This window comes from Citrus sinensis, chromosome 5, assembly GCF_022201045.2.
Source record: "Citrus sinensis cultivar Valencia sweet orange chromosome 5, DVS_A1.0, whole genome shotgun sequence".
NCBI classification, from domain to species: Eukaryota; Viridiplantae; Streptophyta; class Magnoliopsida; order Sapindales; family Rutaceae; genus Citrus; species Citrus sinensis.
This window is the reverse complement of record NC_068560.1, coordinates 17958171-18012203: the sequence shown is the minus strand read 5'-3', so window position 1 is coordinate 18012203 and position 54033 is coordinate 17958171. Positions and strand designations below refer to the sequence as shown.

Here is a 54033-nt window from a genome sequence, read left to right as displayed (position 1 = left end):
ATTAACGTGGGGTTTTTGAGAAATGATATTTATACATGTGAAAAAAAATTCAAGAAGTGGACTCTAAAAAAGGCTCCACTCAAATGAAAAAACGCTGGAATGAACAAGATTTTGCATCATGGATTTATAGATAATAGAAATTCGAAGGCCAAATTCTCCTGGTATTATTAGTGTTATACTTTGTCTTACTTATATTGATTATATAAAGGCAATGACTACCTTGGAGCTGCTCTAAGGTAGAGCACAAATCATAGCCACACATGTAAAGTGATAAATAATAAAAATACGTTATAACTTTAATTGTGTGGTTATGAAGGTATACGCTACCTTAGAATAGTTCCAATATAATCATTCCCATAAATTATTTGGTTGTTTCTACATCTATAATTGTAGCAAACCATCTTCTTTAACTATGGGTTTCATTTGGTATTGAGGAAAGGTTAATGCTTTTAGCAAACTTTAACTGATATGATTTAAATGCTAAGTTAATTTAATTATACACTTATATAACAAAAAACTTATAATTTTTTTTTAAATATTAGTTAATAGTTATATTTATTACACACTATAAACATTTATTTTATAATTACAATTTTTTTCAATAGTAACTTAAAAAGTTATCATGCCTTAATATTAAACTCTTATTTTATAATTACAGCTTTTTTAACAAAAAAAAAATAACTTAAAAAGTTACAATACCTTAATATCAAACCAAGCCTTAAACCCATTCGTAAACATTCAAAGTCTCAACAACCACCATTCATTGTGTTCAAATTGTAGAGATTCAAGCTGAAAGGAACAAAAATTAGCTTTATGCTAATTCTGTATCAGTTATGATATGATTACAAGCAAAAGCAGTAGCTTATGTTCATAACAGATATTTAAATACAATACTAATTAAAGAATAGCTAAAATCACTAAATAAATACAACGGCATCATACAGCTAAATTTCAGTAAGTAGCAGAAAATTTCATTTAACACAAAATATTACAATTATCAAGGATGTGACTTGAAAGTTCACCACATACTCTTACATCCACTGATTTGACCATGAGTTTTACACCATATAAAAGAAACAAGAAACAAAGGGGAAATAAGAGATTGGGAATTGGGATAAAAAGTGGGTGACCAAAGAAAAGGTATACAAATACAGCCCGGTGTCGTTACCTTACAAAGAATATATTTATATCAAAATGCTGTATAATTTAACAAAATCATATTATTGAATAGCTACAATTGACAAATTTTGAATTTCAAGATTCTTGACTTCTATGGCACAAATTAATCTTTGTGCGTTGTATTGATCTTTGATTTTCTCTGCTTCTACCAAATGAATTTATCATATATAATTGGCTTCGGTTCCCCAGGTCCCGTATCATGACCAGGATTTCTATATTCATCAACTAGAGGTTTGGTTAGAAGAGTACCAAAGTTTTTTCTGGCAAAGCAACAACTTCTCCTTCTCAACACCGTATTCAGTGTCCTCCTTATGACAGCTCCACTTCATCCCCTTAGCAATGGTAGCAACAGCATCAATAAAATAGCTGGATTCCCGTACTATCACATACCCATTGGGACGCAATATTCTATCCATCTCCAAGAGCACAAACTTCATATCACATCTGCCCAAAGTATGATCAATTGTAAGAAGCACATATATTTACTAACACTGAGCACCCTATTTTTCTAAACATTATTCATCCCAAGATTTAATATACCTAAATCTAGGCAAGCACCATTCTAGTTCAACATCTAGCAGAATGAACAGATGCATCACCGGTGGAATGTACTTTTCAGATCAATTGCATTTCTGGGTCCTAGGATATCTACTCAATACCTGGTTGGTTTTCTGCTATTTGAGAAACCTCAAAACCTAAAGCTAAGTACAGAGGCTTCATGCACATAGTATTTGGTTAACCAGCCACTTACGGAAGACTGAGAAAGAAGAGTTTATTTTAACAAAAGGTGGCAGAATTCAAATCAGAAATAAGTTGGCTTACTATCAATAGAGAGATTTTTGCATGTAGGTCCTATCTACTCACTTCAACAAATCCTATAAGAGCCCCAAGGAATCAAAAAATCTGGTAATGTCCATAAGTAAGTTGACTTGCTATCAGAAGAATGATTTTAGTGTGTAGGCCATGTCCACCAAATCCTATAACTGCCCCTTGGATTCAAAAATTCTGATTTCAATATTTAGTGCAATTTTTTATATTATTATTTTGAGGTTGGTTAACTAAACAGGTAACCATCTTGAACTTTCTAGTTTCTATAAATCAAGACATTTCCATCATATCATATTTTGCTAACATTCAGTTGCTATTGCAAGAAATAAGTCCATAGTCCAGATCAAACCTAACTCCACGTAACGACTCATTATCAAAAACTTTCTCACTTACGCATTTCAATTAACAATTTATAAAATATCAGTTCCATGTGATGTAATACCTGTGGCTTTCTGCAGTAAAGAGGCCATCAAGATGAAGGAGATCATATGTTCGAGGATATGTCGAGAAAGCCTCACACCTAACAGACAGCAAAACAATCAATCAGCACATACACTTACCAACGTAAATATAAAGGAGAGGATACATGGAAGGCCCATAGCAATTTATACTGCCCACATAGCATTTTAATATAGAAAAAGCAATAAAATGTACCAATCATGATAGGTTCCTATGAGGCCCCGATCATAAACCACGGCAAGTGTGTTAGCAGCATAAGATGATACGACATTCATAACCCACAAGGGATCATCAATTACAGCAGCAGCAAATCCTCCATAGAGCGTATTCATGTCCATTACATTTCTTATCTTATCGGTCCCAAGTGCAGGGAGTAACTTCTTGTAGTGCTTCACTCTCACATTCCACTTACTGTCATCATGCTTGAAAGCACTAGCACTCCCACCATGGATATCTGATATGCGTTCGGGTGCAACATGTAACCGCTCTGGCCATTTAGGCATGGATTCCAAAACTGATTTCTTCAGATTTGGTCTCGGAACAACAACACAAGGACGAAGAGGTGTGTACCATGCTGAATCTGGTTCAAGGCTGTCATCACACTTGGGTGGGTAGACATCTGGGTTAGAAAGCTTATTGTAGCAACTGCTATCAGAGAGTTTTTGCCACACTGCAATATCATCCTTTTTGGCATATAATTTGAAGCACATCGAAGTAAGCAAATCTTGTAACTTCTTATAATCAGATCTCTGCTCTTCAATTGTAGTATTCCATCCTCTCCATCGGTGCTCATAGTTAACTGGTGGGCCAGATAGGACCCAGAATCCACCAGGACGGAGTATTCGATGAACTTCTAGGAGATAAATTCCACCTGAAACGAAGATATTTCATCATTGAGAGAAACCTTGAGATAACCAATATGCAGAAAACAAAGCAGTATCACATCTTAAGAGGAAGATACTAAACTAAACTGCCCATCACCATCCAAGTACCTCTCCAATTGATCAAGAATTTTATTAAACAAAATATTGAAAAGAAATTTCTGATATCATGATTTGTAGCTGCCTTTATTTGCAATGCTATTGTACATTTCCTCTAAAATGATAAACATCAGTTATTCAATAAAATTAATATCTTCTATAATAAATGCAATGCTCCCTAACAAAAGACTTTCACAATGCTGACTTTCAGAGTAGCGAAATGTAATTGAATCACATGATCGGTGATGTATGTTATTTATGTTATTTTGTCTGATATGATAAAGCATTTATAACCATATCTCACTGGTTACATATTGATCAAACTTCATAGTATATGACTAATTACCGAATTCTGTCCACGGGATAAGGCATCTTGAGCAATGAGCCATATCAAATGAATTTGAGGGGAAAGGTAGGCGCTGTGTGGAAATGATGCCAAGAATTGCGGGAATTCCACGTTCCAATGCAAATTGAACTTGAGCTTCATGATTATCTCTTGGTGCAAGAGAAACCGTTAAAATTCCACGATCTAATAAATCACCTCCCCAGCTAGCAACCTATAAATAAAATGTAAGTGAGTTAAATTTACCCTAAGATGACCAAGAGGCACCATAAGAATAAACCATCGATGCAACATAGATTAGCCCAGTATATGATTAGATGAAAAAGTGGGCAAATGAAAAACAAAACTCACCCCACATCCAGTGTCAATAGCAGTTCGAACTGTCCCATCTTGCATTTCTGGAATCAGATCTCGCATCAAATCAACATATGCACCAACTCCTTTGGGAAACATTGTACCTCCACCAGGAAAGAGGAACTTCTCTCCTTGTTTTCTCAGCCAATTCTGATTTGACTTCTGCTTGTTAATCCAATCATAAGGCACATTCCTGAAACCAGATCCAAATAATAGAACAAAATTGACTTACGGCCAACATCAGTGGACAATAAAACCAGTTCATTAATAGATCATAATACCTGTACCAACATTCATCCCTGCTTTTTGGCCACTTGATAGGTGGCTTATACCCATCAGGAGGGGGTATTAAGCATTCCTTCCTCTCAAAAACTGGAGGGCAGTGGCGTTCCATGAAAGTCAGCCGATGAGCACCGTACTTTTTCCACCTCTGTAGCAATGAATGTTTATCATCAATATGGCCACTTGATATCATATAGCTTTGTAACATTGCCTAGAAGCTGTTACTATTATCAAATAAGCATTTAAGGTATACCTTTGGATCTGTGCATGGAGTGTAGTCTTGATAGTTGCTGCTGCATTCAGGGAAGTTAACAGATTTGATCTGAAGCGGAGCAACCGCGGGATCCTTGGGAGACGGGACTGCTTTCTGGACATCCCTAATCTCAACTCTGTTTTTCTCAGAACAAAAGATTCCACCAAGGTAAAACGAAAACCCACATAGTGCAACAAACAATACTGTCAAAGGAACAATCCTGGGACTTTTATCACCATTTGGAGAAATCGGTTTCCCATCTTTATGCTTCATTTTGTCAGAAACAATTAATTACCTGCATTGATAATAGTAAAAAAAAATGTAGTCACAGCTAAGTGAGATTAAATTTTTAGCTCAATGAACAAACACGTAAAGAAACATCTCCAAGATCCCAACTACGGAAATAAATACATTCCAAGCTCCAGTTTAGATTCCTCCATTGTCTAAGATATTAAACTAAGCATCATAAAGCAGAATGAAGAGAACAGTACAATGTTTGAGTCAAAATTCAATGTCACAACCCAGTCACTTATAATTATCCTGAGACTATTAATAGGATCCAGTTAACCAACTAAGATGGTTGAACATTAATGTGTGAACTTAAATGAATGAGTAAATGTCAATTTGACTAACCAAAAAAAAACAATCAAATGGGAGTTAAAGAACAAGAATTTGCCAGACGAATGAGAGCAATAATAAAACAAAAGATGGGTTTTTAAGACAGATCTGAACTATAAGTAGGCAAATTATCCATCAAAAGTAAAAGCTAAAGCAAAGGCTATAATAAGAAAGAAAGCTGAAGGTTTTAGTAATGCTTAGAATTGAATCCAGTTTGCTTAACTGAAAATATCTCTCATTGTATTAGCAAGGAAGCAACTACCGACATGTCATATTATTTATCACATGATAGAGGGGGCCCAAATTCTAACAAACACAGCCGTCCTAGATCCTAATAACATGGTCCCCCATTTCTTTATTCACCTTCCCACTAAGTCAAAAAAAGGCACAAAGAAGCAGAGCAGATCACATCTTCCAGGAAACCAACCAAAAGTGAAAAATAGAAAAAGAGAGAAAACATGAAAAAAAAAAAAACACATAATGGTAATCTAATCATTTCCTTGAAACACAAGAAATCATTTTCCATGATTTCAGTTGCTTAGCGTTCATGTTTTCACCAAATCGGATTCAGATTTTATTATTATCGTTATTCGCTGTACGACGCCGTTTTAGCGGAACGAGAGTTTTATCAAATTACTCCAGATGCAATTATGGTCTATAAATGAAATGATAGCTGCAGCTACGGAAGAAGAAAAAACAAAAATTAATAATTACTGTTTTTGTTTTTCTTATTTTCAGTAAAACAAAAAAAGAAAAGAAAATCAAACTGAAGATTGAAATTGTCAGGTAAGTGAATGGATTCAAAACGGACAATAATTAGTAAAAACAAAAACAAAAAACGACTGCATAATCTAAAAATAGAGGCAACGGAATCAGATCTGAATTTACTGAAAACGAGCGAAAGAAGAGAAGTAGGAGGAAGAAATAGGTGCGGACTGTGTTGGTTGTGTGTTGTACCTTCTGTCAGTAGAAGAGGTACAAGCCCCGTCCTCTGTCTCGTCTTGTCTCAGAGATTTCTGTGTACAGAGAGAGGACAGAAAGAAAGAGGCTAGTGATGATGATGATAAGGGAAAACTATAAACTGCTAAAGCTGAGAGATGATAAAGGGATTCATCAAGTCCCTTAAATAACTCTCCCTGTGAGACTCTGAATTCTACTGATTCTGTCAATTAAAAGTCCCTCGCCTTCTGTTTTGCATCGCTGTCCCCATTCACGCTCTCCGTGTCTCTCCAAATTGATCATTTTCAATATTCCAAATATTATTAAATTATATAATATATTATATTCTTTTCTTTTTCTCAATGAGGTAACATCAATGGAAAAGGAGAAAAAAAGAAGAGAAAAAGGATGGAAAAACCAAAGAAAAAAAGGACCACTGTATAATTTACTACGAGCGCTCCACTATCATACTACTTTTATTTTTTTTGGAATAAAAATTTACGGGAGAGTATCCTCTCACCTCAACATTCTATAAAGACAGCCTACTAAAATAAATTTTAATAACACTAGAAGTTATCGTTAATGACTTAATTGAGTTAGCTTTATTTAGTTAAGTAATGAATTATTTGCACTTAATAAAATTTTTTATTCATTAATTTATTAAATCAATTTTTTTAATTTTGAATGGCGTAATTAAAAGATATTTTTAAAAATATCTATGTCTAATTAGGGATGGTAATGGGTACTGTCTGATGCGGATTTGTCACTACTAAACTTGCACTTGTAAAAAAAATAAATTACTAAATCCGTTCATAACCCGCAGTGGATTTTTTTACGGATTTTCTCATTAAAAAACACGAATATAGAAAAATACTTTTAATAATACATGAAAACTTAAATTATATAATTCAAACTATAAATATATAATAATAACCTAAAAAGTCCGCAAACAATATTCAATTGTAGATTTTATCATTGCAAATAAGAAATTAAATTTTCAACATTAAAAAAGTTTTGAAAAAATTTCAACATTAAAAAAATATTAATCTAAAATAAAATATTTCTATTGTAGGCAAATCATCATCATTAATATCAATGCCTTACTTCATCTTTTAATCAATATACAATTATCGTTAAGGCAAAACAAACAAAATCAATTAAAGTATAATAAAATATTAGTAATAAAAATTATAAATTTCTACTTATTAAAAGCTTATTGCACTTAGGTTGCAGTGAGATAAGTTAAGTTTAGGAATTAGAAACTCTAACTTAAATATATTTATGATTAATTTTTTAGTGTAATTTTCATGATTAAAATAAAAAATATATAAACAATTAAAATAAAGGATGTGAGTTGGTGGATACTCGCGCTGATACCCAACATATATTTTCTTAATACCAAACCCACTTGCAACCCCTAGTGAATTTAAGTTTGAAATATCAAACCCACCCGAAACCCACAAAATTACTCACAGCGGGTGGGTTTTTGCTGGTGGGTTTGGGTGGGTTGGCGGGTAGTTTTGTCATCCCTAGGACTCTAATTAATTAATTTTCATCCATAATTAGATAAATTTTATTAATTATCATTATTAATATAGTGATATACTATTATTATTTTTATCTTTTTATTTTCTTTAAATTAGTATTATTTGTCTTTATAAATTTTTATGAATTTTTTTATACATAAAAACATCATAAATTACGATAAAATTGATTAACAAATGCTAATTCATGGTATTAAATTGTTACACTCAATTTAACATGATTTATATTACGATAATATATTATCTTATTTATATTTTTTGAAATATTTATAATTTGTGAAAGTACAAATGTAAAAATAAGGTTTTCAGATTTTTAGGTTAAACAAAATACGTAATACTTATTTTAATTTAGTGATTTAGACCAAAAAAAACACACATGTATTCAGATTCAGATATTTAACTCTATTTAAAATTCAGATTATTCAAATTTCAAACAAAAAAGAATACCACCTTAGTCTCACAATAAAATTTACTACTCTATTATTCTAAAAATGATTTAATTAGAGATTTCTAATAATTTAAGGTTGGTGATAAGCTAAAAATGAAAAAAAATATATATTCTAATATAGTAAAATTTATTCTATAATTTAGTAAAATTTGTATTTTTATCTTTTAATTTATTTTTAATTTTAATATGATAAAACATCTCTAATTGCAAACTCACTTGTCTCGGTCCTATATAGAGTTTTAGGAAACTAGGTCAATATCTCAATCGCTAAATTTTCAATATATGAAGATCGTGGGACCGTCCCTCGCTAAATTCTCTCGATGACGGTAGGTTCCTAAAATTTATGTGAGGCGGTTGCATGGTGTTGACCGCATTTAGTTTTGGAAATAATTAACCAGAGAGAGAGAGAGAGAGAGTTTACGACAGGTAGATGTGGTGGGGGGCTATACAGTAACCTTATCTTACTCGACGGTGCCGCTATTAAAATGACAGACAATATTTTAAACTTACTACAGTAGTAATAATAATAGTAATATTCTTTACGTGTTCGTAGCAATTGTCGTATTCACCCTCGTGATTTACAAAAAGTAACAAATAGATCCCCAAGACAATCCCCTTGTCCGAAGTTCATCTTTTTCTCGCCACTCGGACTTTCGGCCAAGGTAGATTTATCTCGCTATCTATTGGTTAGAGATCCCACCTCTTGGATGGCTCCAATGGGTGGTGCGTTAAGATTCCGATGGCCTAACGCTAGGGCCCGTGAAGAGGTAATCAGTAAATGGCTTTTAAGGGTAGTTGGTATGTTTGTGCTTGCTTTTTTTAATTAGTGTTTATGTGTTGTAATTTGGTTATTGTTCGGATTGGGACGTGACTTTTACCTGTAATAGCTAAGGTTGGTGGATTAGGTTAATGTTGTAAAATTCCCCCCATTACTTCAAGAGATTTTATTGTGTTGGAGTCATTTAATCACCTTTCGATTTTATAATTTATAACTCTTAGTTACCTTTATGGTTAGGTATTCCCTAATTTAAGCTTGAGCTTTTGAGCTTTAAGTATTGTCGTATATATCGTACTTAAATTTGACCTTGTATTTACACCTTTATGGTGATGTATTATTGGCCTTTCTCGACTTCAATAATACATGCTATTCTTTCTCCCCAAAAAAAAAAAAGGGAGAGATATCATCTCTTAGTAAGATGTAATTGTTTGATTATAACTCCGTAGATTTTTAGGCTGATCCATAAAGTGTATAAAAATCAAATCTGTTCGTTTTTATCAAATTTGAAATCTAATTTTTATAAATTTGTCATGAATAAGAGTATTTTTTTTAAGTTCGCCTTAGTTAAAAGAATTATAGTATAAAACACGTGGTATGATAGGAGTGGTTATTATATTAAATTCAAGTAATGCTATAATTTATTGATTATTAATTTAGTTTATTCGATACCATCGAGTGTTTAATTTTTGTGGCGGTAGGTATTAGTTGATTTCATTGGTAAAATACTAAAATTTATCAGGTGTAAAAAATACCTACATTTCATAATCTGTTCACGTGCGTGGGAGACACGTAGACCAGTCATACTAAGCGTGAAAAATAAAAATCCAACGCTGTCTAATTTTGAACTTCAATGGCATATATATGTCATGGGTTAAAAAAAAAAATCCACGAATCAATTTCTTCAATTTTGGCCAAATTTTAAAATATCGTTAATTACCCATTCCCAATTTTTTTTTTTATTTGTTTGTATATGGAAAGAAATGAAGATAGAAAAGTCGAGGAGACGACATGTGGAGCACAAAGTGTGATTATTAATTGACTTTGGTCCCGGGGTGTTTTTAAATGATAAAAAATTAGAAGAAAATAAAAATAAATCGTAGCCGGTTGGCGATCGATTATTGTCAAACATTTGACACCGCCGACGTTTTAGTCTGTTTCTTTTTTTCATGCATGGCAACTTGTATTTTGATATGTTCTCACAATGCTTTGATGCATGATTCCATATTATTATTATTATATACGCACGTTCAAACAACTTAGCTGGATGCCATTACATATCTTAATGTCTCTTTTCCTTTTTTTGGTGTGGACCGTTTATTAAAATTAATTATTATTGCAAACACCCTCAACTCTTTTTATTTGATTTTTATATGGTTAGATCCCTAAAAAATTTACTCTCAGGGTAAATTTCAGTTTACCCTTTTCATAAACTGACATATTTCAATAGAATTTTTTAGAATTATCTACATAAAAAAAAAAGACAACTAATTGTTGATGCACAAGCTTGTGTCCATGGTTCTAACGACTAGCGAGAGCATAACTCGAAAATCAATGATAATTAGTGGCCGAGACCTATGCTTCCATATCTAGGGAGATATTGCTGCTACCTACATTGTAGAAGGAAAATATTGTTAAATGTTGAGCGACTTTTGAACTGTGCAATAAATATATCAATTCAAATTTCATTGTAATATTTGTGGATTGTAAAAAAAATTTTAAAAAAAATCAATTTATCAAGAGTGAAAATGTTGTACATCGCTTTCAGATAAGGAGTTCGAGTCTCTATGTATTGTAAGATAAATTATTTCTCAATGTCTAAAAGTATATAAGGTCAAGACTCAACAACTTGTTTCAAGTTCAAATATTCCTATTGCATCATAACATGGTTGTTTGTGGAGGTCTACGCATATAAATATCAATATATATATATCTTACAAATATTTAGTTAGGGCCTTTAATTGTGGGTAACTACTGTTGACCCTAATATATATTTCATATGCAGTATCTTTGTAATTTAATTTATTTTCACTTAGCCCATGTAATTATAATAGTCTAATATTTTATTTTACCCCAAGATATTTATAGATATTTTCTTATATATATATAATTTTACTCCTAATAATTTACCCCAATAAATTTACCAAATTTCCAATTTAACTCAATTCCATGGTGTCGGTGTAGGGCCTGAATTTCCAAAAAGAAATTAAAGATAAAAAGAGAATAAAAATAAAAAGAAGTATAAATGATAATGCACCGACAAAACCATCATGGGGCTTTATTCTTTGCTTGTCATGCATACAAAATGCTTTTGTTTATTCTTTCTTTTATGCACTCAAAATTAATAGGAAGCCGTCGTGAATGTTCGTAGCATGCATGTTGTATAAAAATTTAATTAAAGACATACATTGACTTTATCAATGTATAATTAATTTAAATATTAATACACGAATTTACTTATTTTGCTTTCAGGATCTACCAATCGGTATATTCATTCGTACAGTCAACCAACCGACAGTTTTTTTTCAACTATTATTATACTTGGAATTTTTCTAAGTTATATTTATTATAACTTACAACTAAAGTTGTAATTTTCAGTGAAAAAATGAGTAACAAGGGCCAGGTGGATCAGTAGATAAATTTTTGTTGGCTATAAATTATTGTAACTTAAGGAGACTAACCTACTTATACCCTCAAAATTAAGATCGGTAAACACTAAACCCAAACACTTTGCAATTCTTCCCTTTTTTTTCCCCTTTTTCTTTTTACTTTTCTTTTTCAAATTACATAAATGTAAATCAAATTCAAGTTAATTATTTGTTAGTAAGATAAATAAACCTATATCTACCTTTTGATGTTGCATAAAGAATAAGGGATAATGTACCTTTCAATCTGTTTCGAGATTCTTCAAAGTTTAATTAAAAGAACTCGATTTTTTTTTTTTTTTTGATGAATGATATGTATTATTATAATAAAAAATTTACTAATATTTATGTTCATACATCTACTATAACTATCTTGAATTAAATCAATGAATTACAGTCCAGATTTCCACACTCTTAATATTTGAGGGATATTCACTCGAGAAATCTACCTCCACCCAATTGTATGATTGAAAGAAAAAGTATTAAATCCCCATCAAGGGACCCAAATAGTTGCTCTAACACTCAGCCGAAAAACAGTGACAAATAAACTCGGACCATGAGATATCTAAATTCACACAAAAAATTCCGATATCTAACTCTCTATCTCTCTGCTTTTTTTTTTCCTTTTTTTTTTCTCAAAGAACTTGAAATGTAACAATAGTTTATTAAAAAGAAAAAAGAAAAGGTTTGTCTATCTTACAATTGATATATATTACAGCGATTACAAATTTTTTTTCCTTATAAATCACTGAATTTTTCATTACATTTCTCAAATTTTTATCGTTCAATCAAAGTTCGTGAATCTAAAACAGAAATATTACGTTCAAAGAATGAAAAACTTATGAGTATGGTAACAAATAATGAGTTGTAAAGGAGCATGCACGTAGCTTCAAATAAATCAAGATCCAAGTGAAGTGACGAGACCCACAAATGGTTTGTATTATCATTCTCATAAATTCAAATCCCATGTTCCATTGAGATATATATATAGATCCGCCACGTTACAACTTAGCAACAGAAATGCATGCAATGACAGAGAAAGGCAGAAAACAACGCTACTTCAATGATTTCACATGGCTTGCTTGGAGGGCATTTAATTAAAAAACAAAAGCAGTTTCAATTTTCAATTCCCACAAACTGAGGGGAGATAGAGGCTGGACTCTGGAGACTGTGACCACGCGTTTTCAGAATTTACTAATCTAAATTAAGAAGTGCAATTAATATTAAGGACCAACTACAGTATCCTAAGAGTACCGTACCCCATGATTTTAGCACCGTCAAATAAATACAATTTTAATAAAAATCAACAAACTCTGGCTGCCTGACAATTCCTAGGGTGGGTCGGGATTTGTCGATCTTAATCCTCTTTTGATTGACAATAATGCAAAAATGTGTCCCGATATGGTTTCAATTGGGATAATTATGTAAGATTGTCCTTATATGGTTTCAATTGGGATCTCAAATTCTAATCGGAATCCCGAATTATCCCTAACGACATGAGTTTTTATCACTAATGACATGAGTTTTTATCATACATTGTAGATACTGTTGTAAACAACACGTCATACATTTATAATTGACATATCATTTATATATTATTTATAAAAATAACTAGTCATATATATATGACCAATATGTTTATGTGATTCATTAAACCGGCTTATCATATATTTATGAAAAATAAGATTTCGAAACACTCATGATTTCGATCGGGATTTTCAAATGTCTCGAACCTCATCCGAATAATTAATAAAGATAAATTTAAATCTCAAATCCTAATTTAAATAGTAAATCGAAATAAAATTTTGTACTAAATCTCCATCTAAAGGTAGTTACCGTAGTCACACCAATTAATATGTAATTTTATTCCATCATTAATCTCTCTCCAAAATGTTAATAATAAGGATTTTGCTATGTTACATGTGATGTAACGTACACAACTCACAAGAACCACATAATTATATGAATCTCATAATTTGTGTGGTTTTTGTGGGTTATGTAAGTTACATTACATGTAACATAGGGACTCCCTAATAATAATTGTTGATATAGAGGGACGTGGGCCATCATGGGGACATCACATGGCACGTGTTCCCCATGTGAGATGGACAGTGAAGGAGAGAGATATCTTTATAAGAATCATTCATAAAAAATTGCAACTAATTAGTGTTTTGACAATTCCAAAACCATGCATGGATTAAAGTAATGCAATAGTTAATGAACGAAAGTGCACTAAAAAGCCAGAGAAGTGACAAACAAGCCGACATAATTTTTGAACATTTACAAGGGCACTACTCAAGTACTTTGGAATATTTTTCTTTTTCTTTTCATTTGACATTTATTTTTGGGAAAAAGACATCTTGCCTGTTCTAGTTTGGCAAGTGATATTAAGTACTAATTGAGATCAATGTACCTAATCAAATCCTCATCGTAATTAAGCAAAACAAATAAATAAATAAAAATTAGATAGTTGATGATGACAACTGATCATGTTATTAAATAAATGATTTATTCTCTTTAACTTTTTTTAAAAAGAAAAAAATTATGTAAAATTTTTGAAGAAGAAGAAAAGTCTTCTATAATATTTTTGTAATCTTTATTTGTTTAATATTATTTAAAAGGTAAAGATATGGGTAAAACTCGCTAGCTAAATAAAATTGTTTAGAAACTATTCGATTAAGTCCTCAAAGATATTTTTATTTTTATGTTAACATATAAATGAATGTTATCTATGATAACGTGAGAACATCCTAACTAGTTAAATCTTTGCCAATAAAAAATATTTTCCTTATGACAAAATTAAGAGGTATAGTGAAAAAAAAGAGGTAAACCACTCGGATCCTCTCAATTTAATTTCAGAAGATGATAGGTATAGTTTATGTTTATTCTTTGGGTGAAATGTGAATGGGACACATAATAAAAATGATGAAGAAAAATAATGATAGAGTGATGATACAACCACAAACTTTTATACAAACTGATTTGTCATTAATTCATTGGTTGAATGAAAATATAAAATAATAAAAATAGATCATGTGGGTCAAAAGATATTTAATTCAACTAATTTTATTATGCTACATTAATTTATACAATAATTTATGGCTCTATTATTACTCATAATGATAATAAGGAGAATGAAATGATTACTACGTAAGTGCTGTACAAACATATGTATGGCTTATGATACATATATCTAATGTATGAACTAAACCCAACGGGCTTGATAATTGTAAAAGTCCAGCTTAGTCCAAAACTCTTTGGACCACCTTGAAAGGTAAAGTGCAATGAAAAGGACTCCAAAATTGCAATGGTGCAAATTTAAAGCTAGTGACTCAAGCGGTTTTATAAACTTACTTTGATGAAAACAAATAAGATAATAAGAGTACAATGTTCTCAAAAAAAAAAAAAAAAAGAGTACAATGAAAAAGAATTTTTGAATCTCATTAGTTCTTGAAAGTCAAAAGTTATTCATATAATATCAAACTCAAATTACTCGAGAACATGCTCATCAAGTTAAGATACAAACGTGAAGAACACTAAATTAAGTGATGTTTCATTTTCATAATTTGTAGAACTAGCTTATTGAATTTATGCGTGGTCAAGCATTTAAAAGCGCAAACTTATTATGATCATGAGATTCAAATTTATATTTGGTTCCGTGAATATGTTTTTTTTTTTATACTTGAAGAAAAATGAAAGCTAAATGTTTTATTAAAATGAATTTCTTTTAGTATTTGGAAAAGTCTTGAAAAGTTTTGATGTATTGAAAAATACAAAGAATTTTGTATGGTCTTAATGCTATTTCTCAAAATCTAGAAAATGACCTATTTGATAATGACTTAAAACTTTTTTGGGCACTTCCATACTATATAAATACCAAAAGGATTGCAAACATGGTCCTAAATTCAAAACTATTAAAGTTGAGCTAAGCCAAAGTGGTAGACCGACTTAGCACAACCGGTGAACCAGTTGTTATAATTAAAATATCTAGACTCTAGAGAGTAAACAACTCACTAGTTTTTCCCAAGTAGTCGATCGGTTTGTTTGAGATCCTTCAATGATAATTAGCCACATCAGCAAAGCGGTGAACTTATTTGTTGAAACAATAAATAGATTTTTTTTATAGATTTTAAGTTTATGTTCCGAATTGTTAGTTTTCTAAAATTTCTATAAAAGTCAAACTTTAGTCCGATTTATTGAGCTAAAATTTGATTAGCGAAAGCATTCTTGACCTCTCTTATTTCTTTCAAATTGAGTGAGTGTTGGAAAACACTTTGGTGAAAAAGGCGTGAGATATACACCTTGGATGATTTGTAAAAATATATTGATAACTTGAAGTTAATTGGAATATTTGGAGTATCGAGATATAAAGTTCGTTTTAGTAGAACCCTCAAGCTTAGATACCTTGGAGGCATTGACGTAGGCATGTTGCCGAACTATGTAAAAAATTAAGGTGTTTATTTTCTCTCTACCCTTATCTTTTAATTTACTTATTGATTGTGGTTATTGTTGTTGCTGCATGATGGTAATTGCTTCATATAGGGAATCACATAAATTTATCTCCATTAATTTTTTACTTTCACATGAATTTTTTTTATTTAATTCGTAATATTTTTCCTCGAAAATATTTATAATGTTTCCATACAAAAAGATTTCTTGCGCTCAATAATTCACATAGCCATACAAATATTTTTTTCATTATTTGTGCGGATAATTTATAATATTTGGGACCGAGCTCGTAAGAAATTCATAACATTTTTTTTAAATTAAAATTTAGCTATTGAAAAGTTGCAGTCCATAGCCAATACCAGACCGGCCCATTTGAACACCAACCAACTTGAAGCCAGGTCCAGAAAGTTCCCTCGAACAATCCAGTGGCTCGATAATCGTAATCTTATCCGTACGTTCCAAAATCTAACGGCAATTACGGAAGTAGTTAAACCGAAAGCCAAACGAATAAAAGACATGAAACATTCGTTACTCTGTGGTTACCACACGCCTGTCCAAATTCTCTCCTTCGGATTTCAGGTAATTTTTTTTTCCCCTTTTCATTTTCTTCTGAGTTTTGAAATTCTATCTTTAAGAAAGAAATGGGTATTAGGGTTTTGTTTAAATTTCCTTAATTTTGGGGTTTATGAGAGAAATTAAAGTTATATGAAATAGCAAAGACAACAGGATTCTTTTTTTTCTTTTTTTTTTTACTGTGATTTCACTTTGAAGGAGTCTTTGTTATTCGTTAGTTGTCTCCTTTGAAGGCCTTACTAGTGTTTATTCTGAAGCTGAATGTTTGCAACAACAAATATTACTTCATAGTTTTTTTTTTTTTTTAATTTTATTATTAACTCACACCCATTGAAGCTCAAACGTAGACCTGAACCCTAAGAAGTTAGTCGTTTGTGATTTTTTAGCTTGTTCTTGTAAACATTCGTTAATATTATAATTAGACATGAGCACAAAGAATGGCATTTCTTGATTTATATTTTGTCAAACATTTTTTCTTCTTTATAGGTGAATTTCTTTGAGAAAGGCTATGGATTTGTTTCTCAAGAGAATGAATGAGGACGCGGCTGAATGCTCCTTTAACGATGGGGACATTCTGAAATGTCCATTTCTAAGGAACATCAACAAGCCTACCAGCTTTTCATTCTCATCAGTGAATTTTCCCCTTCCAGTAAGTTGTTGCCGTTTCGTTTTTAATGGACTTTTTGCCTTGATGACCTTTCTAGTTTAGTGTGTCTGTCTCTGCTGATGTAGAACTTATTGTGTGCGCTTGCTTCTGAATTTGAGCTACCTTTTTTCTGCAGGAGCGGGGAGCCAAAGGTCCAATATTTGAAGATGGTCCAAACTTTGGCATGGCATTTAAGCTCTTTCATGGTAAAGATGGGGTTGTTCCACTTTCCGGGAGGTCATACAGTCATAATGACAATGAACCTGAGCCTGTCTCCCAGTTTAATCCTTTAGGAACGAAAGTTGCCACCATCAGCTTGTCAGCATTTAGTCCAGGAGGGCCATTCAGCTTTGGGCCCTTCAATGATAAATGGAAGAAGCAACAAAAGAAATCTGAGATTCCCAACAACAGAGAACCATCTTCTCAGGTAGATACATACTTTTGCCAACCATCATATTATTGTCTATTCTGGGAAATGATTTTGCTAAATAATTAGCACTAAAAGAAATGGTGGATCTATTTGCACCCTACAAAAAACCAAACACTCATTTACTTGAATCACCCGTTTGTTTAATTTATTATAAAACTTCTACCATGTAATTAAAATCCCACGTACATTTTCAAAAAAACTACCGTCAATTTCAGCTTCATATTTACCTTTTTGGACCCTGGTCATTGATTATGTGAGCTTAGAAATATTTAAAAATAAAGTAAGAAAACCAAACAAGAAAGTTATTATTGCTTTCAATTATTTGACCATCTTTGAACTAGTATCTCTTGCAATATAAGAGCTCTCTTTATCATAGCTATATCTTTCTCCTCTCTAAGTAAATTGTAAATTTTCTCTTATTGACCTGGAAGGATAGCATCAGGAGTTCTTGACAGTACCTGCAGATTTTAGTTCTCTGGGTATCTGATCAACAAACAACCTATTCAATTTCTTTTTCCTTTTTGTTTTTGACTTTTTTGGATCAGGAGTAATAATTGATTTTCTGGCCTTCACAGAACAGATACTTGTCGCTGGGTTTGAGTGCTATTATTTTGCCTCTTTATCATGAACTATAGGAATTTGTTTGAGTTTTAAAGAATTTTTGGTCACTATGATTTCAACTTAGAATTGGTTAACTTTTGTATGCTTATATGAGAGTTGACGGATAATTTGATTAAAAAAGGCAACCAATGAATATGTGTTAAAACAATGGTGTATTACACTGTGTATTTTAGGAATATTAAATTTTGACAGATATACTAGTGTTCGAAATACTCCTGAGGGTGCTCATAGCACCACCCTAAAAGAAAATTAATTGGTAGAAGAAACTATTTCCAAATGGATCCTGGTCCTTCTACCCTGACAACAGGGCGGATGTTGGATAGAATAGAACATCGAATATTTTTAATGATGTATTGGTGATATCATCTTGTAAAATGCAGCTGTGTGTTCTTTCATTAGTGCCATCCAGTAATCTATAGTTGTTTATCATGTATAGTTTTTGTGGAGGGGATGATTTGGCCATCCTGGCTTAAATATGCAACTCAATGATATGAAAAGCTTCCAAAATGTGCACAACTAACTGTTTACACTGTAATAGCATTGATTCATCTTCAGAGACAGATGGTTCAGAAAACCATATTACATTTTTCTAATGGGTTTTTCTGTAAATAGCACGACCATACAGTCGCATATACTATTCTAACTTAACTGACACTGCCTTTTGTCTACCAACCTTTCAGAACCAGAATTCATCAAAGCATGAAGCATCAGGAAATGACTGGTTAGAAACAGGAAACTGCCCGATTGCAAAGTCATATAGAGCTGTTAGTGGGGTCCTCCCAATTGTAGCCAAGGCCTTTCAGCCACCACCTGGATTGAAGCTTAGATGTCCACCTGCTGTAGTTGCTGCAAGGGCAGCTCTAGCCCGGACTGCCCTTGTTAAAACCTTACGCCCTCAGCCATTACCTGCAAAAATGCTCGTAATTGCTCTCATGGGCATGGCAGTTAATGTGCCCTTGGGTGTATGGAAGGAGCATACTCGAAAGTTTTCACTATCATGGTTTGCTGCTGTGCATGCTGCCGTGCCCTTCATAGCCATGCTTAGGAAGTCTGTCGTAATGCCGAAAGAGGCTATGGCACTGACCATTGGAGCATCTATCTTAGGACAGGTTATTGGCTCACGAGCTGAGCGGCAGCGGCTGAAAGCAGTGGCTGAGAGGGAAGGGGTGGCCACACAGACAGACATTGCTGCTGCAGTTACAGGATACAGTCCAAGCCAGGTTAATGGAAGTCATTGCGGCACAGAAGGAAAATCATGGGAGTCACTTTCTGTTGAGCCTGGTAGATCCACCTCCTCATCAGCCAATGTGTGTTTTTGATATCATAAGTTGCACTTTAGTTGATTGAAATAGTAAATAATGTAATCAGTATGATGAAGAAAAAAATTTGAGATATAGTCCTGAAGAAATACAGTGCTAGTGCTTTATATATTGTGAGACAATCACTGGCTGAAAAGAATTTTATGAAATAAATATTGAATTTGTTTTTACGTGCTTCCTGACTACACTTTCGGGTAGGCTAAAAACCAGTGAATTAAGCCGGTTTGCTTCGGTTTACATATTTGATCAGTTCTGACAGTTTTGTTTCATAGAACCAATCTAGCTTTAGAGTATGATTCTGCTACCATAACATGTTTATATGGTGCATAGGAGGTAAATTTTTGTAACATTTTGTGTTTCTTTTTATAAAGATAAAACTAGGGTGAATTTAAAATTTTTGAAGAGGGAATGTGATGGTATTATAATGTTTTATTATGAATACATTTTTGCAAGAACAATATGTTATCCAGAATGTCAGGCAAATACCTAACATAATCAGCTGTGTATGCTTTAAGTGGTATCTCATTTCGTCATAAAACTAGTCACTTAAAATGATTGGAAATCTCTATCAGGAAACAGCTACAATAAAAGATTGATTACTGAATAGCATGCCAATTGATTGAAGAAACAAAACTACTCGTTAGTTTTTCAAACAACTGCAAGAACATGGTTGACATGGTAGATGGCCCAGGGGGCAACCTAATGGACCCAACCTAACCCAATTTAATCGAATTTAATTTTGATTGGTTGAGTGAGTTATTATGGATTAATTGAGTCAATTTTTTCAAACTCAATAATCAATTGGGTTGAGTTGGATTAATTATGATGAACCCATCTAACTCAACTCAACCCACATAAATAATAATAATAATAGTAATAATAATAAGAAGAAGATAATTCTCAATTGCAAAATCCTAAAAATTTAAACAACTAATCTATTTTTTATCCTCTTTTTATTCTTTTATAAAAGAGATTATTTTGTTCTTGTATCTCCTATTCTAAACTCTTAACTTCAAAACTAAAATCACTCTCTTAAATCACAATTTTCAGTCAACTAAGGTACTTTTCCAAATTTATTCATTCTATATTCTTTTAGTTTCCTTCATCAAATACTAGAAACTGAATAGAATTTTCATAATACAATATATTTATATTTGATTTCAATAAGTTTTATTTCAACTTTCTTTGATTTCAAATCTTTAACGCAACCAACTCTACCCAACCCAATCCGATGATTTAAGGATTGAGTTTGATTGGATTGAACATATTTATTTAATTGGGTTGAATTGATTTTATTTCAACCCATTCAATAATGGATTGAGTTGGGTTTTCATAAACCCTATCCAACTCAACCCATGCCCACCCTAGTCGATGCAATCCAATGTTAAAAATGTGGTCTAGCGCACAACTTTCTAATTTGATCGTTATTTCAAGGTGGAGGCATTTGGACTTGACTATTCACATTAAACATTGTTAAAGTTGTCAAAGCATATCAACAACAATCTGATGATGTCGAAAGCCTCAGCAAGTGAGGAGTGAGAACAGATAGTGAGAGAGGAAAACAACACCAAGAATCAACCAAAACCCATAGGTAAAGATCAGCATAACTTCATGAAGCATACAAGATCAAGATGTTTCCAATAAAGCATGTGAGAAGAATGAGCACAAAACTGTTCCATTAAGGAAATTTAAGGACTCATAAACCCACAGACAAAATGTACAGCATAAATTATTGGGAAACAAAACTTTACACAGTTTAGTTTAAGTTTAAGAAACATCACACAAGAAAGCTGTAATCCATACATTGAAAAAGCGAGATGCTTGCAAATGCAACACATGGGCTCCTAAAACTGCTGTACAAAAAACACCAGCTAGCAACCCAGATCAAAACAGAGCACTGAAAATACTAATCCCATGGACCTTTTTTAACAGACAGGCGTCAATTTGTACAGAATTATTATATTAGTAGCATCATCAAAAGCCACCAACCTGTTGTCTTGGAGCACCCCTATATCCGGCTGCAGAAATGCCAATGCCGCTGCTTCCATAAGCTGGAGGAGCAGCATTCAGACTAGGGCAATCTCTTGCCCAATGTCCAGTCTTGTGGCATTTATAGCATTCACTAGAAGTGGCAATGCCTGCTCCAGAAGAAAAACTATTGGCATAACCTCCTCCACTAGACTGCCCTGGCCCACTCATGATACTAGGACAATTCATAGTGCTATGACCAACAGCCCCGCAACTGCTACAGGACTGCCGTGCAGCAGAAGTTCCAGCAGCAGGAAGCCTTGAACCACTGTATTGATTTCCGTATTGACCCATTTGATTCGCCAATAATCCAGATGCCGCACCAGCATTACTATTATTCCCCACATAGTTTGCAACTACTGGTGCAGTTTGTCGGCTTCCAATAGTCCCTGTTCCAGTGTATGTCATTTCTGGTTTGGGAATTATATTTTCTGCCTTCAGGGCAAAAGAAGTTGAATCCCCAGATTTAAGCTTATCCATCAAATCTAAAATGAACCTAGTTTCAGACGAATAGTTATACCTTTCTGCCTTCACCACTGTTGACTTTACACGTTGTTCATCACTGAACGTTTCCTCCTTTACTTTCAACTTGAACAAATATTTGGTAAAGGTAGCATTACGAACAACTTCTCCAAATTTCTCATCATTTTGATCAACATATTTTAATGAATACAAATCTTTTGCAGACATGCCCATGATTTCCTCGGCACACTCTTGAAATGCAGTTACCCATGTTAAGCCAGTATGATCTTGTATCTGGAACTGGAGTATGTACCTATAGTCGCATTCAACTACTGATTGATCACACCTATCACAATGCCACCTCCCATCCCCATTATTCATAACTTTTTTGTTGCATGGTCTATCTCCAATCATGATGGGACAAGCTGTATAGCAAAAATTGTCACATTTTATGTAAACAATGGTTGCACTGACTGTTATCCAATCTGGCTTCTCCTTAGTCCCCAGGCCCTCGTCTTTAATTTGAGATACAGTCTTTCTGATATCTGCCCTTCCCACACTCAATGAGTCCCTCGAAATAGAGACTGACTGGGTGTTCTTCCCTTCCTTCTCAAACCATTCCTTTAGCCTGTGAGCCTCGGGAAAATCAGGTTCTATAAATAGCTGAGTTGTAGAGATAGTCCCCACAACCTTCCCGTTAAAATCACTAACCCTACCAGCTTTTACAGCAAGGATTGGAAAGACTCCAGAATCACACATATGTTGCAGTCTTAGCCCATCATCATTGCAGAAATTTCCCCACAACGTCAATTCAACACTCCGGCCAGACATGTCTCTCAAATGGAGGGTTCTCTTCTGAGTTTCAGTACCATTTTTCCTCATTAACGAAGCAGTCGGACTAATATATGAGACCACACCAATTAAATCAACAACACTGTTATTCTCCATGCCTTCAACATCATTAATAGGACGGAAATGAAATTGCTGCCGAGGAATTGAAGCATCATCCTCATAGCACAACTGTACCATTGACGTCATGTCTAGAAAAATTTCAAGATCATTATGAAGGTGGTTAAAGTTCTTCTGAGCTGGTTTTAAACTTCCTCTGGAAACCAAATATATTTTACCTGCTTCAACTTGGTGGTAGAATTGGTCAGCCACCGCGTTAAAGCAGGTTACCCGAATTTCTCCCCCATCAGAGTCCAGAAGATCAAAATGGAATACTTTCCCATCGCCACGTTGGTTGTTATAGTGTCTAAGCTCACCTTTGGCTGTCACTCTCGCCTTGATTGTCCACTTTCCCATGTAAGGATTCAGAGCAGCAATTGGAATTATCCTGGAAGGAACTTCACTCTTACCCACCAGTCCTCTGTTAGCGTACATTGAAGGTGACTGCATATAGGGTGCTTGAGGTGTACGGGCATAATTGCTTGCATAAGGCCGGGAAAATTCTGGTCTAGGGTTGGAAAAACTTGCGCTCTGATTACTAAAGGACCCAGACCCAGCACCAACCTCGGGTTTAAAGTAATTGGGAGGCAGATTTGAACCAACATGTCTTGCCGCGGGGACAGCATCAGTGTCGCCAGGCAATTGACTCACTCTAGTGTTATTATGGTGTTGCAGAGACACCCCAGTCGCATTTGATTGAGGATTTCCAGTAACCGACCCTGGTTGTTCATTTGAAGAGGGTCTTTGTGCCGGAACAGGTTTCCCAATCGGGTCACATTTATCAATTATCACATCCAAATCCATAACAATAACAATCCTGCCCCAAATGAACCAGAGAAGAAAAGAAAAAGACCCAAGTTCATTACTTTAACACATACAAGCTATCACGATACATTAAATTTTATGCCCAATTCGAAAAATCAAATAAATACAAAAAGAAAATGGGAACCACTCACATGCGATTTTGGATGACGTTACAGGTGAACTTTGTTAATCGAACAACGGAACCAATCTGCAAAAGACCAGAAGTGACCAACTCATTTCTCTGAGTAGCCAGCATCCCTTGCTGGCTCAGCGACCCGTCCGACAACACCATCCTGAACCGCTGCTGCTGCTGCTGTTGTTGCTGCTGCTGCTTTGAAACGACGAGCTTTAAATCCATAACTTGAAGCACCGGCATCAAGTGATTGTCCGTCGTCACGTCGCCTTTGCAAATTAACGATATTGCTCCTTCCGTCAAATTTATTGCCATTTTTTAACCTGATTTTTTTGTCTGCCAAAATTAAGGACTAATTTGATGGGATCGTAGAGATAATTGGATAATTGCAACGGAAGCAAAAGTTGAAAACTATTTTTCAAACCCTAGCAGAGAGAAACTGAAGCGCCTCTTGACTGCAAGCTTCTTTTAAGTTTTGAGAGGGAAAATGGAAGGCTTGGCTTTTAGAATTTTGCCACGTTCGCTCCATTTGCTGTCAAAACGACGACGTCTCTGTAGTACCAAATATTATCTCAACTTTGGTTTTCAAATAAGAGCAGCGACACTTGACTCCTGTAAATAAAGCCCATTAACCCGCGGTTCCAAATTTACTTGATTTTATTTCTAAAATTATATTTATTCATCAATTTTTATTTTTTTTTTTATAAACCGGAGCAAAATTGGGTTTCGAAGTTTCCGAATATTTTGATAATGATAATCTTATTTGAGCCATGAAATTAGAGTCCCAATTACTGGCTATAAGTGATTATGAGCACAAGTTTAAGTCCGAGCACGCTCCAATAGGATAAAAAAATTCAGTTACATAATTATAGAATCGAAAAAATTGTCATAAAATTAAAAGACGCAGAACTTTCATGAATTTTTAATCGTCGGTAAAAAAAGGAGATGGGAGAGAAAGAAATGGTAACATTTAAAAATTTGGTCAGCTCTTTTATCGACCCCCAAACCTTTTCCATTTTTGTAATTACAATATTATCCTTAGGTAAAATAACTAAAATAAGTAAATAAATAATTATTACTTAAATTATTTATTATAATTTATAAGTTGAATTTATTATACCATATAAACTTAGGAGTTTTCATATTCTTAATTTTTTTTTCTAACAGTTCAAATAAAAAAAGAATTCACTATTGCAATGATAGATGAAGAAAAAATGTAAAGGGAAGAAACTGGAAAATAAAATAAAAAATACTTAATATTGCATTGTTCGAGGAAGGAGATATGCCAAGGGAAGAATTCCTAACGCAATTAGTAAGTTTAAAACAAACCAAAATCATTTAGAAAAACAAAAAATCTAAAAGAATAAAAGAAAAAATATTATAAATATTAGATAGGCAAGGGCATTTTTTATATTTATGGGATATGTTTACAAAATATATTCAATTTAATTTTTTTTAGTAGGGTGTGTTAATCAATGGGGCGCTTTTACAAAAAAATAAGGGGAAATTATCACTGCCCTATTTTTACATGTACTTTAATATTTCAAGCTAAAAACGAGAACAATGTTGGTTAAAGAGAGAAGAGTAATAATATATCTAAAAATTCTTGTACAATTTTTGTGTACAAACTAATGTAATATGACTTAATTAGTCAGATTAAATATTTTTTGGTTCATATGATTTGTTTTTATTATATTTTTATTCAATCAATAAGTTAATACTAAATTAATTTGTACAAGAATTTGTAACTTTATCATATTTAAAGAGATAGATTAAAGTAGTCAAATATTACTATTGTTGACAAATGCCATAAATTAAGGGCAAACATCAATGAGGCCCGTAATTGTCTGCCCAGTAACTTTAGTTGGCCCAATATCTAGTTTGATTTTCTAAAGAGTGATCCTCTGCAATCTTTCCGTCACCTCGTTGCCATAATTACATATTTGCCCTCGAATATAGAACGACGTGTCATATGTTGTTGCTGATGCACTCGGTTCTAAAGTTCATTCAATTTTGTTTTATTTGTTTTATTTGTTTTATTTGTTTTTCGTGTAATCGTGTAATCGTTTTATTTCTAAAGGGGGAAGGAAAAAAGTACGATATTTTTATACAGAAAGGGGGAGGCCGACGGAGGACGTCCCACGTCTGTCACAGATCCGACACGTCAGATGCATGCTCACCCGTCCCTTGTATTGCAAGTCTTTTTACATACAACCAAAATCCCCCCCCACCAACTCACCAGTCACCAAGCAACTGACACATGTTTAACAACTTGATGTAAAATGGCACGAGTGGGTTTTATTCAACCGACGCGTATGACACATGTGAGATGAAGGCTTGGAGCACTAATTGGAGCTTATAATTTCCCCCAATTTCATAAGGATATAATTTTTTTTTCTTTCTTTTATAAATTCGTGGCAGTAAAATTTTATATAATGCTCGATGTATTTTTGGGTGGTGTTTAAAAAAGAAGAAGAATGTATTTAAATTTTTAGTAAATTTTAGATTTTATGTATATGTAAATTGTAACCATGTCAAAAAAAAGATAAATAAAAAAAAGTCCATTCAAATATTATATCAACAAAAATTTTTAGATTCATGTAAATTGTAACCATGTCAAAAAATTTTAGATTTTTGGGTGGTGTTTTATGTAAATTGTAATCATTATATCAACAAATATCATTTAGATCAATTCAAATGACCCTCTCCACTACGAGATTAAATGAAAACCGATGATTTAAAATTCATGTAATTGCCATAAATAAAAAAATTGAAATTAAAATATGCGTTCTCATATTATTGCCACATTTCATATGTATTTCATTGATTTTGTTTTTTTTTTAATTTTTTTAATAACTCGATTTTGGAGTTTGTTTGGGTTTATTTTTGTTGCCAATGAACACTTAGGTGGCGTTTGTTTTTTTGTCTGAAATCTGAATAGACCTGAATTAGTTTGAATTCTGAATAGGTCTAAATGTCTGAATCTGAATAATATGTTTGTTTTTTCGTCTGAATTTCGAAAAATAAATATTAAGTTGTTTATTTTTTTCAACTTAAAAAGCTAAAAATATATACTTTTACATTTGTATCCTTATTAAATTTGAATGTCAAATAAATAATATATTAAATATCACAATATTTTAACATTTATAAGTAAAACTATATTCAAGTGAATACATAATTATTTTGAAATTTTAATATATAAAATACCATAAATGACCCTCTCCACTACGAGATTAAATGAAAACCGATGATTTAAAATTCATGTAATTGCCATAAATAAAAAAATTGAAATTAAAATATGCATTCTCATATTATTGCCACATTTCATATGGATTTCATTGATTTTGTTTTTTTTTTTAATTTTTTTAATAACTCGATTTTGGAGTTTGTTTGGGTTTATTTTTGTTGCCAATGAACACTTAGTCTCAATTGCGACAAAAAAAGGCCTCAATTTCATTTATTTTCATGCTAATTTTATAAAACAACAAAGATATGTTTTTTTTTATGACCGTTTAAACTTTCAAAATATACTACGCGATTATCCCTCTTATTTTTTGAATTTAAGATTAAATGAATATAATTAAAATCAACGGATCAAAATTCACCAAAACACTTGAAATCAAACAAAAAAACAGGAGGGATGATGGAAGCCGAATAAAAAAGAATCTTTCTTTCTTCCACGGCATAGAAGAAAGAAGCGAGCGAGTAGAAATCACATGCCATTGGTGGCATGGCTGCACTGGAAGCCAAGTGTTGGGGCATTATAAACCCTTAACCCATTTGAAAAATTAACTCATGGTTAATTAACTCAACCCCATGGTTAATTGTTTATTTATTTATTTAATTTTTTTTCCTACCCCTTATTTAATTTTAACTCAAAACTTCACTTCCCCTTAAGCTGTCTCTCTACACACTCTCACTTCCTTTCTTCTCTGCCTCTCTCACATCTTTGCTCTTCTGTCTCTTCTTGTTTTTGGTAAACAACTTTGGTTGCCAAAAAACACACACACATAAAAGTCTTCACACACAAAACCTAACCAAAGACAATCAAAAACATTAAAACACATTATTGTCTGTTTATTTATATATCCTTTTGTTTTGTTTGGAAGGAGAGAAAGTGAGGGAAAGGATTTTTGTGTGTGTGTGTGTATTGTAATTTGTAAATGAAGAGGTCCCCTGCTTCTTCTTGTTCTTCTTCATCTTCTTCTTCTTTTGTGGGGTCAGAGATTGTCATTGTTCCTCATCATCATGATGATGATCATCATCGTCAAGTAGAGAAAAAACCCAAAATCAAACGGCCCAGGAAAAAAAATGATCAGCCCAACAACAAAGAGAAATGCCGCCAGAAAAATGTTACCATTAGCAACAACAATAATAGCATTAGTAGTAATAATAATAACAGCCGAAGAAGCTCCGTTTACAGAGGCGTCACCAGGTTAATTAATTAATTTTCTTCTTTTTTTTCTTTTTCTTTTTTTGTTTTTTTGGTTAGAACTAGCACATTAATTAATTTAGTTATTTAGACAAATGAATTGTTGAATTGCATGTTTGACATTTTTTTAATTTATTTTATTTTGTAAAATGAATTTACAGACATAGATGGACGGGAAGGTTTGAAGCTCATCTATGGGACAAGGGCTCTTGGAATAACATTCAGAACAAGAAAGGGAAGCAAGGTAAATTTTTAATTAGTGTTTTTTTTTAATTATTACTTTTCTAATATAAAAAGAAAAATAAATCAACAGAATCAAGGAGATCTGTAATCTTAGTTTAATACTATACTTAATTAAATATTTTTTATATTAGTTGATTGTGTTTAATTTTTTAATAATTTGTATACTGACATATGTTTTTATTCCTGATTATCTTTTGTCAATTCGTAACGTTCAAATACACTTCTGTTGCGGCTTAGTTTATTTGGGTAAGTCTCAGTTTATTTATTTGTTTTTAGCATTTATTATTTTTCTAATTTATTAGCCAAATAAATACAAATTTAATTGAATTGGGGGGTTTATTTGTTGACTCTAGGGGCATATGACTGTGAAGAAGCTGCTGCTCGTACTTACGATCTCGCTGCCCTCAAGTACTGGGGTCCTGAAACGACTCTCAATTTTCCGGTATATTTATTAAATTATTTTTATAATAAAAAATTCATATTAATTGTAAAATTTTAATTATGATTTTACAATTTCAATTTTCTTTTTTTGGGGTTAATTGTAGATAGAAACGTACAAAAACGATCTAGAAGAAATGCAAAAGGCATCCAAGGAAGAGTATTTGGCCTCTCTGAGGAGGAGGAGCAGTGGATTCTCCAGAGGAGTTTCTAAATATCGAGGGGTGGCGAGGTAATTGTCCACTTGTGATTAATTAAAAAAATAATAATTAGATTGGAATCAGCAACGGTATGGATTAACTAAAAATGCTCGAGTTTATAGACTTTTTGAGTCCTTGATGATAACAGGCATCACCATAACGGACGGTGGGAAGCGCGGATTGGACGCGTGTTTGGAAACAAATATCTCTATCTCGGAACTTATAGTAATATTTCTTCTCCTTTATCATCATTACCGTTTTAATTTTCATGATTCATAACACGAATGTTATGCATTTTATAGACAATATTAGCTGAAATTGCATAAGATTTGAATAAAAATGTTAAATAGGATACATTAACATGTAACATACATCGACTTTAACAGATACTCTAAATGATACACGGCATATAGATTACATTATTAATGTAACTTAATAATTTCCATTAAACGTGGATAATTTTTTACTTCGAAGCTTAAGCAAATTTTTTATTTTTTAAAAAATTTTTTGGGCTCGAATCTATTTCGAGCTTGTGATTTTATTTATGTTGGTTGCAAAATTAGTATAGTGACAAATTTTCTATGCACTGGATGCCAATTTCGAACCGTTTAGGCTGCTTCAGTCAACAAAGGGCTAACGTGGCAATAGGTTTGGTAAACAGTTCGCAATGTTATTATATTGTTTTGTCAAGATGCTGCCTTTTCAGCTTTCCCGTATTAATAATAATAATAATAATTATTTTTTTTCTGATTCTGAAAATGATTTTTCTTTCCAAAACAGCTCATTTTTTTTTAAGAATTCTAGACCGTAGAATTAAAAAAAAATAGCATTGGGGTGATTAAGTTTTCATATTTCCTAAAATAAGGGCATAGTTTTACCATTTTTTCAAATAGGTCCCTTACCCATTTACCCACTATTACAAACACCATAATATCTTCCTAAGAATAATTCATAGGCGAGGATGTCTTCCCCTTATAAAAATAAAAATTCAATTAAAAGAAAAAAGAACTCCATTGCATTGAAAATTATTTTTTTGTTTTTAATGTTATTTAAGTTTTGTCTTTTCTTTTTATCATTTAGTGGCATCCAAACGTTCATATTAGAGATCAATCGATCTTAATAATATCTAAGGATATTTGGATGGGGACCTAGCTGATACAATACACAAACTATTTTGCTTTTTGAAAAATTCTGAAAGTGATTTTTCTTTCCAAAACAACTCATTTTTTTCTGAAGAATTCTAGACCGTAGAATTAAAAAAAAAATAGCATTGGGGTAATTTAGTTTTCATATTTCATAATATGAGGGCATAGGTTTACCATTTTGTCAAATGGGTCCCTTACCCAGTTACCCACTATAATAAACACCATATTATCTTCACAAAAATAATTCTTAGGGGAGGATGTCTTCCCTTTATTAAAAAAAAAGAAAGAAAGAAAAGAACTCCATTGCCTTGAAAATTATTTTTTTGTTTTTAATGTTATCTAAGTTTTTGTCTTTTCTTTTTATCATTTAGTGGCCAGACCAGCTGATCTTAATAATATTGAAGGATATTTGGATGAGGAGCTAGCTGATACAATACACAAACTATGTTTCTTTTTGACAAATTATATGGAAAATTAGGGACCCAGATATTATTACCTAAGTTAGAAAACAAAAGAAAATTGGGTCACTTTTTCCACAAGATATGTCAGTGAACATTTTGCTTCGATCGTCGGATCCCAAAACCCAGATTAAGTGCACTGGAATCTTCTCTAATTAATAGCAGAATATGTGATACTACACGTAGATAGCTTCAAAAGACAGCGGCAAGGCACGTGACTTGGCCCGTCAAAAGGGAGATTTACATTGTGTGATTAATTTTTAGTTTAATTATAATATTAATTAAGCTAAGATCTATCCTCCGATCTGAGTGACAGCCACGAGGTATCATGTGTGAGGATCACGGTAAGTTTCAAAATATCTTTAGTATGAGTTAAGATCTAGGGTTTTGACTTAATTAGATATAGCGACTACAACCACTAAATAGAACACTTTTTTTTTTTTTTGGGATCTATTATAATAATAATAATATCAATTTTAAATTATTCCTCTTTTTATTCCTTAAATTTCATTTTCTTGTCCTATTTTATTTTCAAAGTTGAGGAGAAAAAAAGGATATGATTACCAAGTGAACTGGGATTCAATTTTAAGTACGGCTGATGCTTTGTCTTGTACTTTCTCCAGTTGACAAGATCCATGCATTGTCCCCACAATAATCCTGCCAGCATGCATGCCACAATTAAAATATCAATTAATATAAAGTTTTGCAGAATCATTGAAACAACAAAAATCTAAAAATCTTTACCAATATTGGACTGCAGAGGTCACGTGACCCCTCTAATCCTATATTTAATTTCTGTATATCATAAAGTTGGCTTTTATGTTTTCGTAAAGTATAATAATTTTTGGGCTTTGCTTTTGAAACTTTACTCTGTAGACACACAAGAGGAAGCAGCGGCAGCATATGACATGGCGGCAATTGAGTATAGAGGTGCAAATGCAGTGACCAACTTTGACATTAGTCATTACATTGATCAATTGAAGAAGAAAGGAATTTTCCCTCTTCCGAATTCCTCGATGGAATCCGAAGAAACCGAAGCAGAAGTCGAAGTTGAACAACCACAACCAGAACAACAACAGCAGCAGCAAACGCAGCCAGCATTATTACCGCAACAAGAAGAAATAGTTTCACCTCATCAGCAAGTACTTCAGCAAAACACACAACTTCCTTCATGCATGATGGACGCGAGTTGTGCTATGGCGGCTACTGACGAGCACGAGCTAACATGGAGTTTCTGCCTGGACACGGCGGTAGGGTTAACTCCGCTAACGTTTCCCGATATCCCAATGGGAAACGCCGGTGAGCTGCCGGACTTGTTCGATAACACGGGGTTGTTCGAGGACAACATAGACTTCATATTCGATGTGGAAGCAGAAGAAGTGTCGAAGTACATTAATGAAAATAATCCCGAGGGCAACGACAATTACACGGGGAACATGGAGGAGGAGGAAGAGGAAAATGGTAATAAGTTAGTTGTCTCGAGGCTGCTGTCGGCTTCTTCGACTTCTTCAAATGCATCATCGCCATCTTCTTCAACAACAACCTCGGTTTCTTGTAATTATAGTGTTTGAAGTAGTGGTGATCATTAAGAGGGTTGGAGAGCAAACAAAATTGTTGGGTGTTTGTTTTGAGTTTGTTGTTGGTGGGTGGATGAAATATGGGTTTTTCTTTTTTAATCTTTTTTTTTTTTAAAGTTTTTTTCTTTTCAAAGAAAATCCAACTTTATGTTGATTCGTGGTATGGTCCCATTCTAACCACCTGAAAAGTTTCAAAAAAAAAATTGAAAAGGATAACTGGAAAACTGCATCAAGCTTTATCCAAAATTTTAGATAAAATTCAAATACTTTGATGGATTATTTCCAATTATCCATATTTATTTTTGTATAATCTCAATGGTTATGTCATACAATTGGGCTTTTATTTTCACTACTAAAATTTTGAATACACACACATGTAGAATCAGATAATAAAATTTCATCAATTTTATTTTTATAAACAGTAGTTATTGTTGTTGATGTTATTATTTTTCTTGATTTTTAGCTTCTTTTTTTTTTTTTTTTTAACCTCGGCTAGCGAGATGACTTTATTGAAGGAACGAAACGGGAGGCCAAGAATCTTATCCTTTTGAAAAGAAATAGAAAGACGAAATTAGGAAACCCATTAGTATAAAGAGAGAGAAAGTTAAAAATCTCTTAAGTTGTGTTTATCCCACCGAGCGCTTTATACTTAAGTTCGCCGAATGTACATGGTTAACTTCATGAAAGGAGAGGTTAATTTTGAAGTCCATGATAAAGAAGATGACAATAGTTCAACCAGTAATTATATAAAGTCCGAGGAGACTAAGGGACCCTTTTTTTTTATTTAATGACTTAATTTTAATTAATTAAGTCATTAAATTTATTTATTTTTTCAACTTAATGAAAATTTTTAGTCATTAAGTCATTAAATTATTAACCTTTTTTTTTTAAGTTTTGCTTAATCTAAAAAGTCTAAATGAAATCATTAAAAAAATATTCTCCAAAATATCCTTATCTAATTACTTAATTTTCATTATTACCTAAATAATTTAATAATTAGCATTATTACCCATTTCTATATAACTTGTGATAATATATAGTGGTAGACTATTATTATTTTAATCTTTTTATTTACTTTAGATTTTTTATGAATATTTTTCATATAAAAACATTATAAACTATAATAAAATTGATCAACATATAAAATATAGAATATTAAAAACTTGTATTTAATTGAATATAATTTAAGTTATGATAATTTATTATTTTATTTATATTCTTTAAGATATTTATTATTTATTTAACATTTATAATTTGTAAAGGCATGAATATAAAAATATTAGCTTTCAGGTTTTTTAAGTTAAAAAATAAACAACTTAATATTTAATTTTTAACTCTTCAGAAAAAAAAAATATATCATTCAGATTAAACTTCAACTCTATTTAGAATTCAGACTAATTCAAGTCTATTCAGATTTCAGACAAAAAACAAACTCCACCTAAGATGAAAATAGTTCAACTAGTAATTATATAAAGTCCAAATTAAGAGACTAAGGTCATGTGTGGCATTGAAGTTACACAATTATAGTTTAAAAGTTATAACAAGTGTTTGATAAATATTAACTACTATATCTTGGAAGTTAAGTTGATTTGATTTCATACTTATATGATGAAAATCTTATAATATCTTTATTATTTTTGTCAAACTTATTATTTAAAAATTATATTTACTACATATTATCAACTTTTATTTTATAATTACAATTTTTTTCTATAGCAGTTGTAACTTTTAAATTACAAAACTTCAATACTAAATAGAACCTAAAGGAATTTGATGTGCTCATAATTTATCTATTATTTTAATGCTTCCATAACTTAATTTTATGTTTTATTATGTTAATTTTATTTTAATTTTCATATTTTATTATTTTAGGTACAATATGGGATTAAAGAAAATTAATTGGAACAAATCACAAAGGATTTAATTTAATTAATCATTAAGCATGCATGCAGCACGTGTAGGAAGCATTGAAGAATTCATTTACAAAGAGAATATGGCATGCAACACGTGGAGAGGCTTTTGCTTTTAATTATGATTGGCTTAGGAATGAAATAGGCGGTTGGGCTTTTGTTTTTAATCATTTTCATTTAAGGATTCGTGGGCTGGATTTGCAATCCTTTTCCTTGAAGGATTTGGAAGAAACCACATCATTATAAAAGAGAAGAAAGGCAGCCGCACAAGAGAGAGAAGCCAAGAGAAAAGAGAAAAATAATAGAGCAGCAGCCGCAAGTTTTGAGGAAAACCGAGAGCAGCGGGAATAATTTAGAGCAGAAGGAAGACACATTAATTCTTGAGTTTTTTCTTTCTCTCTTCTCTATTATCTTACTTGAATGTTTCCAATTAAATTAATGGATTCTCTTTATATTCTCATGAACTAATTTATTTTACTAGGGCTACGATGTAGCCTAACTATGAAGATTTAATTCCATAAATCTATGTTATTTTTAATTAATTATTCCATGATTGAGTGTTCATTATTGTGCTTAATGCTTTTAATTATTTGGCCAATATTTGAATGATTTGAGGATACATAATGAGACCGAGAGTAGATTTATGTATTTTTGCTCTGTGTAATGGATGCCATGAATTGAACGAAAGACAGAGATGTGCCAACGTGATTCGTGTAGTTTTATCTAAGAATTTCCATAGAACTTAATGAATCTTTGCATATTTAAATTCACATAGAGATATAGTGGGTTGATATGTGGAGATATTTTTGATATTACTCGAGAGAGGATATTGAATAAATTAGGGAAATTCACTGTCAACATGGGTAATAAACTTTAATAGCATAGATGGAGGATTAAATTGGATTGGTTATGGTGAAATCGAATGTCCTAGTGTCTTAATCTCTTGGTGATTTCTATTACTGCCTGCATCTTTATTTAATTTTTAATTATTTTATTTTATTTAATCTTAATCTAAATTCGCTTATTCGATTGTTCAAATAAATAAGGGTTAGAATAATTTCAGTAACTAATAGGATATACAATCTCTGTGGGATGATACTCTACTCTTCATTATATTACTTGTGCCGACTAGTACACTTGCTAATTTACGCAACAGAATTCATTATTACAATGATATAAAAACTATGAAGCTTATTTTATAAACTTATTCATTAATTTGTTCATTATTTATTTGAGCATACAGTAATAACCCTTGTTTATAAAGTATGTGATTTATGTAGTGGGCGTACAATATCAATATTAGAATGTATAAATCATAGTTTATTTATAAATAAAAAATAATCCACAACTATTAATGAAATGAACATTTTATTGTACAAGAGTGTAGCTTTACGGAGAGTCAAAACCCCGATAGCATAGAGATATGATTTCATTGATCATACATATATACTTACACGATCTAGAATCTATACAAATGATGATTGCGTAATTGTTTATGGTATTTGGTCATTTAAATATGTGGCTACAATACACTCAATAAACTGTAGTTACAAAAAAATATAAACAAATTTTATTCAATGATGATATTTATTTGTAATTTATTTACAAATATAGATATATTAAAAATTATCATTAGAATAAATAGTGACTTAAAGGTAAATATGTAGTGACAGAGGTATGACTAGGGACGAAAATTTTTCCCACAGGATCCCATCCCATTTGGGACGAGATTGAGATATATTTTTGTTCCATAAAAAAATTTAGGGATGGGAGTGGGATATTTTTTTATCTCACTTGCATATACGGGACGAGAGTGAGATTGGTAAATCCCGTTCCATCCTATTTCATTGCCGACTAAGAATGGAAGATTTTCAATTGGGATGGGATCCCGTAAGATCTCATCTCTTTTGGGACGGGATCGAGACATATTTTTATCCAAAAAAAAATATAGTGATGGGAGTGGGATGTTTTTTCATCCCACTTGCATATACGAGACGGGACTACGATTGATAAATCTCATTATCCCGTCCCATTGCCAACCCTAGGTATGACACATTTGCCATAGGCCTAATTTTAATTACGAGAATCAAATTAAAAGATTACTATTAGTTTAAGACCAAGCCTAATATTAATTAAAAAGATTTTTAATTTGTTGGGCTTTTATTGAATTACATGGGTTATTTGAGTACGACTTTAATGGTGCGTTTACTTCATGAAATGAGAATGTGGTGGAATTGAATGAGCTGGGAATGAGAATGAACTGAAATGAGAATAAAGAATGTGAATGAGATTTCAATGTTTACTTAACAAAAATAAATGAGAATGAGAATGTGCTGGAATACCATTGATGTGTTTACTTGGCAAAATAAATGGGAATGATGAATGAGGAATGATGAATGAGGAATGAGAATGAGAACCAATTTACCAAAATACCCATAGTATTAAATAATGTAATTTTCATTAACTAGATACATGTATAACTATTATTATAAAAATGATATTAATTAAAAAATAAAATTAATAACAACAACAATAATAATAAATGTTAATAATGATAATATTAATAAAATAATAATAATAACAATAATTAATAATAACTAAAATAATAAAGTTAATAAAATTTAATAATAATAATGATATTTAAAATAATAAAATTAATTGTGATTTGAATGAGGGTAATTCAGAAAATATAAAAAAATTATAGGGATACAAAAGTTAGTTCAAGAAATGAGAATCTCCATTCCCAACCACTTATGAGAATGAGATTCTCATTCCTTATTCCTAAATTGTGTGAGATCCACACATTTTATTCTTATTCCCAAATTACATTTTGCTAAGTAAATATAAGTTTTATTCTCATTCTTTCATTCTCATTTCTTCATTCTCATTCCCTAAACCCTCAAATAAACAAACTATAAGTTTTTAGTGAAATAACATGCGTTAACTTAGTAGTTTTGGTGTGTTATCAGGTGACTTGACCTTATCTTTAAGTTAGAGTTAGAAAGTCTATGAGTTTGCAGTTCTTTTGCTAACTCATTCTCAATCAAACTTCGATTCTAATAAAGTGCCTATGTAAAGGAGAAGAAAATAGAATATATGGATTCTTTTTAGGGCCAACTTTAGAGTGTTTGGGGCCTTAGGCGAAATTTTTTTATAAGGCCTCTATTTGTTTTGCAATTTCAATACTCAAAGAAATAAAAAAAAAGGCTCAAAATTTATTCCATTTTTAATTCTTGAATTTAAAAAACAAAACCTAAAAAAAAGTTAAGAAGATATCTTTTTTATTCCATTAAAACTATTACAAAACAAACAAACAAATAAATAAGAATAATATTATTTTCAAATAGGATATTTAGAGTGATAGAATATAAAAAGTTGAGATGATGAATTAATGATCAAATAATAGAAATGGACTTTGTATTTCTATAAATTGATTTTTTTTTAAATGAACCAATGAATATAATAATTTTCTTTGTAGAGAAGAGAGGAAGAAATTTTTTCATTTACTGATTTTTGAGATTACAAAGTTTTTAATAGAAAGTAAAAGAAATACTAAAAGTCAAAGATTCTAACATTAAATAATTAATTTTTTGAGGAAATTGAAAAGATAAATAATTTATTTTTTTTGGAAAGACTAATAATGAATGAATTAATGGTTAAATAATATTATTAGTTATATCTCTTTAACATTAATGTTATCAAATATAAAATTTTCATAAAAAATAATTCTTAACTATAGGATAATTATTAAATTAGAGAGATATTAAAAAGCTTTTTGATTTCCTAAAATATATAATTTAAAAAAAAGATATATTTATTAGAAAAGAATAAAAAAATGAGGCCTTCATAAAATATGGGGCCTTAGGCGACCGCCTTGTTCGCCTATACCTAAAGTTACCCCTGATTTTTTTAGATGTGGAGATATTTCTCTATAAGAAAAAAGAATGATATAGTCTATCTCTTATACGAAAATTAGGGTTTATTACACAATCACATGCGTGAGGGAGATAATTGAGGAGAATAGAGAAGGCTGCAATTACATTATGCAAATCTTTCTTAGTTGGAATTGTTCATCAACCAACTATGAAGTGGTTTAATACTTTGCAGTGCCTATGCACATACCATTATAAAAGTCGAAATTCAAAGCTACGAGGGTTAGTTGGTCATTTCCCAAGGGAGTACGGAACTACCTATTACAATATAGCCCAATTTATGTCCTTACTTGATAAAATATGAAAACTTAAGGGACCTAATGTTATAACACCAAAATGAAAGAAAACGGTCTGTGGAAGTGAAAATATTAAAAATAAAAAAATAAAAAAAGGAAAAAAAAATTGGAACCAGAAAGCGAGTTGAAGTCGATATCCTTTCTGAGTTCGAGGGTCCTACTCAATTCACAAAGGCTGAAGCAGTCCAGCAGCAAATTCCAGTTGGCCCCAAACTGAAAAGGAAAAAAAGGAAAAAGGAAAAGAAAACCCTAATTACCCACACACACAACCCACAAGAACACAACCACTGGACTCAATTTACTTTTCAAGGCTTTCACCTTGCAATCCCCCTGGTTAGTTTTTACTTCCTTATCTTTCATTTTCTTTCTGGAATTCTGTTAATTTGAACACATTTTTGTTTTTTGCTTTTGGGTACATTAGAAGTAATATGAGGAGTAAATGTTGGCAGCTGTGTTGAAGTTGGAATTTGCTTTAATTTGGAAACATATACATGGTTTCAGCATTTTTCTTGAGATTTTTATCATCTGCCAGTGTTAGGCATTATTGCTGGTGTTGTTAGTGGTCTTGTGTTAGTAGTAGCACCTGGGATATTAAAGTAAATTTGATGCTTCAGATAGCAAAATTTGCTCACATTTTTTTTTTTTTTTTTGTAATTGGGGTCAAGGTGACTCCTTGGAATTTCATTCAGTTGGTTAGGACTGAATTTACTACTTAATTGTGGAATGCTAATTACAAGTGAGAGCTAATTGGTTTAACTGATTAAACCGAATGTGATGTTACAAGGGATATGGCGTTTGATTCCCGTTCGCATCAGGGTTGAGGAGGAGGGGTTTGTTTATACTGTAATTTTATTATAAATCCATTTAGGTTTCTACTAGCTTTATGTCTGTGGATTTGTCATTTATTAACTGATAAAAACTTAGTTGGTTTTAACATCCCTGCATATTCATCCATCAAGTTATGGATAGGGAAAAAAATGAAAGTTTTGGTTTGCAATTTAAGGGCCTCATGCATGTACCAAGATGATGTCTAAATCTTTTTAAAAATCTTGTTTTGGTTTGCCATGACCAAAAAAGATAATTCTTCTGAAATGTTGAAGTGGAGCTTTTACCTATAGGAGGATAGAAGGGAGGCATTACTTTCTCTACAAGTAAAGAAGGATTTTCCCCTTGTTGTGTTGGACTTTGGTTAAGGAAGCATATAATGAAGCGTGGTTTTCTTGCAAGTTTTTTTTTGTATATCACAGCTTAATTTGGCTATTTGTATTTTTTGCATTGTGCATCTTTCCACTGTTATTAATTTTATTCATGTTCCTATAATTATTTATGGATTACTTCGTATGCTTTGTTGCCTTATGAGATATAATTTTTTTATACAGGTAGAGTTTTTCTAAACAAAAGGCGTTTTTTTTTTTTTTTTTTGTGTATGTGTGTTTATTCAAGTTGAGCTAAACATGAGTTGAGCACTTCTAGTCTGCGCAGAAAAGAACAGTACCAATTTTATATCTAATACTCTACAAACATGGAGGTTGAAGGGGTAGAGGTCGATGGGGACAAGGGCGATGATCCTGTGGCAACAAATGCTGAATTCGATAAGTCCAAGAAACAAAATGTAACCGAAAATTCTTCAGAAATAGAAGTAACAAATCATGACAATGGTGAAAGTTCTAAACCATACGTTGGCATGGAATTTGATTCCGAAGATGCTGCCAAGACTTTCTATGATGCATATGCCAGGCGTATGGGTTTCAGCACTCATGTTGGTCCATTCACCCGTGCTAAGCCTGATGGGCCAATTATAACTTGGGATTTTGCATGTTCCAGGGAAGTGTTTAAGAGGAAGAATGTTGAAAGCTGCAATGCCGTACTTAGGATAGAGAGAAAGGATTCTGAAAAATGGACTGTGACAAAGTTTGTGGAGGATCATAACCATTCTATGGTGACTCCTAACAAGGTTCAATACCTTCGGCCCCGTAGACATTTTGCTGGGGCCACAAAAAATGTGGCTGAAGCACTGGATGTCTCTGGTGATGTTTATATTACCACAGATGGAAATCATTTGTCATATGAACCTAATAGCATTAGGAATTCGTTGCCTGTAGATCCTAGTCGTTCAACCAGAAATATGGGGCCTGTAAACTATCTCAGACAGCCTAGTCGAACGAGAAGCCTTGGGAGGGATGCCCAAAATCTTTTAAACTATTTCAAGAAGATGCAGGCCGAAAATCCTGGCTTCTACTATGCAATACAACTTGATGATGATAATCGAATGACGAATGTCTTTTGGGCTGATGCAAGATCAAGGATGGCTTACAACCACTTCAGTGATGCAGTTATTTTTGACACAATGTACAGACCAAATCAGTATCAGGTCCCCTTTGCTCCTTTCACAGGTGTAAACCATCATGGTCAAATGGTTTTGTTTGGTTGTGCTTTACTTCTAGATGAGTCAGAGGCTTCCTTTACGTGGCTGTTCCGGACATGGCTCTCTGCAATGAATGATCGGCCTCCTGTTTCTATAACCACAGACCAAGATAGAGCCATACAAGTAGCTGTTGCTCAGGTACTTCCAGAAACATGCCATTGCATTTGCAAATGGCACATCTTGAGAGAAGGCCAAGAAAGGTTGGCTCATATATACCTTGCTCATCCGTCCTTCTATGGAGAGCTGTATAGTTGCATAAACTTTTGTGAAACAATTGAAGAGTTTGAATCATCGTGGTGCTCTCTCCTTGATAAATATGATCTCCAAAAAAATGAATGGCTTCATGCGGTTTATAATGCTCGCAGACAGTGGGCTCCAGTTTATTTTCGTGGCACTTTTTTTGCTGCACTTTCTTCAAACCAAGGGATTAGCTCCTTTTTTGATGGGTATGTGCATCAACAAACCACCATACCACTATTCTTTAAACAGTATGAAAGGGCTTTAGAAAATTCAAGAGAAAAGGAAATAGAATTAGATTATGATACAATTTGCACCACACCAGTGCTCAAGACACCATCACCGATGGAACAACAGGCAGCAAACCTATATACAAAGAAAGTTTTTGCAAAGTTTCAGGAGGAACTGGTTGAAACTTTTGTGTATACTGCAAATAAGATTGAGGGTGATGGGGTACTCAGTAAATTCCGTGTTGCAAAATATGAACAGGATGACAAGGCATATATTGTCTCATTTTCTGAGATGAAAGCGAGTTGCAGCTGTCAAATGTTTGAATACTCTGGAATTCTCTGTAGGCATATATTAACTGTTTTCACTGTAACAAATGTTCTTACCCTTCCAAGCCATTATATATTAAAGAGATGGACAAGAAATGCCAAATCTTCGATTGGCCTAGATGAACAGAATACAGATACACAAGGTATTGAGACTCTCACCTTACGCTTCAACAAACTATGTCAAGAAGCAATCAAATATGCTGAGGTTGGGGCACTAGCAGTGGAGACTTACAACGTGGCGATTAGTGCTCTAAAGGAAGCTGGGAAAAAGGTTCTTGCAGTGAAGAAGAATGTTGCTAAAATCTCTCCTCCAAGCTCTCAAGTTGTATTGTATTCTCAGGAAGACAGTAACAAGAAGACACCCCCATCAGTTCCTGAAATGATCCCATCATTATGGCCATGGCAGGAGGCAATGCCTCATCGCTTTAATTTAAATGATTCTGGAGTTTCTGTTTCCGATTTGAATCAGCCCAGCATGGTGCCTGTGTCTTTTCACCGGGATTGTGGCACCCCTGACAGTACGGTATGAAATATGAGAGGATTTATCTTTGATCGGTGTTTTTAAGGATTGCTGTTAATTGCATTTTATAATTTTATTTCCTTGATACAGGTTGTTCTAACTTGTTTTAAGTCCATGACGTGGGTCATAGAAAATAAGAATTCAACCTCTGCCAGTAAAGTAGCTGTCATCAACTTGAAGGTATAAATGCCTTTTATGAACTCAGTAGTCTTAGTAACATCAACTTTCAGACTTTATTTGTTGAATTAAGTATGCAAATTATCTGATACTCTTTAAAATAATGTGTTGATGCTGTGTTAACGAATAGTCAAGTCATTTGTGTCCTATAATGTGGAACAGATCCGTCTTATCCTGAACAAATCTTGTGTCCAATCTTTCAGTCTGCCTTGGGGATAATTAGTTGATAATAGTGCTAATTGTACTTCTACTAAATTAAACATGCATTACTTTTGACAAGCATGGTTAGAGTGTATTTCTTTTGATGTTCCTTTTACCTCTTCTGTAGCTGCAAGATTATGGCAAGAAGCCTTCAGGAGAGACTGAGGTGCAGTTCAGACTAACAAAAACGACTTTGGAACCTATGTTGAGATCAATGGCCTACATCAGTCAGCAACTCTCAGCACCTGCCAATAAGGTGGCTGTCATCAATCTGAAGGTATGCAAGAATTTTTTAATCCTTTTCCTCCTTTTCTTGTTACCTAATGTAAATATTTTTAACTGCTGATCTAAGGCAAGTATGTTGCATTCTCCTTTTTAACTCTTTCTTATGAAAATAAAATCCTAAGCATGAGAAAAATTGATAACAGAAGAATTGAAGGGTTCTTTGCCACCCCATTTGGACCTTTGCTTCACTCTTGCCACTTTCATTTTTTTTTTTTTAAATTTGGACTTCATCTGTTTCCGTTCAAAAAATGAAAAAGAAGAATTGGCAAGGATTAGCCTATTGTATGAGAGCAGATTTGTCATTTGGTAATGCATAGATGAGATTTCACCATGTCAATCAGTGTTTCTAATGCTATATAGTCGTATATGCATTTACTATCACATTGCACCATGCAATCCAAAAACTCTCTTTATTACAGGACATCGCTGCCAATAAAGCATGCATTAGACCAAGATATGGGCATATACGAGTGCATGTTCTGTTATTGATAAAATTTGATACTCTTTGGAAGTTAAATGTTTGACACTTTAGCGTCAACAAACACAATGAACTAAAGATCAGCTTCTTTGCAGCTGAGTTTGAATCTGAATCCGTAATTTGTCTCTCTGAATTGATTTGGTTATTCTATGGATCTGTTTTAGGTTTCCCATATTCTTTGTTTGTCTATACATGAAAAGACTTTGCCATTTATTTAAATGCTTAACAAATGTTGAGAGGTCACTGAAATTGGTTTCTAATTTCAATAAAGGGTTATGGTGGATTCAGTGGACCTAAGATGGCCCTTTGACAAGACCTTTTTCCGAACTTAAATTTTTTTCCATAATTATTTTGGTGCCTGGCAAAGGAAACATTGAAACGTTCAAAGCTGTTTTCTCTACTAGATTTTGTCAGTGTTAACATGATGAGTATCATCAGCAAGACTGTGAGCATTATAATAAGAGTAGCTATTGAAGTTCAAGTTTCAGATTCTATCACTGACAGAATTAAATATTATATATTTTTACCCTGGTAGCATATAGATAAGACTGACAAGTTATGAAAGACCTAGTCTTGTGTCTTCATGACACGAGTCTTTGGGTATTTGAATGCCTGATTGTTTGGACAAGTTGTTCTTGAGGTTGGTGCTATGCAATATTTAATACTCAAAAGTTTTAGGACTAATCGATTCTTTGCCGTGCTCTTAGCTCCAAGATACGAAGACAACTTCTGGAGAAGCAGAGGTGAAATTTCAAGTGTCAAGAGATACTCTGGGATCCATGTTGAGATCTTTGGCCTACATCCGTGAACAACTTTAAAGCTGTAAGGATACTCCTCCCTTCTGCGGTGTGATTCTCTGTGTCTTACTAATTCGATATTACTGAAACTTTGTTCACAACAGAAAATGGTTTAGGCCGAAAAGATAATTCTGCTGCAGTTTTGTGATACTTGAATGCCAATGTGGTTAGGTGGTTGAGGTAATGTACTAGAAACATGGGAAATATACTGAAAAAGGAAAGAGCCCATTCTAGAACTTTCAACGTAAAACCCCACTTATGTACCTTTTCCTTAAATATCAATCTATATGATTTATATTGTGAAAGCCAATACCTGATCCTGAGTTACTGTTTACTTCTGTTATATAATCACTCCTTATGTACTTTTAGATATCGGAAAAAAAAGGGTGAGACACATACTTTTATGGATTTGGTGATGTGTCAATTTTATTCATTTACAACCTTCCTCCTTTCTTTATGAAATAACTCTACTTCACATTGCATCCATCTAATGAATCATTTTACTTGCATTACATGTTAGTCTCCATTTAGTTACATCACATGATTGCTAAGGTCTTTGTATCTTTGTTCCCAGAGTTGGACAATCTCGAAATATGACTTGGTATATTGATTTTGCCATGTCGCTGAGAAAGGTTGCCAAGGAGGTGATATTTGCCAGAAGAGAGAGAGTGTGTGCGTGAACAACAAAATGTGATTTTGCAATTTTCCATATATTTTTTTTGGCTTCATTTTCTTTAAATTGTTGTGAAGGTGTCCTAGTTGTGGTACAACTTTTGTGCCAGTTAAATGTCTTCTGAACACCAAACACAGCCAAATACTGGTCTCCACAGTCCGCACCATATTTTCTTGTAGTATGCATAAAAAAAAAGAGCAAGCCGGTAGGACCTTTTCATTTAAGTGAGTTCTGTGCCATTTTGTCTATCATTTGTGAATTGTTGAATGATGTGTAAATTGTTGAAAAATTTTCATGAATTCTTATGTTTACAATTCATGTAGAAAGCGTGGTGTTGTGCTTATGAGTTTCAATTATGTACCAAGTTTGCAAAGAATGCAAGGTTTGCAAACTCTCCACAGTTTACTTAACACCTATCCATGAGTATCCAAGAAGTTTCATATGCATTCTAAGTTAAAAATTTATTTTCAAATTTGTAAAATTTAGAAACTTCAGTATACATATTGGAGAAGTATGGTAATCTGACATGGGTACCATAGAGGCATTCATGCTATGCGTGGACTACAGTCTTTGCCCCCCTAACTTGAGTTGCCGTGGTCTGTAATTTATTAATTCTCTTTCGTCTTTTTTAGTATTCTCATTGGATGATTTCATGATTGAGCAATGTATGTGTTTCTCATGGTTTTTATTTTAATTATAGCTTCAATACACAATTATGTGTCACGAAATCTCTTTTGTTTTTTTAGTACAAATTGCATTCATTCTGATGGAAAATTCTTGACAGGCTGGTCGAATTCAGAGCGATCTTGTTTGCAAAGCTTGCAGCATGTAAAGAGCAGGCAAGGGCATGTACCGTTTGGTCTATAATCATTTGTACCATGTTAATGTCTATTGACAGAATTGGGTTTAGTTTATAGTTAGGTTTGGTTGCTGCTATTGAATCGACCATATTTCAGTTAGTTGTAGACTTGTAGTTAGGCATAGTGACTGATAGTTCTAACATCTAGATGATACATTATTTCCATGTAACATGTCGATCACTGGGACTTGTACATGTAAGACTAAAATAATCATAAATAAACATTACACATACTTTGTATCACTTGCTAGTGATAATATTTATGATGGCTAAAAGCTCCTTGTGCACAATGTCATTGCTCTAATTCTTCAATGTTATTGCTTTACTTGATGTCTGAAGTGGTAGTCTATGGGATTAAATTGTGCGGATAATGACTTTAAAACTTTGAATTTATATGTCTAATTCTGAAAACAGTTTTCTGTTTGCAAAATGGAAAATAATTGAAAGCACTTTTCAAAATTTGGCACACAATGAGACAATGAGATGGCTTTGACAAAAAAATGGATTTTAATAAATTTTCCCCAACACCTAAAGGAACTTTAAATTTGCTTAACTAGTATCGAGCAAAAACTAACAAACAATGACTAATTTTATTGGTTAACATTAAATAAATTACAATCCTGCTATGGCATTTTTTTGTCGCAAAGATTCGTTTTAGCTTTTGATTGTCAATTGTTTTAGGCTCGTGTAGTTATATACAAAGCAAAAAGTGCAAGAAAATTAGTGAAACAAATCCTATTGTAATCATTATTAATTGCTTTGATACTCAAGTTCATAAGAAAAAAAAATCACTACGTTAGACTAGCTAGTTAATCCATTCAAATTAAACTAAAATTAAATTTTAAATATTGTCATAGATCACTAAATAAGAACATAACAATCAACTATCTAAACATAGAATGGTAGTGGAAGTAAATTTATAGAATAAATGAACAACAATGAACACCTTGTGACACTGGTGCTGAATTATCCATCATTATAGGAAACGGCTCAAGGCAAATGAAATTAAATTTTCACAATAACACTTAAAGAAATGGGGTTAATGATTGTTGTAGACAGATTTTAGGTGCAAAAGAAAAGAGAAAAACCTATTTAAAACAATAGATTTATTTCTTGAGTAATCAGAGTACCACATTTGATCGTTGTAAGCGATATTTTTAGAATTCAAAGGAGGTAAGGAGAGTGGGAGGATGGTGATGATAGTGAGATATCGAAATCTGAAAAGGATTGACGAGCATAATTTATATACATATTTTACTCTTAGTTATTTAATTACTAGTTATTTTTGTTTATTATTTTTAATTAATTAAATTGTTTTATTGAATAGGAAATCAATTAAAGATTATGGATAAAAAAGGTTTGGAAGCATTAATTAATTGATTTTGAGAGCAATTAAGCATATTTGTATGTGATGTCAAGTCAAGGAAACCGAATTCAACAAATTCACTTACCCATGCACATGCGGACAAAGAAGATAAAGGGGTGGAAAGCAGTTTAAAGGGACCCGTACTTGGCTTTCATGAGTGGAAAAGGAATGAAAATTCTTTTTAGAGTGCACGTGAGTGAAGCCAAAACAAATTAATAGCTTTGCCAGCACATGAGAATTAAATCAAGATTGACTTGGGCTTTGCATAAGTGGGCCGAGTGTTAGCTTGTGTGAGACAGTTTATTTGCAATCAAAACTTGACAAGGATTGGAGCCAACTATAAAAGCCAAACTTTGGCTTTCGAAAAGGGGCGGCCGCCAGAGGAAAAACAAAGAAAAGTGCAGACGCGATTTGGGAGAAATTCGGCTGCAGCAGTTCGGCTTTTCATAGCTGTTTTTATTTATTTTATTGCTCTCAATTTAAGTATATCTAGTTAATTTTTTTATATTTAAGTTAAAGATAAAGTCTTATTCAATGAAATAGTTATCTTTTTATTTAATTAATTTCTTATATACGTTCTTTGATAATTATAATTTTTATTTCACATGATTAATTAAATATTATTAAAATCTTTTCATCAATTCTATCATGTATTATTGATTGTTAGGATTAATATTCGATTAAATCTATGTTTGGATCTATAAAGTTTATACATGATTATCTTTGATTCTATGTCTTTCATTAAATTATTTACACAGAGTACTTAGAAAATTTTTGACTCTTTGTTATTCAATATGTTTACATGGGATACTTAGATATCATATTATTACGCAAAAAAAGAACCTATACAAGATTAATTTTATTTGGGCTTAATTGTTATATCCATGAGATGACATGATTGATTTCGAGTTGTCACTCTAAAATTGGGGATTAATTAATAATTAGATAATTACTAGTTGAATAGTGGTGGATTCTGAAACCTTGATAATTTTTGTCTTATTGAAATCTCATTCTTTAATTGTTTTCTTAGTTTAATTTTCTTAAAAACTTAATTTGCTCAACTAAGTTATGATTAATATTAATTTTAGATTTAAATTAGACTTTTCAATTTATAACAATCCATGTGGGATCGACCTCGTTACCACTATTTTATTTCTAGATTCGTGCGCTTGCGAGTATATTAAAATTTTTTACAACAAATTTTTGGCGTCGTTACCGGGGATTGTGCTAGAAAGTCAGTTTAATCTAGGTTAATTTGATTCTTCCACTAGTTATAATTTAGGTTGTCTTTTATTTTATTTATTCAATTTTTATTAAAAAAACACAATTTTTTTTAATTTTTTTTTGAATTTATTGTTTAGTTGTTTGATTTCTTTTATTTTTATAATTGTTGTTTTATTTTTCTTCTTTGTCTAGTTAGTTTATGAGTACTTGGAAACGTGATTCAATAAATCGTTTGGTCAAAAAAGAGTCAAAAATTGATAGTAGTCGAGATAGTTCTTCAGAAGTGATGGATGACTCCAATAGATTATTGCTAATACTTCCATCAGTGCAAGCAGAGAAAACCCTTAGAGAATATTTTTCACCACTTGCAGCTAACCAACCATCTTGTATTGTGTTGCCACAAACCACAGCAACACGGTTTGAACTCAAGCCCTCTGTCATTCAACTTTTACCATATTTCCATGGGTTAGAGAGTGAGGATCCATATTTGCACATTAAGGAATTTCTTGACATATGTTCTACATTTCGTTTTCAAAATTTAAATGATGAGTCAATTAGGCTTCGTATGTTCCCTTTCTCATTAAAAGACAAAGCAAAAGCTTGGTTGAATTCACTTCCTGCTGGGTCTATTACTACATGGAATGAATTGAGTAATAAGTTCCTCACTAAATTTTTCCCTATGTTTAAAACAAATGCCTTTAGGAGAGAGATAAGTGATTTTTATCAAAGAGAGGGTGACCAATTTTATAAGTGTTGGGAAAGATTCAATGATTTACTCCTCAAGTGTCCCCACCATGGTTTTGAGAAATGGAGACTTATACAATGCTTTTATAATGGTTTAACCATGTCAAATCGTCATATGGTAGAGTTTATGAATGGTGGGAGATTTTTGAACTTACATGAAGGGGCTGCATGAGATTTCTTTAATTCACTTTCTGAGAATTCTCAACAGTGGGATTTTTCAAATCAAAGGGAAAAATCATCTCAAGTTTCTAGAAAGGGGTTATATGAAGTTAAGGATTATTTTGATGTGAAATCCACTCTAGCTACACTTTCTAAGAAAGTAGATGCCTTAGTTCTGAACCAATCAATGAATCACCATCCTAGTGTAGCTAATGAGGTTTGTGCTCTTTGTTCTAACTTGTCTCATACAGCACAGAATTGTCCGTCATTACCAGCCTATCAAGAGGCTTATTCTGAGCAGGTACATGCCTTACAATCATATGAGAAAACCTCCAATAATCCATATTCATCCACATATAATCCTAATGGGAGGAATCACCCTAATTTTTCTTGGAAGCAAAATCAACCTTTGTCAAACCAAGGAGGACAACAATTTAGCTTGTCCAATCAACAATTTGTCCCTCTTAACCAAGTTATCCTCCTGCTCAATAACCTATGTCTCAATTTGTTGCACCCTAACAAAAAAAACCTTATTTAGAGGATACACTTCAAAGTTTCATTTAGTCAACCCAACAAGCTTTTCAGTCAAACACTCAAGCTATTCTAAAGCTTGAACATCAATTGGGTCAATTAGCAACTACTGTAGCTGAGAGAGAAAAAGCAAAATTTCCAAGTCAACCAGTTCCTAATCTCAAAGGAGTGCACGAAGTTGGATTGAGTTTAAGCCATCAGCATGAAGAAGCAAAGTCTATTATGACCTTGAAAAGAGAAAAATTGTTTGACAACAAAGTGGAGGTTTAAACAAGAAAGACATTTGAGCTTATTGCTTCAGATCTAGTTTCATCACAAGATCCATCACCAAATGATCCACAAGAAAGTGGGCCACCAACTTACATTCCTAAGGCTCCTTTTCCTCAAAGGTTAACAAATGTAAAGAAATGGATTTCAACATGTGAGATTATGGAAATCTTCAAGCAGGTAAGTATAAACATCCCTTTACTAGATGCTATTAAGCAAGTTCCTTCATATGCTAAGTTTTTAAAAGATTTATGCACTAAAAAGAGAAATTTGCATGTCACCAAAAATGCATTTTTAACTGAACAAACTAGCGATTTACTTCAATGTAAAATGCCACCAAAATTTAAGGATCCTGGTTCTCCTACTATCTCATGTGTTATATGGAACAAATTGTTTGATAAAGCATTATTGGATTTAGGCGCTTGTGTTAATCTCTTGCCTTATTCTGTTTAAATGCAACTTGAACTAGGGGAATTAAAGCCAACTTCCATTGTTTTGCAACTTGCTGATAGGTCAATGAAAATACCTCGTGGTATTATAGAGGATGTGTTGATACAGATTGACAAATTTTAGTATCCTATTGATTTTATTGTTATTGATACTCAGCATGTACATGATACTAAGAAACACACCGCAGTTATTCTAGGTCGTCCTTTCTTAGCTACAGCTGATGCTCATATTAGTTGCAGGACTGGAAACATGCAATTGTCTTTTGGCAACATGACCATGGAATTAAACATTTTTAATGTTCCTAAGCAGACACAAGAAGATGATGAAGTCGTTGAAGTAGATATGATAGAAGCATCAATTGATGATTCACTTATTTCTAACCACTGTGACAATCCATTAACACCATGCACAACTAACTCTGATTTCTTTGTTGATGTTGACAGTGGTATTGAAGAAGTTAATGCTTTACTTGATTTGACTCTTATCATAGATCTAATTAAGTGGAAAGAAAAGATTGAGCCACTTCCTCCTGAAGAGAAAATTGAACCATCCAAGTTGGAGCTACTTCCTAAAAAAGTGCAACATAAGTCACATTCTGATATGAAAAAGGTGGTAAGATCTAAAGTACTTAAATTATTAAAATTTTATATTACTTCAGATAACTCTCATGAAAGCTTGGAACAGAAGAGATCAAAGCAGTGCGATATTGAGGAGTTTCATTACCATCATCCTTTTATAGATAAAATGCTCAAGTGCCTAATCAATTATGTTTTCTAGTATTTTTTTTGTATAATTGCTTTGATTTTCACCAAATTCTTATTGATCCTGGTTGATTTTTTGTTTACATTAATTAGTTAGTTAGTAAAATTTTTTTTATTTAAATTAGACTTTTCAATTTATAATAATCCCGGTGGGATCGACCTCTGATAACTCTAGGAAATGAGAGTTATTACATCATTTCTAGGCTTAAATCAAGGTCACTTAGAGATCAAAGAAGGTGTTTTTATTACATTTTGGTTATATTTTGCGTAAACATTCATTTTAGTTAAGTCTTAATAAGTTTTGCTTAAATCAAAGTAATCAGGTGCATAATTGTAAGTTTTCAGAAAGTCTTGATTCATGAGGGGATGTCGAGGCATTAGACGAGCAAGAGGAGGAAAGAAGACAGCCACAAAAGAAGTAAAGCACAATAAGGAATAGTGCAGTGTGGTTGCGGATGTTAGAGCAACTAGTGCTCTAGCAATCTAGGAACAATGCGGAAGAAAACTTAGGTGCGGGTCAACCATAGAATCGTAATCTGCATGTTTCTTAATTTAACGCATTCACGCTCATAGGCTTTTGTTTACCCTAATTTGCAATATAAAAAGGGAGGCGTGCATGGCATAGGAAGGCGGAAAAAAGGAAATTATCATTAGAATAGTTACAAAGGAAAGAAGAAGAAGATCAGAATTGGAGAGTGCTATTTCGGCAATATTGAAGAATCGTCCAGAATTATTTGGATTTATCTTTCACCGTGCTCAACTTATATTTATCTTCTTCCTTTAATTGATTGATGTATCCCTTGATCAATATATTTTTGTTTATTTTTCTCATTCAGAGTATGAACTAAATTTACTTGTAGTTGAGTGACAAACAATCTAATGAGTTCTTGACTGTTCTTATATGTTGTTATGTCACTGCTGTAGCATTTTACTCTAGTAGTTTTTATGAACATAACTGTTATTTAGGTTGACCACCCATTTAATAGTTTCAGTTAAGATAGAGCAGCAAAAGGGCATGTCTTAGCGGATATTATTAGAGTATTACTTGATCTTAAGTTGAGTTTCCTGCATTAAGTTATCTTGAATCCCATAAGGGCAATACTTAAAGTTAAGATTTGTGACATACTAGGCATAGGTATTCACCTTGTAGGGTAGAGAGACTAAAGGTCATAATGTCATGCCATAAGTAGATTAGCAACCGGTTATTGTTAATAGATTTAAGGGTATGAGACTTCCAATATGCGATAGCTGAGGATGTAGATTTATTCTGCCCAGTGCTGCAGCACTTGCTATAACAACTGGTGCTAATTTGATGGAAAACAGTCATTCCCCATAAGGAGAGTTTGATCATTCAACTACTATAATCTCAATTGAATCTGAAACACATTTAACGTAGTTTATTTCATACGGTATTGTTTTATTTAATTTTCTCACAATCATTAATTACGATAGAAATTACTTTACAATTGTTAGCTTCGGCCTTAAGTTGATTTGCACTATTGTGATTGCTATAGCATTTCGAGTAATATCAATCCCTGTGGAAAAGATCTTGAATACTCATCACTTTATTACTTGTTGTGTATACTTGCACATTGGCATTGGTAACAATTGCTTATAAAAATAACCAACAACCTCGTTACCACTATTCTATTTCTAGATTCGTGCGCTTGCGAGTATATTAAAAATTTTCACAACAAAGATCCTTTAAGATGAGATTTTAACCTGCAAAACAATAAAAAAGAGATTAGGAGTGGAGCTGGGGTGGCCCGACATCCACACTCTGACACTTGAGTCAGCTACTCAAGCTTTTTTATGGTAACGAGAGCTTGCCAGCCCTATGAAATAGTGGGTCAAGGTTGAAGAAGACCTCAACCTTTTTTGAGGAGTGTGTGTGTGATGAATGATGAAAATAGAAATTGCATGTCTTTATATATGGAGTACTTATTTGTCACGTGGCGCATTTTTAATGGTTATTGACTGTCTTTTTCTAAGTTTTTTTTTCCTTTGTTCTTTTAAATTTTTCATGATTTTTGGGCCGTTAAGAGCATGCTTGGGGAGCAAGAAAGGCATTTATGTCGTAATTTATCATTTTGAACATGTGGTGTACGCTGAAGAGTGGTCTAGGATACCTCAACAGAGGTTGTCTGGCAGGACTGTTGTAGGTCACCGTCCTTGGTATGTTGTCCTTCACTTTTAGTAGAGGTGACAGTCAGCAGTCCCCACTTTTTCAACAAGATATTTTAATATTTGATTTTGCAAAATCAAATATTATCCTTAGGTGATGGAGTATTTCTCGTGACTGACTTTTTGGAGTTTTTTTTTTTACCATTTCACATCTGACATGTGGGACCCCTCATGCCCTCTTAATCACCAGGTGTACCTAGTGTATACTGGGTATCTCGGATACTGAGTTTATGGTGTAGGTAAAGATGGCCAACAGGTCGTGCTTTGCCTAAATTTTTTTTATAAGGGCCCGGCACGGCCAACGCACGAGCCCACTTGTGCCATGCCCAAAAAAGGCCGATCAATTTTTTTGTTCTCCCTCAAGCCCACATGTTCAGCGTGCTTAAAAAAGCACACGTGCCTGATGTGCTTTATTCATGTCCACGTGTCTGGCGTGCTTTTTTA

At 32.7% G+C, this 54033-nt stretch overlaps 5 protein-coding genes across 10 annotated transcripts; 3 read left to right on the top strand and 2 right to left on the bottom strand.

The window, feature by feature from the left end:
* Nucleotides 1–949: 949 nt before the first annotated feature.
* On the bottom strand, nucleotides 950–6550 carry LOC102625513 (probable methyltransferase PMT20). 2 transcript variants are annotated; one of them, XM_052441481.1, is made up of 8 exons: nucleotides 6254–6550; nucleotides 4679–4973; nucleotides 4425–4573; nucleotides 4141–4336; nucleotides 3793–4003; nucleotides 2662–3337; nucleotides 2450–2527; nucleotides 950–1623 (listed from the first exon to the last, which is right to left on the bottom strand). In XM_052441481.1, exons 2-8 carry the CDS (start codon nucleotides 4949–4951, stop codon nucleotides 1401–1403), a joined length of 1806 nt encoding a protein of 601 aa, XP_052297441.1. In that variant the 5' UTR covers nucleotides 4952–4973; nucleotides 6254–6550; the 3' UTR covers nucleotides 950–1400. The 2 variants fall into 2 exon arrangements, with proteins under 2 accessions (XP_052297441.1, XP_015383676.3); XM_015528190.3 differs by lacking the exon at nucleotides 6254–6550 and adding an exon at nucleotides 5312–5908.
* Nucleotides 6551–16516: 9966 nt separating this feature from the next.
* Nucleotides 16517–19858, top strand: LOC102625789 (uncharacterized). The gene is made up of 4 exons (XM_006471279.4): nucleotides 16517–16675; nucleotides 17156–17318; nucleotides 17452–17742; nucleotides 19047–19858. Exons 2-4 carry the CDS (start codon nucleotides 17178–17180, stop codon nucleotides 19683–19685), a joined length of 1071 nt encoding a protein of 356 aa, XP_006471342.2. The 5' UTR covers nucleotides 16517–16675; nucleotides 17156–17177; the 3' UTR covers nucleotides 19686–19858.
* A 1415-nt stretch (nucleotides 19859–21273) lies between these two features.
* LOC102626079 (replication protein A 70 kDa DNA-binding subunit A) lies at nucleotides 21274–24563 on the bottom strand. The gene is made up of 2 exons (XM_006471280.4): nucleotides 24080–24563; nucleotides 21274–23940 (listed from the first exon to the last, which is right to left on the bottom strand). Exons 1-2 carry the CDS (start codon nucleotides 24373–24375, stop codon nucleotides 21660–21662), a joined length of 2577 nt encoding a protein of 858 aa, XP_006471343.2. The 5' UTR covers nucleotides 24376–24563; the 3' UTR covers nucleotides 21274–21659.
* Nucleotides 24564–27941: 3378 nt separating this feature from the next.
* On the top strand, nucleotides 27942–32819 carry LOC102626373 (ethylene-responsive transcription factor WRI1). Its single transcript, XM_006471281.4, has 7 exons — nucleotides 27942–28498; nucleotides 28657–28739; nucleotides 28976–28984; nucleotides 29092–29180; nucleotides 29284–29408; nucleotides 29525–29601; nucleotides 31856–32819. The coding sequence occupies exons 1-7, from the start codon at nucleotides 28227–28229 to the stop codon at nucleotides 32548–32550; spliced, it is 1350 nt and encodes a 449-aa protein (XP_006471344.2). The 5' UTR covers nucleotides 27942–28226; the 3' UTR covers nucleotides 32551–32819.
* Nucleotides 32820–38762: 5943 nt separating this feature from the next.
* Nucleotides 38763–46146, top strand: LOC102626670 (protein FAR1-RELATED SEQUENCE 3-like). Of its 5 annotated transcripts, XR_008054871.1 has the most exons (7): nucleotides 38763–39027; nucleotides 40074–42436; nucleotides 42524–42613; nucleotides 42939–43088; nucleotides 44282–44396; nucleotides 44946–45061; nucleotides 45829–46146. XR_008054871.1 is itself a non-coding variant. In XM_025096739.2 (6 exons), exons 2-5 carry the CDS (start codon nucleotides 40217–40219, stop codon nucleotides 44390–44392), a joined length of 2571 nt encoding a protein of 856 aa, XP_024952507.2. In that variant the 5' UTR covers nucleotides 38764–39027; nucleotides 40177–40216; the 3' UTR covers nucleotides 44393–44396; nucleotides 45829–46146. The 5 variants fall into 5 exon arrangements, 4 of the variants coding, with proteins under 4 accessions (XP_024952507.2, XP_006471347.2, XP_006471345.2 ...); XM_025096739.2 differs by lacking the exon at nucleotides 44946–45061 and having other exon boundaries at nucleotides 38764–39027; nucleotides 40177–42436; XM_006471284.3 differs by lacking the exon at nucleotides 44946–45061 and having other exon boundaries at nucleotides 38764–39027; nucleotides 40168–42436.
* The last annotated feature ends 7887 nt before the right edge of the window (nucleotides 46147–54033 follow it).

What these genes read in the sequence shown, in the direction of transcription:
- LOC102625513 (XM_052441481.1), bottom strand. Translation starts at nt 4,951, where the DNA reads ATGAAGCATAAAGATGGGAAACCGATTTCTCCAAATGGTGATAAAAGT. An exon ending in ATAGGAACCTATCATGATTG is followed by an intron (nt 2,528 to 2,661) that starts GTACATTTTATT and finishes GCTGTCTGTTAG; the next exon opens with GTGTGAGGCTTTCTCGACAT. An exon ending in TTTACTGCAGAAAGCCACAG is followed by an intron (nt 1,624 to 2,449) that starts GTATTACATCAC and finishes TACTTTGGGCAG; the next exon opens with ATGTGATATGAAGTTTGTGC.
- LOC102626373 (XM_006471281.4), top strand. Translation starts at nt 28,227, where the DNA reads ATGAAGAGGTCCCCTGCTTCTTCTTGTTCTTCTTCATCTTCTTCTTCT. An exon ending in AAACGACTCTCAATTTTCCG is followed by an intron (nt 29,181 to 29,283) that starts GTATATTTATTA and finishes GGTTAATTGTAG; the next exon opens with ATAGAAACGTACAAAAACGA. An exon ending in AAATATCGAGGGGTGGCGAG is followed by an intron (nt 29,409 to 29,524) that starts GTAATTGTCCAC and finishes TGATGATAACAG; the next exon opens with GCATCACCATAACGGACGGT.
- LOC102626079 (XM_006471280.4), bottom strand. Translation starts at nt 24,375, where the DNA reads ATGGCAATAAATTTGACGGAAGGAGCAATATCGTTAATTTGCAAAGGC. An exon ending in AACGTCATCCAAAATCGCAT is followed by an intron (nt 23,941 to 24,079) that starts GTGAGTGGTTCC and finishes CATTTGGGGCAG; the next exon opens with GATTGTTATTGTTATGGATT.
- LOC102625789 (XM_006471279.4), top strand. Translation starts at nt 17,178, where the DNA reads ATGGATTTGTTTCTCAAGAGAATGAATGAGGACGCGGCTGAATGCTCC. An exon ending in CAGTGAATTTTCCCCTTCCA is followed by an intron (nt 17,319 to 17,451) that starts GTAAGTTGTTGC and finishes TTTTTTCTGCAG; the next exon opens with GAGCGGGGAGCCAAAGGTCC. An exon ending in ACAGAGAACCATCTTCTCAG is followed by an intron (nt 17,743 to 19,046) that starts GTAGATACATAC and finishes CCAACCTTTCAG; the next exon opens with AACCAGAATTCATCAAAGCA.
- LOC102626670 (XM_025096739.2), top strand. Translation starts at nt 40,217, where the DNA reads ATGGAGGTTGAAGGGGTAGAGGTCGATGGGGACAAGGGCGATGATCCT. An exon ending in GTGGCACCCCTGACAGTACG is followed by an intron (nt 42,437 to 42,523) that starts GTATGAAATATG and finishes TCCTTGATACAG; the next exon opens with GTTGTTCTAACTTGTTTTAA. An exon ending in TAGCTGTCATCAACTTGAAG is followed by an intron (nt 42,614 to 42,938) that starts GTATAAATGCCT and finishes CCTCTTCTGTAG; the next exon opens with CTGCAAGATTATGGCAAGAA.